The sequence below is a fragment of the Prunus mume genome, linkage group LG3 (genome assembly GCF_029339155.1).
Source record: "Prunus mume cultivar Tortuosa linkage group LG3, ASM2933915v1, whole genome shotgun sequence".
In the NCBI taxonomy this organism is placed as follows: Eukaryota; Viridiplantae; Streptophyta; class Magnoliopsida; order Rosales; family Rosaceae; genus Prunus; species Prunus mume.
Genome location: NC_142700.1, coordinates 25426284 through 25488354, shown reverse-complemented (window position 1 = coordinate 25488354; position 62071 = coordinate 25426284). Strand labels below are relative to the sequence as shown.

At 37.9% G+C, this 62071-nt stretch overlaps 3 protein-coding genes and 3 pseudogenes across 3 annotated transcripts; 3 read left to right on the top strand and 3 right to left on the bottom strand.

Annotated features, from left to right (window-relative positions):
- Window positions 1-10670: 10670 nt before the first annotated feature.
- Window positions 10671-19534, bottom strand: LOC103327188 (protein PSK SIMULATOR 1-like). The gene is made up of 13 exons (XM_089048428.1): window positions 19159-19534; window positions 18897-19096; window positions 18260-18585; window positions 18045-18137; window positions 17848-17938; window positions 16363-16456; window positions 15704-15789; window positions 14387-14456; window positions 12504-12607; window positions 12212-12328; window positions 11820-11896; window positions 11643-11687; window positions 10671-11511 (listed from the first exon to the last, which is right to left on the bottom strand). Exons 1-13 carry the CDS (start codon window positions 19256-19258, stop codon window positions 10992-10994), a joined length of 1923 nt encoding a protein of 640 aa, XP_088904554.1. The 5' UTR covers window positions 19259-19534; the 3' UTR covers window positions 10671-10991.
- Window positions 19535-23106: 3572 nt separating this feature from the next.
- Window positions 23107-23787, bottom strand: LOC148919228 (uncharacterized; annotated as a pseudogene).
- A 94-nt stretch (window positions 23788-23881) lies between these two features.
- LOC103327221 (uncharacterized protein At2g29880-like) lies at window positions 23882-24493 on the bottom strand. The gene is made up of 2 exons (XM_008229514.3): window positions 24134-24493; window positions 23882-24031 (listed from the first exon to the last, which is right to left on the bottom strand). Exons 1-2 carry the CDS (start codon window positions 24491-24493, stop codon window positions 23882-23884), a joined length of 510 nt encoding a protein of 169 aa, XP_008227736.2.
- Window positions 24494-29270: 4777 nt separating this feature from the next.
- On the top strand, window positions 29271-34437 carry LOC148919227 (uncharacterized; annotated as a pseudogene).
- A 3036-nt stretch (window positions 34438-37473) lies between these two features.
- LOC148919226 (uncharacterized) lies at window positions 37474-41755 on the top strand (annotated as a pseudogene).
- A 2029-nt stretch (window positions 41756-43784) lies between these two features.
- On the top strand, window positions 43785-50119 carry LOC103327190 (MACPF domain-containing protein At4g24290-like). Its single transcript, XM_008229483.3, has 7 exons — window positions 43785-44484; window positions 44614-44852; window positions 44954-45137; window positions 46119-46184; window positions 46653-46845; window positions 48325-48491; window positions 49172-50119. The coding sequence occupies exons 1-7, from the start codon at window positions 44188-44190 to the stop codon at window positions 49859-49861; spliced, it is 1836 nt and encodes a 611-aa protein (XP_008227705.2). The 5' UTR covers window positions 43785-44187; the 3' UTR covers window positions 49862-50119.
- The last annotated feature ends 11952 nt before the right edge of the window (window positions 50120-62071 follow it).

The window sequence follows — 62071 nt, the reverse complement described above, 5'->3', positions numbered from 1 at the left end:
CAAGAATATATTTCTTTTGACAAAGAAAATTTTTAGCAGCTGATTGTACTACTTCTATGTTAAGAAAGTAGTGCATTAGTCCCAAATCAACCACATCAAACACATTTATCATAGACTTCTTAAAATCATCAAACATATCACAATCATTTCCAGTGTAAATCAAGTCATCAACATAAAGAGACACGATGAGCATTTTACCTTCATCACCAACCTTAACATACAAAGTATGTTCATATGGACACTTTTGGAAGCCTTGTTTGACAAAATATGAATCTATGCAGCTGTACCAACCTCATGGATGCTTGTTTTAGCCCATAGAGTGCCTTCTTCAATCTCAAAGCTTCATGTACATAGCCTGGAGGTTGATCTACAAATACTTGTTCTTGCAATTCACCATGTAAAATGGCAGACTTTACATCTAATTGAAAAATAGGGCAAGAGCTTTGGGTAGCTAAAGAGATTACTAAATGAATTGCATCTTGCTGTGCAACAGGGGCAAACACCTCTTTATAATCAACTCCATATTCTTGCTTGTGTCCCTTAGCTACCAAACGAGCCTTGTGCTTGTCTATTTCACCTTTCTCATTCAATTTGGTTTTAAACACCCACTTCACTCCAATAGGTTTCTGACCCTTAGGCAAATCAGTCGGCTCCCATGTATGATTTTTCTCAATAGAATTGATTTCAGCCTCCATTGCCTTTTGCCATTTTGTATCTTTGACTGCCTTTTCAAGGGAGATAGGATCCAAATCTACAAACAAAGCAAAATAAGCAGTAGTGTCTTCATCTGAGAGTTCATATCCAGTTACATAATCAATCATCCAAGCTGGCCTATTCCTTGGACGTTGGTTTTCAGGTGGCTACTCATTTGCCACTGGAATTGGTGAAGAAATGGGCAAGCGTTCATATGAGGACTGCACCTGCTGTTCAGTCCTATTTTTTGTATCTTCAAAATCGGTTGGAATTAGTTGTTGTTCTTTGAATTTTCCATTCCAATCCCACATCTTTTCTTCATCAAAGATCACATCTCATCTGGTAATTACTTTCTTAGTAATTGGATTGTACAATTTATAGGCTTTGGAGTGTTCAATAACTCCAAGAAACACACACTTCTTGCCTTTGTCATCGAGCTTTTTTCCTTTTTTCACCTGGAATGTGTGCATATGCTATACACCCAAACACTTTGAAGTGATCTATGGTTGGCTTCCTTCCACTCTACGCTTCCTTAGGTGTCATATTTTTAACAGAAAAAGTAGGACATGTGTTTAAAATATGAATGGACCACAAAACTGCTTCAGGCCAAAAGATCTTTGGAACTCTTCCCTTGACCAACAAGCTTCTAACCATGTTGAGAATGGTTCAATTTTTCCTCTCTGATACACCATTCTGCTGAGGTGTATATGAGGCTATGAGCTACCTTCTTATGCCTTGTCCATCACAAAAAATCTCAAACTCCTTTGTGCAATACTCTAGACTCGACCATGATTTGTTCGAAGGGTTTTAATCCTTCTTCCAGTTTCGTTCTCAACAAGTGCCTTGAAACTTTTATATGCATTAAAAGCTTCTGATTTTTCCTGCATGAAATACACCCATGACTATCAACTAAAGTTATCGATAAAAGAAACAAAATATTTCTTTTTACCATTTGAAATTGGATTAATTGGGCCACATATGTCTGAATGCACCAAATCTAGCAGATTATAAGCCCTACATGCCTTTCCTTTTGGGAATTAATCTTGGTGTTGCTTGCCAACAATGCAGTCTTCACAAATTTTGGATGGTGGTGTGATCATGGGAAGGCCAGTCACCATTTGCTTTTGATGAATTATCCTCAATCCATTGAAATTCAAGTGACTGTATCTAAAGTTCCACAACAATGACGAGTCATCTTCCTTAGCCATCAAACAAGCTTGAATTGTCTTTATCTTCAGCGGAAACAATATGTTTATTATCTGTTGTGAAATTATTGCAAGCACACAATCCGCACAAGTGATATAGAGATAAATGAAGTGTCGTTCCCACAAAGACTGTAATTTCCTTTTAAGTACCAATTATGATTAATTCATAAGTTTATTTGAACAATTAATTAACGAGAGTAATTGATTTATTAAACTAAATTAAAACAAATATGAAAAATAGCAATTTAATTAACGGTGGAAAATCAAGTTGATGAGACACAAGAGCATCCGATTTTACCATAACCAATTCCACTTAATTCTTATAGCCAATTAACTCCAATTACTACCCATGTTGACAGTTGGTTTCTCCTAATTCATTCGATATCCCCTCTCGGGCTCAACCAAAAGTATTCCAAATTAACAACCCATTCTCTCACGAGCAACGGATTTAGAAAATCAAGAACCCATTAAGTTCTATGAGAACCTACAAGAAAACTACATGAGTTATGTTAGTTCCTCTCGAGCACTCATTCAAGACATGGTATTTGTTACGAAGCAAACACCAAACATCTTTGGAAGATGGATTTGATCTCTGGATTCTCCACAGCAACCCCTTCGTAAGCTCAAAAAAGCACTACAGTAGCAAACTCTTGGCTCTCTCTATGATATATTTTTGGGTGTATGAAAGTTGTCTATGGTAGGAGATCGTCCATAGAGAGAGCTTAGGTGACCTTATATAGTATAAAACAACTAAACCCTAGTCTAAAAAGGTCTAGAAAAACTCTCCTAAAGCAAAACAAAATCCTAAACAACTAGAAGGGAAAGAGAAAATGTTGATTTTAGGAACCATGTAATTTAGTATACTCCATTATTTAGGAAGTATGCATGTGATAGGAGTAAAGATTGATAAACTATGTAATAATATTGAATCTTCAAGTTTTATGAAATAAACAATTTTTGAGTGTATGTGTTCATTAATAAAACAATATAGTTGGAATTCTAGTTAAAATTGATGTAGATGACGGATTTACAATACAACAGTCGTCTTCATAGCTAATCAACGGCAATTTTTAGGCATTAATTCACATTCAAACATAATGGGAACTTCTTAGACGACGATTTTAATGTAAATCCCGTCATCTATGCATATAATCAATGACCGTTTTTAACACAATACTGTCATCTTTATGTACAATTCACGACGCCTTTTAATAAAACACTAACATCTTTATATTTAAATGATGACGGTTTTAACAAAGTACCGTCTTTTTTACCCATAAATAACAACGGTTATTTATAAACCGGTGGCTTTACCCATAAACAACGACAGTTTTTAACAAAAGACTGTCGTCTTTACATCAGAACAACTACGGTTTTACTAAAACCGTCATCATTACATCTAATAGATGACAATTTTGAGTAAAAGCATTGTCTTTAGAAATAATAGATGACGGGGATTTACTGTCATGGTTTTATGCATCAAAAGATGTCGGTCGATTTCACGACGATTGAAAAACAGGATACACAACGGTGGATTACCGTCGTCTATTGCAATATTTGTAGTAGTGATTTGGTTAGTTTTTGTTTTCTTGTTGTTTTAGTTTTAGTTTCAAATTTTGCTCGAGGACTAGCAAAAGATAGGTTTGAGGTAGTTTGATAAGTGTATTATTTCCTATATTTTTATACCTCTTATATGTGGGTTTTGTAGGGAAAGTTAATTAAAAAGAGCATTATTACCTTACTTTCCTTATTTTCAATGATTCTGCTCTCTTGGAAGGATTTTTCAGAATGAATTTTAGAGCAAGGCCAATTGGAGAAGAAAGCTAAGACATTGAAGATCATTGTATCAAAGTTTCATAATTTTCTACCAAGCCAAATGCTCCAGACTTGCAAGTCAAGACAGCTTAAGTTGAAATCCCATCAGAACTGCACTGCTGTGGAAGGTTGAAGATTTGAAGACCTTTCCTGATTTTTCCTAGTGGCGTATAATACATGGTTAGAGATAAATCTACGTTTTTCATATTTTTCCAGAATTTTCTAGGAATTGGAACGACCCAAAACTTGAGTGCAAGTTGGCTGACGTGTTTCCAAGTCAAAGCATGATTCTTTCCTAGTTTGTTTCCTTAATTGTTTGGGAATTTGTTTTGCTTTAGGAAAGTTTTTTCAGTCCTTTTTAGAGTAGGTTTTAGTCATTTTACATGATATAAGGTCACCCTAGGATCTCTTCATACGATCATCTTTTCTACCATATCTTCTCATATACAATTTTCATACACCCAGAGGAATATCAGAGAGAGCCAAGAATTTTTTGCTGCACTACTTGAGGAGCTTTCAAAGGTGTTCCTGTGGAGATTTTGAAGATCATGTCCATCCGCCAAATTGGTTTTATGACAATAATTCTCTTGTTTATATTTTCTTCTGTCATGAACTAATTTCCTTTGCTAGGGCTAAGATATAGCCTAGCCATGAATACTTAATTTTTATAGTTATATTAATTTATGATTATTATCCCATGTTGAGTATTTGTTACTGTTCTTAATGCTTTGAATATCTGGCTAATATTTAATTGATTTAATGATCCAAGCTGAGACCGAGAGGAGATGTTTGGTGTTTGCTTCTTGTAACAAATACCTTGTCTTGAATGAGTGCCCGAGAGGGACTAACATGACTCATGCAGTTTTCTTGTAGGTTCTCATAGAACTTAATGGGTTCTTGGTTTTCTAAATTTGTTGCTCGAGAGAGAATGGGTTGTTAGTTAAGAATAATTTTTGTTAAGCCTGAGAGGGGATTCGAATGAATTAGGAGAAACCAACTGTCAATATGTCGTTCCTTTTGCTTGCTTGATCAGCCGGTTGATCGGCTTGCTTGGCAGCCTTCTTCGAGGCAATCTAGTCATCGTCCCAAAGTGCATAGCACTCTGCTATCGCGAAGACTTCTACCAGTGTTTGGCAAGGAGAGATGGTCAGCTCGGGATACAGCTCACACCTCAGTTGGCTTGCCCTTCTTGTGCAGGCTGAACAGATGGTTAGGGTTCTTCTTGATCGTCCAGTAAGAAGTGTATTCTTTGGTGAAGACGTAAGCTAGCTACTTGAAGCTACTAATCGACCGGATGGTAGGGTGTGGAACAAATCCTAGGCTGCTCCTCGCAAGGTCATGACAAATACTTTGCACATTGGCTCGTCATCAACCTTATAGAGGATCTTAACACTTTTGAAGTGTTTCAGATGGCCCTTGGGATTGGAATCCCCTTTGAAGTGTTTGAACGAAAGCATTGAGAATCGTTTTGGGGGAGTAGCCTACTCGATTAAAACGATGAATGGTAAGGAGTTTGCTTGTTCCACCTCCCTACGCAGAGCATCTTCGAAACCTTCTTCGATCTTCAAATCTCGAAGCCGGTTGTTCACAGTCTTCTAGACATCCTCTGTGCGCATGGCTTGTGGGTCACGTGGGTGAGCTTTATGATTTGGGCGACGCTAGTTGACTTCCTCATTGGCTCGCAAGGGTCGACCTTCTCGGTTGTCTTGCCTAAGCAATGTGTTGGTGGACTATGCTTGTGAGGGATTTCCTATAGCTTGTTGATGGGAATTTGTTCTTCTGAAGTGGGTAGTGAAGCACCTTTCTTCACGATCCTCATTGTGAGAGTCGTCAGGTTGACCTCCATGAGGGCCTAGCCTTTCGTGAACATTTTCCTTAAACTCAATCTAGATGGGAGCGAATGTCAAGTTGCTGTTGACCTTTCATACGAGCGTTGGTCCTTAAACTCAATCTAGATGGGAGACTTCGTTTGCTCTGAGTATGTCTTGCATATGTTTGTGACATGTCAACAAGTTGATCACGTTGATGTCCCTATCTTTCTCTGCTTACTCCTGCTCGACCTGCTTGAGACCTATCGAACGCCTATCGGGGTGTTCGTCCATCCTTCTCTCTTCGCCCTGTTGTCCAAGGCCAAGGTTTTGTGCCAAGTTTATTTGGTTGAGGAGCTGCCTCACCAAGTCATTTTGGTCGTCCATTCTCTGAGTTAGTTGGTCAACTCTCAAATTGAGGTCTACTTGACTTTGTGGACATGGAGGAGAGGAATTACATGGAGCCCAATTGCACACAAGCTAGAGTTTAGTTGGAGGTGTACATGGGAGCGTATGTCGAGCGTGGAGGCAATGAAGGGAATGATTGAAATTGCTCCAGGATTAGGCCAAAGTCGATGATGGCAGTGAGTCTACCATGGTGGGTGGTTCCACCATGTTTGGCGGCGGTGCCGTGATAGTAGGCTTCAAATCCAATCTCGAGGCCGCGCGGGGGATTGCTATATCAAGGTGGTGTAACGGCAAGGGCATGGCTTCAAATTCGTGAGGGTGCACAATTGTTCCAACCATAGGGCCTTGCAAGGTAGATCCGGCCGAAGGGTCGTGACACGGTATGAAGGCTGCAGGGGCCACTGCAATGGTCCCTGACTGCCGATTCGGCAGGTGGAACAGTGGTTCTAGCCACACAGGATGGCGGTTGTGGTGCGGTAGCAAGGTTTTGCTGTGGGTTCATGGAGGAGTGAGTTAGTGGAGCCACCATGTCGATTGCGGGATCGTGGGACGAGTGGCTTTAGGCAGTCACGGATTAAGCCATTGCGGCGGTCTTGCTCCTCATGTGTTTGCCTCTAGCCATTGTTGGTCGGAAGGCGTTGATTGAATGAGAAGATGGAGGAAATAAATTCCTTTTATTTAAGAGCACGCGTTGAGTATAACTCATGTTCTCAATGAAAGCACCAGATGTTTGTGCAAATAATCTCGCGGGAAAATATTCGCTTTGTGATTCTTCAACCTTCGATCTTCCTTCTCTCTCTTCCTCGATTCCTGTAAAAAAAGCAAGAGTAAATAGACCACACCTGGGGGGTATTGGCCAAAGGCCCTCCGATGCCTAAGTTAGTTCGATTGAATGTAGGTGAAACACTAGCTAAAAAAGGGTACTGAGATGTCTCTAGGGTGAGAACCGGGCAGCTGGAGTTGTGTGTAGTGGAGGGAGCCGTGTGGAGAAAATATGGAGATAAGAGAGCAATGTGGGCAGTGACAATGGGGTTTCCGCCTGCTAGGGGAGACAGGAGATAGAGATCTCGGGTATTTTTGCAGGATTTTGGAGCTAGGTTTAGAAGTACCTTGAATAATGAATGAAGCCATCTATTTATAGGAGCCTCGGAGGCTAGGGTTTCGTAGAGAATAAAACTCTCATTAGGAAGGAGTTTATTCTTTCCCCAAATTGTATAGATTGAGTCCATTAGGGATTTGCTTGGGATCCAAATTTCCTAATTTGATGATGATTATATCTCCTTATTAGGATAATATCTAAATTAATGATATTATCTTATTAAATAAAGATAACGTCCTATAATTAAGATATAATCCCAAATAAATTGGTTCAATTTATTAATTTAAGGGATATTCTTCTTTTTCACATGGCGTGCTATAATTGGAGATGAAAATATTTGCTCCCACACATGTTTCTTTGGACATGACTTTCCATGAAGAAGTGTCTTACTATGTTTCTCCCTCCTTTCCAATTCAGGGGGAGAGGGGGAATAAATTGGAGAGTCTTGGATTGAAGAATCTTGGACTTGAATTGTATAATGATGTGATTGAAGATATTGCTCTCGTGAAGGAAATGATCGATCACACTGAAGCAAGCGACCAGTTGCCTATATCTGAAAATGAAACATGTGGTCTTTGTGAAAAAACGATCGGTCGCCCTTTGGAACTCGGCCGGTCGCCCATATATGGAGATGAAGCATGTGCTCTCGATGTCGAAATGATCGGTCGCACTAAAGCAAACGACCTGTCGCCTGTATCTGAAAATAGTGACAGTGATTCTTGTATGGATGAGTTCAATGCAACACCTATTTCTGCCCTACCAATGCCCCAATATACTCATGATAGTGAATCAAGTGAGATAATTTTTTATGATCTATCTGTGTCAACTTATTAGTTACCCCATGAACCACTCGTGGGAAACCTAAAGTACAATATTCTCCTTATATACATGCTAAGTCAAAATATCCCATTAGCCATTATGTGTCAACTCATTGTTTGTCTAAGTCATATGCATCATTAGATATTTGTGTCAATTATCTAGTGTGTGTGCACCAACTAAGCTGCAAGATTCTCTTTCTGATCTCAAATGGGTGGATGCTATGAATGTTGAAATGGAAGCTTTGAACAAGAATGAAACTTGGGATTTAGTCCCTTTACCAAGTGGGAAGAAAGCTGGTGAGTGCAGATGGGTGTTTACTTTGAAGCATAGAGCTGATGATTCCATTGACCTTTACAAGGTTCGATTGGTAGCAAAGGGTTATACTTAGACCTATGGAGTGGATTATTTGGACACCTTTGCTCCAGTAGCAAAGCTCAATACTGTGCGGGGGCTCTTGTCCTTGGCTGCTAATCGTGACTGGCCCTTGTTACAATTTAATGTAAAGAAAGCGTTCCTACATGGTGACCTTAAGGAAGAAATATACATGGATCTTCCTCTTGGTATTCATGTGACCTCGAAGGAGGGTGTTATGTGTAAGTTGCGAAAATCCTTATATAGATTAAAGCAGTCTCCAAGAGTATGGTTTGGAAGGTTTGTAGCACCTATGAAGAAATTTAGGTATGTGCAGAGTAACTCATATCATACTTTGTTTCTAAAGTGTCATAAAGGTAAATTGACAGCTTTAATTATTTATGTTGATGATATGATTGTAATTGGAGATGATCAGGCATAAATGCAAAATCTTCATAAGTATTTGGCTTCCGAGTTTGAGATGAAATAATTGGGTGATTTGAAATACTTTCTTGGAATTAAAGTTGTCAGATCTAAACAAGGCATCTTTCTGTCCTAAAGAAAGTATGTTTTGAATTTACTTGCAGAAACTGGAATGTTTGATTGTAAACCAATTGATACCCCTACTAAACAGAATTTTAAGTTGGGGTTGTGTCATAATAAAGTCCCTATTGATAAAGTGCATTATCAATGACTTGTGGGGAAATTGATTTGTAGCTCATACACATCCTGAGATTGCATATGCAGTGAGTGTAGTGAGTCAATTTATGCATTTTCCTAGTGAAGATCATATGGGTGTTGTGATGCGTATTTTGAAGTATCTAAAAGTAACTCCTAGTAAGAGGTTAATGTTTTCCAAGTATGATCATGCAGATATGGAAGGGTATACGGATGCTAATTGGGCTAATTCAATCACTAATAGACGTTCTACGTCTGGGTATTTCACATTTGTTTGTGGTAATCTTATTACTTGGAGGAGTAAAAAGTAAAAAGTGGTGTCTCGGTCTAGTGTCAAAGTTGAGTATTGTGGGATGACTCAAGGTGTGTGCGAGTTACTATTGTTGAAGAGATTGTTGAGAGATCTTTGGGTTTGCACCCTAGAAACCCATGAATTTGTATTATGATAACAAAGCTGCATTTTATTAAAGAGAAGGTTGATCGATATTCTATTAAAGAGAAGGTGGATGCTGAGATTATTTCTTTTCCTTTTATATCATCCAAGTATCAACTGGCAAATGTACTCACTAAAGCTGTGTCTACTACTGTCTTTCTCAACTCGCTTGACAAGTTGGGCATGCATGACATCTTTGCTCCAACTTGAGGGGGAGTGTTAGCGAGATCCTAGCTTAATTAAGAGATTTATTTCCTAATCTATTAGAACTATATTTCTTTCCTTTTTGTATAGATATTGTGTAATTATGATTTTATCTTATTTTCTTGTATAACCCTACTAAGGTTACAACCTTATATTATAAATACCTCATTTTGGAGAATGAAATACATCTGAAAATATTGTACCCATATTGTTTAACTACTTTTGCTGTTAATTTTTTCTATTCAAAAAATCACATGCTTGGCATATGATCCATATTTCTCTTCATTTTAAAATTAAATTAATTAATATAAAATAATAATAATAATAATAATAAATGAAAAGTCCTTGAAACTTCGCCATTGAAGAAACTCCGTAGTGTGCTTATGGCAGTGGAAGTGGTATGATGGGCAAAATTTTTGGTAGTATTATCAATTTTAGAGAGTGGAGTTACTTCTTCCATGGCCAATGATCCAATACTTGGGGTTTGTTATTCCTCAGATGTTCCATCATCCAATTCACCCTCTCTGCATCATAATTGGCTTGCTGGGTTTGAGTGTCACGTGCGCGCGTGTTTTTTTTCCCTCTTAATTTTTTGGGTAGGGTATAATTGGATTTCAAAGATTTAAAAAAGTTTTGTTGGGTTAACTCGAATGATTTTTGGGTTTGAATAGAAAAAAACTATTTTCCTAATTTATGAGTAAATTAAAAGAGAGGGAAAAACAGCATCCACTAGTGCAATATGTCACACATACATGTAAGGTATACACAATGGAGATCTACACTAATACCCCCTGAGATTTTCGGTTTTTTCACAAAACTTTTTGAGGTTTTAGAAATTACACGAACACTTCCTTGAAATTTTAAATTGTTTTCACAAAACTTTTTTCATTGATTTTTCATCCAAAGATTGATGCTTTTATACAAAAAAAATTCTCCAAATGACAGAGTTCGCCTTTGAGATTAGATGGCATATAGTTCATTGGGTTTAATTTTGTCATTTGCATAAAAAAAATTTCAATGAAATCATTAATTTTTGGACAAACAATCAACGAAAATGGATTTTGTGAAATCAAATTGAAACCTCAGGAAGGGGGGTTGTTCATGTAATTTTTGAGACCTGAGAGGGTTTGTGAAAACACAAGAAACCTCAAGGGATGTTAGTGTAAATAACTCATATAAATAAATGAAGAAATAAAACTTACAAACGATGAACATGTAGTTTGTAAAAACTTAACCTTCAGCTCTATACACCCCATCGAGGAAAGTAGTCACAAACTCACTGCAGTTACACCCTATAAGCATGGTGAAAATATGCACAGTAAATGCCTCTTGAAGTGGTACAATTTCAAAGGTAAATCATGCTTAATCCATTTAATTCGATGCCGTGCAACCAAAAACAATATATCACCAAAATGAACGCCCTTGCCGCATGTACTACACTTCACTCCAGTGGATTTACATATATAACACTCTGCAATTCATCTATGTGAGTCCACTCTGTCAATTACATCCAATGCTTTTTCCTTATCAATACCGAAATCAACGACAGGAACCCCAGACGAGAGCCTACTGAACGGTAACAATTTCCTGCTTCCTCGCCTAGGTGAGTAGCTGTTACTCTTACTCAATCTGTTGTGCTCCATCAAACTAGAGTTCACAGTGTCAAAGTCCTGACTCTTACTAATTCCTGGAATCCGTCTTCTTTTACTGACATCCTGCAGCATCTCCTGATCTTCAGTTGTTAGCACACTTGACTGAACATTGATAGGCAAGTCCTTGGGCTGCTTATTTGCCAACGGGAGGGGTGTGCCAGCTGTGGACTTGACGGGTGACCTCATGCCCCCATTATTGGGGGCAGACTTACTTTTACAAGCCAAATGGTGAAGCCACAAGACTAGTTTGAGTATACAGACTTCTGTTTTCTCCTTATTTGCATGGTGGAATGTCTCAATTTGAATCACATCAGTCTGCAAAGCTGCCTTTCGGTTCGCCCCAGAACTGCATAACCGAAAATATGGTTAACTAAAAGAACAGTAAAAACCATCAAAAAACCCAAAAGAAACAAGAAAGGAATACAGGACAAATGATAAAAAGTCAAAGTAAGAAACAAGCAGTATATTGTTACTCACCCACTACTCGCCCACTCTCCTACCCAGCCAAAACCATGATGAGCTCTGTTATTAGTTTTTGCAACCAAATCAACAAAATGATGATCAATAACAAAGAAAGTTATAAACTACAGCTGCAAAAGAGTTTCACAAACACAAAAAGATACAGGTGTTTTGCAGAACAGCTGGCCATCTTACTTGGCTGTGTTTGTAGCAACTGGAACAAGCCAGTGTAAAGTTTTCTCCATTTCAGCTTTGATTTCTGCAATAGTAAGCTGCAGAAAACAATTTAGTCCAACAGTTTAGTGGATACAAATTCTCTTCAAAGAATGTTTTGCCACAAAACCCAAAGTACACAGCCCGTCTGCAACAATCAAAAGTCTGTAATTCACATTCTAGGTCATATTATATAATTATATATAGGACTATAGGGTAATATTCTCTTGCATACAAATACTTCTGTTACAGAATTTGAACATTCAAACAAGAACCAACCTGATCAATGGTCCAAATTCACATTCTGGCAAGAGAACATTTCCTTAGGAATATATTATGTATATATAGCTAAAGCTACACAAATGAAATATTACCTCTTCTTTAACATGAAAAGACTGTAATTTGGTGCGTAAAGATGATTTTATATTAGGCGGCAAGCTCTGGTATAATGTATCCCTTGTATTTGGAGGCATAGAACTTGACCGGGCTACCTAAATGCACCAAAGCAGACTCAGAAAAAATCTGTGTTCCTTGTTAATTTAAATGCCCTCATGTTGAATTAGAATACGTCAAAACAACCAGGGTAACTGTTGCAACAGTATAACTTCATATTTTCATAATATTATGTAAAATGCACAACGAGAAAAGAGAAGAGAGTACACTCACAAGACTATCAATTTGGAGGATGATATTTGCATAATGTAAAGAAAGTCCAGCTGGTCCCAATCTTTCATAACTGTTCATAGGTCCCTCCACTGGTTTATGACCATCTGCATATGTAAATGAATAAGTCTCCTTATACTAGTTCTCCAAACACCCTAACCAAATTAACTCTCTGATGGGCTAGTTTTTCCTTCTTTTTTTTTTTTTTGTTGGGGGGGGGGGGTGTTTGTGGTGGTGGTGTGTGGTTGGTATTACTCCAATTAACTAGTCAGACTTGTAAATAATCAGTTGTCTTCCACTAGGAAAATAAAAATAAAAATACAATCTGAAAGCATTAAAATTGGAAGATAATCTAAAGTTTTCCAACAATGCCAGTTGCGGCTCGTGAACAAAACTCACGAATTATTTCATTAAAAAGACTTGTGAACAAGCTCGTTGAATAGTAATTCTCTGTATCAATATATTTTTCTATTGTATAACTATACTAAGAATGAAACACCATTAATTAAGCTAATGGCTGTTAAGTTAAGAAGAAAATGGCTTGTTAAGTGATTAAAAAAATTTATTAATAACAATCGAAGTAAGATGAAATTGAACCACAAACTTAACTATTAAAACAACGTAAGCAATAATTCTTTGGGCTTGACTAAATTTAAAACAACATAAGCAATAATTCTTTGGGCTTGACTAAATTTCAAACTTCACTCAAACTCAATAAATATAACAAGCACAAGCTTAAGAATCATTAAGCAGGAGCAGGGTATTAAATATTGATGTCAGCTGAAGTTTGAAATAAAGAAAAAAATAGACAATACATTGATACTTTCAAATTTTCTGACAGAAATATTAGGAAAAGATATTGAATAAATCTTCAAAAGAAGTTTATTTAATCAAATTATCTACTAGGTCAAAAAAAAAAATATATATATATATATATATATATTGTACAATTTAAGTGCATAATAGATTCATATGATTTAGGGTAAAATACAATACATACCGACAAGAACTGTTACCAGGATCAACAATCATACTCTCTAAAATGAATAAAGTTTTGAACTACGTCTTTCTAGCTTGTGCTACAACTTGTGTCTATATAATATTGGACACTTGTGTTCAGAGATTGTATTTGGCAATTGGATGGGTAACCCAAGCACTATTAAACATGAAACACACCCAAAATCAACCCCAAAGTCAACAATTGGGTTTAAACATCGTTTGAATTTATCAATGTACTTCTGAGATAAACAGTATGAAACAAGGATTAATATACTTGCAATTTTAAGAAAATACAAACTTCCAAAAACAACATATCATAATAACCTAGCAAAACGTGGCCAAAGCTATGTTAAAGTTAAAGCATGCAACGCAAAACCAATCCGAAATGGGTGGAGATGCTCAGGATATTATGTCTTGTGGTGCAAGGCTTGAAATACTGAATGTGAGATTTATATTCTCAGCACGCCTCCTCACATATGGCCTGGCTGAACCAAACACATGGATCAACTATATCAGGTGATGTGATGCATGCATGTGTGGCCAAACATGGTCTAACATAAGGATGAATTAAGCACTCTGATACCATGTTAAAGCCAAGAGCATCCAATCAAAACCAATTGGCAAGCCAGGATATTGTATATTGTGGTGCAAGGATTGACATACCGGAGTTGGAATTTGTATTCTGAACAAGCTAAAACAGAAATTGTGATTATACAGTAGTAGCAATTCTTACATATGAATGCTCTAAATCTTATATATGATCTTGAATTACATGCTAAAGTACTTAGGAACGCTATTGGAGCCTTAAACAATATACTGTTCAAAGATGAAGATGAATAATGTAACAAGGCTATATGCATAGTTTAAGACCTTCAACAGATACATACCAGCACTACCAAAGGCAGCATGTATCTCTAGATGTAAGAAGTGGACGATATCAACAAGCTTCTCTATCACCTGTATTTCAAAATGTTAGATTTTACAGAGTATAAACTGTTACTTGTATGCTATTCCTTGTTTCCTTACTCAATGTAGTAAGTGAAATAAAAAACAAAAACAAAAACATAAACAACATCATATGGCAAAGCAATATTAACAATGCAGTGCCAAAAAAGATGAAACCAAAAACCCAATGGCCACGTATTTGATCTTTTTAAGCAGATGGAATTTTTGGATATGTGCTAAGCTTCCAATTTATAATCATTCAACTATCTTTAGTATAGCTTTTTTCCTATTTGTTCTATGCTCTGGAATGCAATTAGCAGTCAAAATTTATGGTATAAAGTATATCTGCTTTTACCTAAAAAGGGGGAAAATAGTCTCCCCAGAAAAAGAAATGTTAACAGATAAGCAAAACTCTTCTGGGAAAATTGCACAATACTGCCTAAAATATTGGGCCTCATTTGGTGGTGGCTCAGATTTGTCCCTGGATACTCTTTTGCATATGTGCTAAGATTTCCAATTTATGATTCAACTATCTTTAGTAGAACTTTTTTGTCATTTGTAATGTGCTCTGAAATGCAATTAGCAATCAAAATTTATGGTGCAAAGTATATCTGAGTTTACCTAAAAGGGGGGACAGAGTCTCCCCAGAACAAGAAATGTTAACAGATAAGTCATACTCTTTTGGTAAAATTGCATGAATACCGCCTAAAATATGTGGTATGCCCAATTTCCACCCTCAAAAGATAAATGACTGTTAGATTCAAACTCTGAATTTTGTCACAATACATCACCTAGGTCCGTTTCTATTGACATTTTTGTTAAATCAAGCCATGTGCCGCACATATCAGCTTTTGTTGAAAGAATACTTCATCAATGTCATTTAAATTTAAATAAAGGAAAAACAAAATAAAAACATATACACATTACAAAACAAAAGGCCTAAGCCCAGCTCATACTCTCTACTTTGGGGATTAGAGTACTAAATAATTTTTTCATTTCTGACAAATAAAAGAAATATCTTAGGAAGTACACTCATATTTTCCTTGTCATATATATTTATTACCAACGGATAAATTATCAATATCATTTGAGCAATGCACAGATTGAAACTTTTGAAGATAGTAGTCGACAGTGCATAATAGGAAAGCAGCAATATATAAATGCAATAACAGGAAAAGACAGGTCACGGAAAACTAAAGATAGACAAAATAAAAATCAGTGCCTAAAATAGCAATTAAATGAAGTTTTTCCATGGTTACCTCTTCCAAACTTTTGGACCAAAGCGACTTTTTCTTTAAAGTTTTAACCACTTTCCTTTGACTTTTTAGTTCTGCCCTCAAGTCACCTATGAGATGAACAGAAACATTTAAAAAATTAATATGCCTTACTTTAAGTGACTCTGCTACATACATCAATATTGAAAACAATGACCACTCATCAGAGCCTAAATCATGACTTTCACATGCACACAGAAAGTAGCACACGGTGATAGAATCTAGGGTCTCAAGTATAAGATTCATCTCTCTTTTACGTACTGCACATAATACAAAGAAAACAAATCCACTAGTCACTTTTGTGCTCAAAGTAAATGGAAAGACAGAACTAGGAGACAACAAAATATGTGAAAAGAAATAAATTTTAGCTCTGTTCAAGACCTTAATGACGATGGGCCAACAAAGAAATTTACTTATTTTAGGCTGCTTATAAGAATAAAATTTACTTTTCTAATGTAGTATTTTGGGAATTTAATTTTTCAGGTTTAATTATAATGTCTTGCAGTATTTTGTCATTTTTGGCATTCTACTATTTTGGAATGCCTTTCTAACTGATTTTCACTCTATACATCTAGTCAGTTCTGCTACAGTTCAACCTGTACAAATAAATGTCCAAAAGATAAGAATAGGAAGCATTTCATCACCTCTTTGAGTAGAAAGTGAAGTATCCTCCTCCTGGCACTTGCGATCATAGTCTTGTTCGAAACGGTCCAATGAATGAAACTCATGGTATAATTCCTGCATTTAAAGCATATTGATGTTTTGCTTTTCAGAAATCAAATAACATAAAATTGAACACCGAGCTCAGTGTTGGATACAGTATTTGAGGATGAAAAGGAAGAAACATTCTTAAAGTACTCATATATTAATTAGAATAAAAAACCCCATACCTGAAATGACCTTTACGGATGCTCTAATATCTTAATATTAGTGAGTAAAAACATCTAAAACTTGTTTCTCTTAATTTGAGCTAATTGTTAGTTACAACCCATCAGATTCTTAACTTAAGAAATTAGATTATTAGCAGCCAACACTCACGACAGGGCAACAAACATAAATATGCCCTTTAAGTGCAAGGCTTGTGGCATCTTACAAACGATGACTAGTGATGATGAACTAGTTTCTGACCAGACGGCAGCTGCAGATGGCTGAATGAAAGAAGAGCATCTTTCAAGAGAAAGGAAATAAAAATTTCTTGGAAAGTAGGGCAACATGTATTTATGTTTTTTTTCTCTGTAAGAAACCAACATTTTACTGATAAAATGAGAGGAATATACATGAAAGATGGGCAAGAGGTCAATCAAATATAACTTAAGATCCTCGAACAAGAAAAATATATTACACGGTACAGAACTCCCCCAAATGAAGAAGAATTAAATGAAAAGGAAAGTCTTTAGAATGCTGAACAAAATGAAAAGCTAAAAATTTTATCCCATCCCAAAGTTACTCCATTTCCTCCTCCGAACCCTCAAAAACCCCTTATTTATTTCCAACCAAACAATCCAAAACCGCATAGTGAAACTGCAATGTAAAATGTATGGTCAGCGTTCTCACCCTCCTATTTACACGACACACCCTGATGTGAAGATAAGCATGCAAAGGCTCTCCTTCTTCGATCAAGTTGCCCTCCTATGGTCCCTTATTGTTTCACAAACTTTTGTTTTCCCTTGCATCCCGTTAAATGTTTTCATGTTTAATTATCATAGACTGGTTTGTTGCATTTACTTGAGTTGGTTCACCTTTACTCAAATTAGTACATTGGTTGGTTTTCAGTATCTTTTTTTTCCCATTTTTATTTAGTGATTTTACAAACATATGTAAAATAAGCTATAATTATTTATAAAAACAAATAAATATAACAATCAAAACCAAAATTCAAAGCCAAAAACCAAAAACAAAAGAAAAGAGGTTGTAAATGGCATATTTGCTCATTTCCTTGCAAAGCAAGCCCTCCATCAATAGCTCATTAAATCATCCAAACAATTACAGAAATGCAAACTATTTTTCTCTATTTATTGGATTGCTCTAGTGATGTATGTAACTTTAATAACTCAACAAATCAACTTCCATTCTGCGCTCATAAAGGAAATAGAAATTGCTCTGTCCTGGTGAAACAAGATGATACTTACAGCAGTACACTGGACTAAAGTCATGAGTTGCTGAATTATCGAGTTTGCATCATCCTTCAGATGCTTCTGAGGAGTAAGTTGCCTGCTGATTCTGTAGAACAAATTAGATGTCACCAAGTAATAACATGGCTCATGGATATGGCATTCCATAAAAGAAGTAAGGTGCCACAAAAGATAATGTGAGGCAAGTATATTACTTGTCAAAATATCGGTCCAAGTTGTGCCACTGAGGATCTTTGCAGCGATTTCCAAATCGAACCACTTCCCCCGAAAAAATTTGTAATTCTTCCCTATAAATGAAGGGTAAAGTTCTATTATAAGGTAGAATAAGGAAATAAAAAATCATTTGAAGCTGACTCATTTGCAGGACAAAATGAGATGGTAAGTGTTTGGCACTAGATTCAGTATCCACCTTTTGTCAGCTGCAACAATCCTTAACAGTTCATCCATATCTTTCGACACTAAATGCTGCACACCTTCTGAAAGAAGCACCACTTCTTTCAAATGCCTAATACTTCTTTTTGAAAGGGATTGCATAAGATTGGAACCCTTAACGATAGTGTTGGCAATCTCAAACGATATAATTGCGATTTCATTGCCTTTGGCAGGTGCTGCAGCAACGAAGCCGGTGCCAGAATTCAAATTTGTCATGCTGCTCCCAAGTGTGTCCAAGACCTGCACTGCCTTTCCAAGACCAAGAGTGCCAGCTCTGCCCAAACGTGAACTCACCTCAGAAACCTGCGATATTGTAACAGCTATATAAGGACAAGGGCTTCTTCTACAAAATTTATGAGAACCCATTACGGGTTTTTAACATTACAACATTTATGTAAGTAAAATGACAATATTTTTCTAAAAACATTAAGTGATTCCACAGAGAGTTAATAGAATTATTAGCTAAGAAATAATGGAATTAAGTTCCCATTTGAGCCCCTATATGCCAAAAATGTGCAGCAGCCAATCATTTTATTTATATAACAACACATATTAAGTGAGTAGTAAAGTAAGCTATGGGTTGTGAGAGAATCAGAAATGGAGGAAGAAACAACCTTAGCGACGGCGGCCTGCTTAGAGCGAACAGAGCCGGATTTGTGGGAGAAGGAGGTGGGATAGCGCGGAATGCCATCATAGAAATCATCGTCGGACTCATAAAAAAGCGGATTCTGATTGTCGTTCTTCTCTGAAAACTGTTGTTCTTCTTGTTGTTGTGGAGGTGGAGGCGGAGGCGCTCCTCCTCCTCTTTGTGTTTCTTCTGCAAATGAATATCCATGGGCGGCGGCAGAGTCACACTCACATGGTTGGTCTTCAAACGGGAATTCAGATTCTGATTCTGATCAAATTGCCGATTCACATCCCAACCCGCGCTCTCCACACTCGAACTCCTCGTCTTCTTCGAACAAAGCCCTCCCATTTTTTCTGCTTCTGATTATCACCACAATCACTAGCAGCAAAAGAAGCTTCTTCGATTGGGATTGGGATTTTGATAGATGAAGTGATCAAACCCCAATTCCAAAAGGCACCAAAGTAAAAGTCCACCAATAGAAGCAGAAGCAGAAGCAGCAGCCAGAGAGAGGAGGCCGGTTGGCTGGCTCTTGTTGCTTTTAATTTTTTATTAGAAGTTCGAATAATTAGAATAATTAAAGAATACAAGAAGAAATGCATAATTCGGTGGAGGAGTTAAAATTCCGCAGACGACTTTTCTCTCTCAGAGAGGGACTTCGGACAGTCAGTCGGACCGGGAATTGGTCAATATTCAAACTTTGCGCGCTGACTAATGTTCATGGCCCATCTGCCCTGCCCGTTGGCTGGCTTTCCAAATAATATTAGTAATAGGACAAATTATGTAAAACCCCTAAACTATGGGGTGATTTTCAATTTCATATTCAATTTTAGATATATTTACGAGTACATGCTTAAACTTCCGGATGAGGGAAATAAACTTAGGATTGGATGACGGATGAGGGATGAAGGAAATAAATTTGGGATTTTGACAAAACTCAAAATTTCTAAAGAGTGCCTATTTCCACCTACCTATCCTATTTTCCCACCCACTATATAAATTTTAAAAAATACAATCTTATTTTTCCACCTACCAATATTCCTAAGATACCCTTTTAATTATTACCTCATTTCCTCTCTCCTTTTATTCTCTCTGTTCACGTCTTCTCTCTCTCTCTGACGGCCCACACATCTCTCTCATTTTTGCTGTATCTTATTTTCCATCTCTCACGCTTTATCTCTCTCTGTCTCTCATGTTCACTATACATCTCTCTCCGCCTCTATGAAAACCACACCATCTCTCAAATCAAACTTCCCCTAGTACAGCAAGACTTGTCCTTCTTCATCAAATATTTCACCATGTATTTCACACTCTTTATCACATCTTCATGCAAAATATGCCCCACCAAATCATTGCATTCCTCAAAAACCAACGACTCATTAACCCCAAAAGCATTCTTCACCTTCTCATGCCTCAAAAAACTTCTCAGCCAAACTGGTTTTGTAAGGAACGTTCTTTGTATAATTAACAGATCCCAAATCGTAGAATTGTTGATTCATTTCCAAGTTTTCAGATTTTTAATTTGTTTAAGAAAAAAAATCTGAGTCAAAGAAATACACATCTCCCAATGCTTTAAGTAATCGTAAAGATCTTAGAAATTATGTTCAAATAGGATTTCCTTACTTTTTCGCCAAAATTGTTCTCTTCAACATTGATTCTCTTGTTGTTTTCTTTTTCATAATCAATTTGATTGAATGAATAGAAAAGAGAAGAAAATTAGTTGAGAATTAAGTTCTGAGAACTGAAAAGTCATAAGAGGAATTAATCATGAGCAAGGAGTTGTAGCTTTCTTGTGTTTTTTTTTCTTTCTGTCAAACGATAGGGTTCGTGAGAACTTGAGAAGTCTACTTCTTCTTTTTTTCCTCTATTCTTTTTTTTTTTGAAGAACTTTAAGACATTTTACAATATGGTTAACTTTGTCTTTAAAAGTTTAAAAATAAGGTGAGTGGGAAAATAGGACAAGTGGGTGGAAATAGCAGCACTCTTTCTAAATTGACATGAACCAATTCCGGTGTTTGGATAAAAACACATAGAAATTTAGAAATTCCATGTGGAAAAAAACATAGAATTTGGAGATCATAAATCCCAAGTTTAAATTCTATTTAAAAGTCGTCATTTCTAAAGTCCCAAGAGAGATTGAGTTTTAAAAAAGATAACTTTACAATTAAAGGTTAAATTCCATGTTTTAAATCAGTCACCCAAACAAGAAACTTTACAAATTCTAGATAATGAATTATAAACCATGTACAAAAAGTGAAAAAACTGAAATAATGTTTTCAGCATTTTCAATGGAAAAGCAAAAAACGATTTTGCGTCTCTCACTACAATGGCTCTTCTATTTACCTCCAGCACCCCATTTATCTAAAGCTCTTGTCAATTTCCCACACTAGCTCTTCTAATAAATTTCTAATTTTTATTTTTTTCGGTGAAATTACTGGATCTTCTCATTAGTTAGATACATATGGGTCTTCATTTTTTCTTTTTTCTAGTGAAATTAATGTGTCTTTGTTAGATTAGCTCATCAAATCTTGTTTGGGTGCTCACTGTGTTGTGATGAAGAAGATGATTGGGAGAGGGAGAGAGGTGAGTTCTGCGATAGTGATGCGTGGGTGCAATGGGGTGGGGTGGGATTTGCAGAAAGTTAAAAGAGAAAAAGTTCATTCTCAGTTCATTTTAATTTTTTTAAAAGAAAATTCTTTTTATACATTATTCTTTTTTTCTTTTCCAAAAAAATTACATTCTTTCTGGAGGAGGCATTAATAAAAATAACCTCACTTGTTTTTTCTTGGTATGAAACTCACCATATTGATCACATAATTAACCAATTTTGTTATTGCTATTTTCAAATTATACTACCATACACATTTTCACTATTTTCATTTTGTGAAACTGTTTTCTAATTAAGTTACTAGACGCATTCTCGAATCTTGAAAACAAATTCGTTTTCTCGTTTTCATTTTCAAAAAAATTCTCCGAAAACATTACCAGACGGGCCCTTAATTTCCATCATTTTAAATTCCGTCATATATGAAATCTTTTATACTTTTAAATTTTCTCATCCAAACGCTCTATTAGTGAATCTATTAAATGCTAATGTGGCAAATGTGGATTTCATTTTTTAATGACGTGGACTTACAGTGGACAAATAAATAATAAAAAATAATTTACATGTTAAAAATAATTTTAAATTATATTAAAATCATTAAAAATTAATAAAAATTAATTAAAAAAATCTCTTCTCTCTTCTCCTACCCAGCCTCAACCTCCATACTCAACCCCAGTAATGGGTATATTTTATATTATATATTTAATCTCATTCTTAGTATATTTTGGTTAATATTTTAGAAGAATTTTGATACTTTGAATTATATTTCCAATATAGGACTTTTGAATTCCTCTGGAGCAAAACATAATCAAATAGACGAATTTTGGAGTAATTCTAGTTATAGGGTGTTCGTGAGTCACTTAGCTTGATTTTATCAAAATTTCAAATTTTTCTACCAAGCGGTTATTTTCTGGCAATAAAATAAAAGAGCAGTGCACGGTGCTGAATAGTGACGTTTTGGGCTTTTATTGCATTTTGGAGCTCAAAATGACCTCGGATGGGTTTGTGGACTTCTGGAGAAGTGTTCAAAATGTTTTTATCTTTAAAAAAGCTATCTTGGGCTGGATTTGGAGGAGATTTGAGGCCAAAACGTAGCTGAGCAGATTGTAGGTAGATTCTCGTAATCCAATTTGGATTTTATATCATGTATTATTTTATTTTAACTTAGTTTCCTTGTGGGGATTGGGCAGCTAGGTTTTAGGAGGTATTTAAGGAGGGTGTATTCAATTGAGATTTTAAAAGACTATTTATGGATAAATAAGTCCAGTTGATTTTAAAATACTATTTAAGAATGTAATGACTTATAAGATTTTTTTGAAAGATTTTTTATACTCAGGATTTTTTATGTTTGGATTTTAAAGATTTATATCATAAGAATTTATAAGATTTGAAAGGACCACATGGATTTTTTATTTGTACAATAACCAACCAACTTAGTTGTGGGCACTTGCATCAGCAATAACATAAACGGGATCAAATGGAATGGAACAATAAATAAAAGCAAACATTCAAAGTTACAAGAGTCAATGAAAAAGATAACAAAGAAACACAATTTTAACAAAGAAAAGTAAAATTCAATAAAGTTTTCCCAATCTTTTAATAGCCAATTTGATGTAGCTTCATGTCCTCCTAAGTAGCATTTCTCCACATATCTAAAGCTATGGTAGCTCTCCATGCATTAGCATTTTCTTGTTGCTGCTCTTGGGTTTGAACAATAGGTTCCAAATTCTCTTCTTCATTAACTGGTAATACTGAAGATGAAGAAGATTCGTCCACTGGTTCAATTGGAAATTCATCAGAACGACACTCTTTGCGAAGAAAGTTATGTAGTGCTACACATGCTAACACAAGCTCTGCTTGTGTCTTAAATGGAAATGGAGGCGCTGACTTAAAAATTGTGAACCGTGATTTAAAAATGCCAAATATCCTCTCGATCACATTCCTCAATGACGCATGGCGAAGATTGAACAATTCATTTTCATTTTAAGGGTCATTACCATGACCTGCAAAATCTTGGAGATGATATCACACACCTCGAAATGGAGCTAAAAATTGGAGCCGCTTAGGAAATCCACAATCCACTAGGAAATATTTACCTAATTATATATACAATACATATAAAATTAGTATGCAAAGTTAAAAAATATATATTTATCATTTAAAATAAGTAATTATCTTGGGGCACTTTAAGTCCTTTCCTCCTTGATAAAGCATCATTTAGTAGCTTTGAATCATGAGCTGAACTCTCCCACCCGCTAAGAACGTATATTGCCATCACTGAACTGTAAATGGCTTCATAAAATTCTTCATCTATTTCTTCATCATCTATATCTTCGTCATCAATTTCTTCTTCTTCTATGTCATTACCTTCATATATGTTCGGTTGTGACATTATGCGTATCATCAGCGCCTAATGCAATGGAACCATTCCCAGTAGCAGTTCCACCCCCAACGACAATCTTCAAATCCTCATAATCAACTACACTTTTTTCTCGAAGTTTACTGTGACTTGGGTGGGACTAGCAAAGAACAAATTATTCATTGTTAATATATTGCAAATAACATAATGTACTAAACTAGTAAGCTATTAATATATTTAAAAGATTATGAATTAAGCTCACCTTCAAGTAATCTTTCCATACTTCCTCACTAGCAGTGAACGTCTTTGCAATTGGGTCCCACCCAAAGCCAGAGTTGTTACGCATAAGCATCGACATCTTGTTATATTGCTTCTTAAACCACTTCATTCGGCTCAAATAATGATTATAAGTTTTAGGGAACCTAATTTTCGCATTAAGACAAGGAAGTATCACTCTTTCTACATTTTTCTTGCTAAGTGACCCATTAGCATCACGCAATCCACTATTGATAGCATCCACCAAGAGATGCAACAACTCATTGGTATCGTCCATGGTCCAAGATTCATAGTTCTCTTTCTCTTTGCCCTTTCCTTTGTTATTTCCTTGTTGTGAATCCCCCATTAAATTACTACTACAATATATGTAAGAAATTTATTAGTTATTTCACAAGAATACATATCATACCAAACAAGAAAACCAAAAACAATTGCTTCTAGGTACAACAAATAATAAGCATATTGATTTCAACTAACTGCTTATTTTAAACCAAAAACAATTGCTTCCAGGTGCTATTTTATTATTACAACAAAGATTCATCCAAATCAACAACACCCCATCTCAACCCTCAATCCAACCAAACAAACGTCACAAGCAAAGCTTGGAAAAATAAAAGGGGGAAGAAAGGAAAGAAAACCCAAAGCCAGGCAACAACAAGAAGCATGAATATATTCATATACGAAAATATGGAAGATATCTCAACAGCAACAGAGCCTTTCAAAAACATGTAAAAAGCAAAGTACCCATTACAAAATAAGGTCACATGGTTATAGAAAATGATGTCAGCATGGTTATAGAAATTGAAAAAGAATTACTATATCAATAGATGTCAGCATAGTTATAGAAAACGAATACAAATTTTTTTTACCAACAAAGAAAACATAGCATGGCATATATTTGATACATACAATAAACCCAAAAAGACATAGCACGAGAAGGAAGCAATACCTTATTCACGAAGAGCTATTTATCTTCACGAAGAACTGTTCATCTTCTCTCGCAGAGAGAAAAAAATCTCACGTGAAAAGTCTGACGGGTTATGGTGAGATTTTTTTTAGGGTTTGGTATTTATACCTCCAACTAAAAAGTCACACAAATTCCTTCTTTAAAAAAAATCCTTCGAAATTAGCAAGTTTTTGAATACCAAAAGATTTTTTGTTACTTGTTTAAAGTCTTGATTGAATACCACTAGATTTGGACACCCTCCTTAAAAAATCCTAATAGTCCTTATTGAATACCACAAGACTTGTTTAGATTATTTAAAAGTCTTAATTGAATACCATAAGACTTATTTATCCCAAAATAGTCTTTTAAAATCCTAATTGAATACACCCCCCTAAGTTGGTTTTCACAGCAATTTTGGGACTTCTTTTTCACTTTTGAATGTGACATTGTGGAGAGCAATTGCTAGGGTTTTGGGTTTTTGCGACTTTAAGGTGTTTTCATTCTTTTCCTTCTTAATTATATTTTCTTGGATTTCAATTATGAATATGCGTAACTAATTTTCTTTTGCTAGTGTGAAGCCTTGAACCTTAGCATGAATATGTGATTTTTATTTAATTGCTTATGATTGAGTGCATGCATACTTTGAATTGTTAATCACTGTTTTAAACTATCTAATTATCTTAATGCCTGATCACCATTAGGATCTTCAGAAAAGTAATTGGATGCAATTTTGGTCGGAAGGTTCCCTAAAATTGACGCTGGCTTCTTGTGATTAATAATTGTAATTTCACTTAAGATGAACACCACGTCTTAAGGGTTGCATGGTTTTTCAAAGGGTTTTCATAGAATTTAATGAATCTTTCATGTTCAGATTTGATCCGAACGTCCAGACGAGTTGCATGTTGGATATACGTTCTATGTTGGAGGTTCCAAGTAGAGTATAAATTAGGAAAACCTAACCTCCAAAGTGGCATGTGCAAATCATAAGTAATTAGTAAAAATTCATAGGATTGTTAGGTGATGGTGAAACCCTAGTGCTTTTATAAATTGGTATTTGAAACTTTTTCCTTCAATAGTAGTTGTTTTTGTTTAAAATTTGTTTTTAGTGTCAACCAATTTCACAAACATCTTTCTGAACCTTTAATTTTAGGTAGTTAATTGGAAATTGTTTTTACATAAATTGCTAAATAGTCCTTGAGGAGAATGACCTTGCATGAGCATCTATACTACAATAGCCTTGTATTCTTGCAAGTATTTTATGTGATTTTAACTCTATTTGCACAGGTACTAAAAATCTTATCACCTAGCTCTCAGCCACCTCTCTCCCATCGCCCACCCCAAACCCTACTCTCTTTCTCTCTCCTTCTCCCTCCCAACCCACCCCAACTTCTCCAGGATAGGCCCAGCCACAACCTTTGATCGCTCCGTCCCTACAAATTCTAGCTCCCAAGAAGCGAGTTGTGTTGGGTGAGATCTCCAACTCAACAAATAACATCGTTTCCACTCTGAACTTGGCTCTGAAGAAACCAAGAGTAGCTTGAAGAAGAAGAAGACAACGATAAAGAGGGAAGAGGAGGCCCTCAAGACCAAAATCATTGTGAGATCCGTTGATCCACGCAAGTCTGATCATTTGCCTTCTATATATTGCTATCCACGCAAGTATGAATTATCCTATAGAGATTTGAAATTCGATGTTTGGATTGGTGAATCTTGATTTGCATTTCTGTTGAGCTTTTGGGGATTTTTTGTTAGTTGGTTCTGGAGTTATGGAATGGGTTCTGGACTGATGAAAATTATACTGCTTTTAATGACGCCAAAGAGGATCTGAACCATACTCTTCTCATGGAAGAGACCTTTCTTTTGGCATGGAAATGTGGGGTAGGTTCTCATTCCACCTCACGAGATCTCAGCCTGTAGTACAATCTGTTCTTTTTAGAGTCTTAATTTCTAGGCCAATTATAATGATTGCGTTATTGATAATGGCTAGCGGCTGGGCCTATGCTGGAGAAGTTGGGGTGGGGTGGGTTGGGAGGGAGAAGGAGAGAGAAAGAGATTTGGGTTTTGGGGGTGGGGGTGGGCCACGGGAGAGGGGTGGCTGAGAGGTGGGATTGAGTCAGGAGGGAGAGAGGGTTGGCTAGGTAGGAGAAGAGAGGGGAGATTTTTTTATTTTATTTTTTATTTAGTGATTTTAATATGATTTAAAAATTATTTTTAACGTGTACATAATTTTTTATTATTTATTTGTCCATATATAAGTCCACGTCATTAAAAAAATGGAACCCACATATGCCACATCAGCATTTAATAGATTCACTAACGGTTTAGCTAACAGAGGGGGTAATTTGTAGGTTTTCCGGGAGTTTGAGCATGTACTCGTAAATGTCTCTAAAATTGGGTATGAACTTGAAAATAACCTATAGTTTGGGGGTTTATGTAGTTTGTCCTTAATAATATTTCTTCAACTCAATTCTTGTTGTATCAACTGTTTCTTAACGTTTAATCACCAACTAAAAGGTATAGGTTCCGCAGGGGCTATTATTGGGCAAAAATTTAGTGGTACATTGATGGTGTAGGTGTAGTCATTTATCCGAGGGCTGAAATTGGATTTTAAAAATTAAGGGCTAAGATTGAATGACCTAATAACTTGTTTAGCCATTTCTTATTGAACATCATGTGAGTCACATATGACTGTGAGAAAGGAAAAGAGATCCAGACTCACGCGATGGAGGTTGTCCACAAGAAAACCTAAGGCGCTTGCGACCATCTATCTCATCCAATCCTCAACGAGGTCCTCCAACACCTCTCTCTACTTGCCCAAAACCCATCTGCATAAAGATACAATTCATAGGCAAAACCTTACTCAATTAGGCTATACATTCTCAATGAGGCTTCCATTTCATCTAATGCTCACCGAATTGAGAGGTATTTAGTTTAATTTGTTTGAAGTGTCAACCGCTACTTCAACAACATCAATCGATGAAGCTGATACAAAACTTCAATCTCACACATTGAAGGGTGGCATCGGCCTAACCTAAGATCGCGTACTTCTCTATGTTTATATGAGCTTTGAAGCCCATTTCCAACGGGTACTACATCAAATCGATCTACAATACTCAGTCTCGAACACAAGAAACAAGAAAGGATGGATGCTAGAGGAGTTTGACTGTTGACGACATTAGTGGGAATGGATATGTAATAGTAGCTATGAGTTCCGAGTTGACAAAAAAAATAGCGTCGTCATAAAGATATCTAAGATTTACAACCTCCTTGGCTTTGAACGACGACATTGCTTCCTCATTTGAGTTGTTGGTGAAACGAAGTTGATGAAGGAGGAGTTGAACATTTGGAAGCATCAAGTAAGAGTTCAAATGACCCTCTTTTTCTAGTTTAGGAGTTGAATGTATTTTGGGTCATGAGTTCATGCAATTGCATGTTTTTGGTTGCCAAATAGTTATACCGGTGTGCAATTATTATCGTGACTATGTGCAATTTCATGTTGAGATTATTCATTTGTCTGAATTGAAGAGAAAGTATGTTAGCACTTAAGTTATAATGTAATTTTAGTTTGAATTTAAGTTTCTTATGCATAGAGAGGTCTGTAAGATGGGCAGAGGCGTAAAGACATCAAAGGGTGGTTGTAGTGATTCGAAGTATCTGGGTGGTTGGGAAAGGTCGAGTCACGAGGCACCAACAACAAAGAGTGGGCATATGTCTACCGAACATCGAGGTAGTCAAAGTAGTGATTATAACGGTGTTGAGATTAATGTACCGAGGAGAGAAGATATTATAGGGAAAGAGTTTAAAAAGATAGAATTAGCAGAAGAATATTATGTGAGTTATGTAAAGGCCATTGGATTTAGCATGAGAAAATGATATATTGGTTCATAACACGAAATGGAAAGTAAGTAAGAGATAGTGGTGTTATTCTAAAGAAGGCTTGAGAAATGAAAAGTTTAATGAGGTATCGGATAGGATTCGGCTACCGAAACCAATTATAAGAGAGAATTGTCTGACCATTTTTTTGGTAAGTTATGAGAAGGCATGAACTAGTTACTCTACTTCAATAGCCATATTTCTTATGTAACTATATTGTTCAAAATTCCGATTTAGCACAAGCAGTGGGAATGCGAAGAGCATTGGTCAGAACATGTCATACATATGAGTATATGGTCGACTAATGTGGCGGTATTTAAATGTTGGTTTTCAAATCAGAGTTCTGTACAATAAATTGGATGCATCATGTAGGGAAATCTTGCTTGACGGTGACATAGAAACTGCACTTTCTTACTTGAAAGTGAAAGGAGCAATCGATCCTGAATTTTTTTGTAAGTTTAGTGTTGACGAGGAAAATAGGCTTGTTAATTTGTTTTGGAGAGACTCCACTTTACTTTTGGATTACATTGCCTACATAGACGTCCTCATATTCCACAACACGTACAAAACAAATATGTATGACAAGCCCTAGTATTGTTTATTGGTTCAAACAACCACGATTCCACTGTAATGTTTTCTTGCCCATTATTACTTAACGAGACATTTAAAACTTACAAGTGGGTATTGGAGACATTCATGGCGTCTATGAAAGATAAGAAGCCAATATCAATATTGATGAATGGTGACGAGGCAATTGATTGTGCTCATGACATGTGTCAAGGAATGCACAGAATAACTTGAAGGATGATGAACTGTTAAGAGAATTTCAAGCATCTATTTGGGAACCATTTGCATTGGACGAGTTTGAGAAGAAATATGAGGTTTTGAGAGAAAGAGCTAGTACTCCAACACAGAGTGAATGGTTGGAAATTATGTATGCAAAAAAGACTCATGGGCTGAATCATGTCTTAGAGGAAAGTTTTTCAGTGGTATGTGCACCACTCAAAGCATGGAGTCTATGAACAAGTTCGTGAAATATTACTTGAGAAAAGGCGTTAAGTTGTTTGAATGCATTCCAACAATTGATAGGGTCATGTTACATCTTAGGAATACCACGACGAATGATGGTTTCAATGCAAAGTACTCAACACTAGTCCTTAAAACCACATTGACAAAACTTGAGTAACAAGCTTCTCATATTTACACACATAGGTACTTTGTATTGGTACGTCAAGAGATCGAAGCTTGTTCAGCACTCACCCATGATAAGGTGATGTATAATTTTGGAGGTCGTGTATACATATTGTCAAAATATGGTTAACCGCATAATAATTGAACTTGTGTATACCACAATGGGAAAAATATGTTGAAAGAGTGTGGATGCAAGAAATATGAAAGTGAAGGGATCCCGTGTTGCCACCTATTTTATGTAATGAAGTGCGAGCACCGTACTTAAATTCATTCATCGCTCATAATGAAAAGATGGATAAAGAGTGCCCAAAGTGATGCTTCCGGCAAATTCATGGGCGAAGGCACTAGCAAGGAAGTTGTAGAAATGGCGAGGTACGAAAGTTTAAGGTGCTATGTCAAACAAAGTTTGTTTTTATGCATCGAAGAGTATATATGGTTATGCCATGTTGATGAATGAGTTTAGTAGATGGGAGGGAATATGTGAAGGCTTACGACAAAAAGAAGAAGATACAAGTCTTATATTGGGAAATGTTGGGCAATGTTGTAAAAGATCCAAATATCGTTAGGACAGAAAGCACTCAAACAACCTATGGTGGAACGCGTCGACAATGTCATTTGTGTCTCGGATATGGACTACAAAGCGTAATTGTTCTTAAAGGAACTTTTGTTTGAGGTAGAAATGCAATTGTGAATATACCTTCAAGTAGTCAAAGCTATCAGTTTAGTAACCAAAATAGGCCGTCGCGAGACATTAACTACAGTTATGCTAGTGAAACAATTTCTCAATCCAGAGCTGCTATGTGGTTGATTTGTAAAGTTTTGATAGTTTTTCTACTGGTTCAACCCAAAACAATTGATGAACCTATTTCCTTATCTACTGGTTCAACCCAAAACAATTGTACTTTTGAAACTTGGTTAACATGTAACAATCAACATGAAATGTAGATTTAGTGATGGACAAAATGCTTTCATATATAGTTTATTTCTTGTGTGTACTTTGATATATTATTGTGTTATGTATCTATTGTTGGGAATGAGTCTTATGACTTCTATGTGGTGCTTCAATGGAAATTTAACATTGGTGGCGGTCATCATTTGCATCAAAAACATGCAATTGCACGTAGGTGGTCATCGTTTGGGTTTACATATTTCAATTTGCACACAAGCAGTCAGCGTTTGCATTGCAAACATGCAATTGCACTAAGTACCATACAATGCAAGAGTGTCTACATGCAAACGAAAATAAGACAAATTGTTTCATATTTTATTTTACTCACATAATTGGACATTTCTTACTATAAATCACAAGGGGCAATTATCCAAAATACATAGTATCACAAACGGTAAGGGGCAATTATTTGAAAATATTAGCAACATTAAGGAGCAGTTATTTAAAATAAATAGTATTAGAAATTGTCATTTACTGCGAATAACATTCCAAAATATCCCCAATTTCGTAAACCATAATTTGGTTAACCTCAATTTTTAATCATAGTCATAGGATCATAATTAAGTGGTTACCTGCTTTCTTCTCTTCGCGTTATACATTAATTAACTTCGTATTTATGCTCCGTGCAGTTTGCCTATAGGCAATTAGCGTTTTCATTGTAAACATGCAATTGCACGATGATGATGCAATGCAAGAGTGGCTATGCGCAAATGAAAATAAGACAAATGGTTCATATTTTATTTTACTCACATAATTGGACATATTTTTTACTATAAATCACAATGGGCAATTATCCGAAATACGTAGTATCACAAACGGTAAGGGGCAATTATCCAAAATGCATAGTATCACAAACAGTAAGGGGCAACTATCTGAAAATATTAGAAACGGTAAGGAACAATTATGTGAAATACATAGTATAAGAAATTGTTATGTAATGAAAAATAACATTCCAAAATATCTCCAATTTTGTAAACCATAATTTGGTTAACCCTAATTTTTTAATCATAGTCATAGTGTCATAATTAAGTGGTTACTTACTTTTCTTTCTCTTCGTGCTATACATTCATTAGCTTCGTATTTATGCTCTGTGGAGTTTGCCCACAGGCGATCAGCATTTGCATTGCAAACATGCAATTGCACGACGGTGATGCAATGAAAGAGTGCCTGGATGCAAATGAATATACGGAAAACTGGTTTTTTTTTCTTTCTTAAATTGCAAAGTTGGACAAATTTCTAAAAAAGACATTATAAATCACAAGGGGGTATTATCCGAAATACAGAGTCTCAAAAATGGTAAGGGGCATTAACCCTAAATTCCTGAATAGCAATAATTAAGGGGTTAATCGGTTTTCTTTCTCTTCGGGCTAGGTGAAACAACAAATTTATTACCTTTGCGTTTATGCTCTGTGGAGTTTGGTTCCTCATCCTCATTAGCCTTATCTGCGTCCTCATTCTCATCCTCACCCACATCCTCTTCGATCCAATCTTCCTCTTCTTGTTCCTCTTCGTCTTCCTCTTCTTCTTCCTTTTCATATTCTTGTTCTACCACAATTTTAGTCTTTCCCTTTCGAAGTAGGTCATATTTCATTTTTTAGCGAAACTCTTAAATAAAGTGAAACATTCACATATATAAATAACCAATTTCATTAAATTTTCTTTTGCAAACATGCAATCATGGTTTGCATTGCAGACATAGAATTGAATGACGGTAATGCAATTCATCAAACGGTTATTAGCTAATTTTAATAAACAATATCCAATTATTTATCAACCTTAGGTACTATACCAAATAAAAGAGGTATTTTACTTTGGGAACGCACGTTCGTGGAGTAAAGTTCATCGTTCCTCAGGTAAGTGAACCAATTAACTTGCTTTACCAAACAAACAGAGTATTTTACCACGAGAACAAGAAGGTTGCGTTCGTTGAATAAAGTTTGTCGTTCCTCAGGTAAGTAAACCAACTAACTTCACCAAACAAACGATGGTAATTATTTGGGGATTGTCATAGTATCATTCCGAAGGTAAAAAAAGACGTTCCTTAGGTACTTTAACAAACAAATGGGCCAGGAACACAGTGGGTGCGTTCGTGGAGTAAAGTTCGTCCTTCTCCAGGTAAGTAGACCAACTAACTTGTTTCACCAAACAAACGAGGTATTTTACATTTTCTTCTTCCTCTTCATGTTCTTGTTCTACCACAATTTTAGTCTTTCCCTTTAGAAATACGTCATGTTTCATTTTTTTAGCGAAACTCCTAAATAGAGTGAAACATTCACATATATAAATAACCAATTTCATTGAAATTTCTTTTACAAACATGTAGTCATGGTTTGCATTGCAGACATCCAATTGAATGACAATGATGCAATTCATCGAACAATTATTAGCTAATTTTAATAAATAATATACTATTATAAAACTAAAGAGATTGTGGAGAGAATTTAGATGCAGGAAAATATAGGATCAATTCCTATATCTCAATCTTATTCAATCCATCTTACAGAAGAATGGTGAACCCTTTTATAGGCAAAGCCCCTTCCAACATGTGGGCTCCACTTATTAGCTTTACAACATATACAATTATTTACCAACCTTAGGTACTTTACCAAACATGTGGATACACTTAGCAACATATTTATACACAAATTAAAGGAAAAGGTAGATCTGTTGAATTTCAAATTAACCACAGAAATTTGTGAGGTTCTCGAGATGCTTTTGAAAAAGTAGCTCCATGAAATCCGCAAAGCAAGATCAGCTATGACCAAAATAGTCCTTGAAACCCTTAAAGTGTCTACAAATGTTAATGGAGGCCACGTAAAGTTTTGGAATCTGGAAAAAAAAAAAGAAAAGAATATGGGGATCCTGGAAACGGTGCCACATTTCCGTCTGTAGATATTGCCTTTAGATTAATTGTGTTTCAACTCAACTTCCTTTCATTTTCTGAAAATTCAGCTTTTCTAAGACTTTCCTCGAAACCCTTTTAAAATGGCTTCATCTTCTTCTCCTCCAAAGCATATCAATTTAAATGTTGCTCCCAAAACAACCCGTGACACCAAAGTCTGTTGTCCATCCTTTGTATCCTAAAATCGTAATCTCATGGTTAATGATGAATGATACGACTGCTGTCATAGTAGTTAGGAATTTCCTTACTCATATGGATGAAATACTGTTAACAGGAAGGTTTGACGAAGAGGCTATTGATGACTCAATGGCTTTTAACATTCAGAGTGCTGCTTCTGTTTTTAACATGGCTGATCGTTTACATGCCAGAGCAAATGAGATTCAGGAGTTGAACACTGAAAATTCTTCTCTTCGGAGAATATTTTCATGAGTCTCAGCAAGAGGTTGAAAAACTTAAAGAGGAAAATAAGGCCTTGTTGAAACTGGTGAGTTCATACTCCATTGGATACGCAGACAAAGCTTAACGTGCTACAAATTTCTAATGAAAAAGATTCTAGGAGAAAACGAGAGGCTCATGACTAAGCTTAAGAGGCGACGTCCTCTTCCTTAAGAGGCTTCCAGAACATAATAGAATTTTATAGATTTTACAGAGCCTGCTCTTTCCTTGCAGGTGAAAAGAATCTATCTGTTGTATGCTCCTTTCCTGTTATAATAATTGGATAAATTCTTAAACTTGCACCTGTGGGTTTTATGTCTTTTCAAAATGACAGTTTGGAACCTTGTGCCTTATAGGTTCAAATAACTACATCAAATCTCTCAAATTACATATTTCAATGCATGTTAGTCCGGAACTTCTGGGCCGGGCTAAAACACAAATGGGTATTCTGATATTATCCTTTGAGGTATATCCTGATATTATCTATTTCACGGTGTATTCTTAACAACTAGAATTTACAAGATATATTTCTTCCTTGAGGTGTCGATTGTAGACAGAATCACACTTTATTAATTTTCTTATGCCAAAAAAAATATGTGGTGTACCACATTTGCAATAATACCTTAAAGGTTGTCCATTTAACTGTTGGAACTTTAGGTTCTCAATATTGTCAGATTTTGAACTTCAGGCTAAAATCGCATATTTTTATGGTATGGACATTTTTATAATTTCCCGTATATATTTCGGAACTTCAGGCCCTTACATAATTGTCCATGTTTTAAGGAGCTTCTGGCTTCTCATTTAATTGCTCATCCATGAGTTTAAGAAACTATAAGTTCCCTTTTGTATAGTGACAGTTTATCCAAAATAGTTAATGTTTATGTATATGTCACTATTCATGTCTATGGTACTATTCATCAGGTCATGAATACTTGTCTATTCATGCGTACAGTACATTTACTATTCATGTGTACGGCACTATTGACTAATATGGTACTGTTACATTATTAAGGAACTCCAGGTCCTTATTTACATGTCAAGGATCAAGGATTTTCAGGTCCGATCTCTTGTTTACAAATATAGTACTGGAGAGATTGTCAGCTCTCATATCGTTATCATCACCAAGGATCTTCAGGCCTGATGTAGTTGTATGATGAAGATTAAGGAACTTTTGGTTATGATCTCTGTATGCTGTAAAACTCGTCATACTGCACAATTAATTCATAAAATAAATTGCTGGTATGGACGATAATCCCGCACCATACTTTAAATAAATGTAAATGTGAGGTAAAATAAATTCATAAATTAAATTGCTTCATATATGGATGTTAAACCCGCACCATACTTTAAATAATAAAGTAAATATGCGATAAAGTAAACGTGCTGGTATGGACACTAATTCTACTCCATACTTTTAAATAAAAAAATAAAGGTTGTTGTGTGGACAATAAATCTACGCCACACATTTAAATAAATACTGCCGTATAAGTAATAAACTTACACCATATTGTAAATAAAATAACTGTGGGGATAAAACCACCACTAAATATATATATATATATATATATATATATATATATATACATACATACATTATATAAGTAATTGTTAATGTATATAATATGTCATAATATATATATATATACTTTATATAATATATAACATATTATATTACCACTATTTCAATATAATAAAGCAATCATATATTAAAAGTGAATCATGGCGGACAATGATATTGAAGTGACTATTGTGCATATGCCCATGCCTTCAATCTTGTTGCTTTCTCACTTGCCATTAGTCAGCATATATAGAAAGTGGTATTGAATGGTGCAAAGTATTAATAAAATAAATGCAGAAGATAAAAAGACAAAGAGCTTATCATGTTTTGGTGGGTTTGATCTTTCTACTTACATAATTCTCTGCTTCAGTCTCCATCCCTGGTAAGTTTCTTTCGAGGACTATATCCTCTGCTAGTGGCCAAAGCAAATGCCCAGGACCTTCTTCTTCATGTCATCCAATTTCTTCAGGAGGGCCAAGAGCCTGCAGATCCAAGCATCATTGCCATGGGCATCTCTGTTGCTTTGTCTACTGAGTCAACTCGGCCGAGCTATCTCACCCATTTCTTCATAGTCGAGTTCACACCAGAGTCTTGGCACCCAATTCATTGATGAAAAGACGAAGCTTGCCGATGAACTTGAACCGAAGCTATATGCAAGGCATGGGCTTTAGCTCTCACCGGCGGTGAATATGAGTTTTTATTGGGTTCTTGTTAGCTTCTATGGTTTGATAATTTTTGGGTTGCAAAGCTCGGAGGCTATGGAGGCAAGCACTCCAAAGGAAGCAAGAGTCATCTCAAGGTAAAATCATAGTTTCATGGCACAATTTTCTTGTTTGTTTTTCGCATGCCCTCGAAAATTTAGAGTAGGTGCAAATTCTCCCAATTTATGTCCTACCATATGATCCGTTATATAAATAGGCAAATGCTCCTTTCCATTATGGATAGCAATAGTATGCCCGATCATTGTAGGTATAATGGTAGACGCTCGGGACCAGGTTACTATTATTTCTTTTTCTCAAGACTTCAGGTTTTGATCAACCTGAAGGGTTCCTAGCTATGATGATTTCTATCATCATAAAAAGGTCAGGAATCTTTCTAAGGGATGGCTCTGCTCAAGTATTTTCGAGGATATGATCTGCACCCAGTTTTTGATCAGTCCATAGAGATTCTAGGCTATGATGATTTCAATCATCATAAACAAAGTTAGGAATCTATCCCAGGCTTGGCTCCGCTCAAATAATTCCAGCAATGTTTTCAAAACATCTAGTCTATAACCAACAGGGAAGATTGTCTTCCATGATAGTTGGTATCAGAAAGTTATCTCATGACAGTCGATATCAGAGCGTAAAGCTAGAATAATTCTAAGAAGCATGTCGAAGAGTGAATCCAATGTGGAGGTTGATATGTCCAAGGTCAACTTGGATCGTAGGGGCAAATCAAGGAAGGACTGATCCAAAGATGTAGTAGCAAAGATGGAGAAACGACTTCCAAAGATGGAGAATGCTGTGGTCGAGTTCGATCATCGACTCGAAGAGGATGTCCTTACGAAGGAAGGATTTGAAACTGTGGTGGAAGAGCTTCAAGGCCAATTTCAGGGAGCCCTCAACTCCTTGCTGGACACAATCAAGTTGGATGTTCAAACCAAACTAGATCATTTCATAGCGGAGTTTACTACACTTCATTATGAAGTGAAGGATGTGAAAGGAGATTGGGCCTTGTGCAAAGAAGCTGTCTTGAACAAGACCCAGACTCCGAAGGAACCCAAGGTGTTAGATACTTTCAAGCCCAAATCTTTTAATGGGAAGAGGGAGGCGAATGAGCTGGATATGTTCCTATGGAATATCGAAAGGTATTTCAAGTATCTCAAGATGGACGATAATAAGTCCAAAATCACTACATCAACGTTATTTCTTACTGACAATGCTCTCATGTAGTGGCGTTGTCGATTCATGGAGATCGATCAAGGTATATTTACATTTGAGATTTGGGATGCATTTAAGAAGGATATTATATTGCATTTCTATCCAAAGAATGCCAAGTATGAGGTGAAGGAGAAGCTAAGATGTCACCACATTCACCAACCTATTGTTCGAGGTGCCTAGCATGACAGATGAAGACAAACTCATGTACTTCATGAGTGGCCCATAAAATTGGGCCAAGCTGGAGTTACAAAGGAGATACGTCCAAACCTTGTTAGAGGCAATTGCTGTAGCTGAGTCTCTTGTCAAGTTCAAGAAGAATGATCAAAGAGACTCCAAATTCAAAGGAAAGAAAGCTAACAGTGGATCCGATAAGGGAGACAATAAGCCAAAAGAGAGTGGCAAGTTAGGCGACAAGTCCGATAGTCACAAATTATCTGTGAAGAAGAATGACAAGGTGACTAGGGGAATGACAAATTAAAGCTAGGCTGCTACTTGTACGATGGACCGCACATGATGCGGGATTATCCGCAAAAGAAAGCTTTGAATGTTATGAACCAAGAGAAGGAAGAGGAGGCCTAAAGGGAAGTGGGAATGAGGGCCATTCACCACTTCAATGCCCTACAAGCCAAAGTCTCTCAACCACAAGTTCAAATTAAAGGAGTGATGTTCGTCGACACCATGGTGGATGACAAGACAACTCGTTGTCTAGTGGATATGGGTGCCTAACACAACTTCATGTCAATGCAGGAAGCAAAGAGACTTGGGTGTCGGGTCTCAAAGGAAGCAGACAGTATGAAGACGGTGAATTCAACTACCAAACTAATTGATGGAGTAGCTCGTGGTGTGAAGCTTCACATTGCTACTTGGAAGGGAGTGGATGACTTCTTCGTGATCTCAATGGATGATTATGATGTCCATGGACAAGATAAAGGTATTTCCTATTCCATTTTATAATGCTATGTGTATAGCACAAGGTGGAGCAATGTCATGCATGGTGCCAGTGGTGAGGCAACAAGGCGAGTCAAAGCTTTTTTCAGCCATGCAACATTCCAAGTCTTGGAAGAATGGTGAACCAACATTCCTTGCAACGATAAAGGTTGATATAGTTGAGAAGGAAGTCCAACCAGTCCCAAGAGCTGTGGAGGCAGTCCTTAAGGAGTTTGTATATGTCATGCCCAAGGAGCTGACCAACACCTTACCACTTAGGAGAGAGGTGGATCATGCCATTGAGTTGGAACTGGGTGCCAAACCCTCTACCAAAGCACCATATTGGATGACCCTTCCCAAGTTAGAGGAATTGAGGAAGCAATTGAAGCAGTTGTTGGACGTTGGGTACATCCAACTGTCCAAAGCCCCTTATGGTGCCCTAGTCATTGTCCAAAAAAAGAGGGAAGGAACACTGAGGTTGTGCATTGACTACCAGGCACTAAACAAGGTAACCATAAAAAACAAGTATCCAATCCCTTTGATTGCAGATTTGTTTGATCAATTGGGAGGAACGAGGTACTTCACCAAGCTAGACCTACACTCAAGATACTATCAAGTAAAGATTGCACCCAGAGACGAACCGAAGACTGCATGTGTAACAAGATATGGGTCTTATGAGTCTTTGTCATGCCATTCGACCTCACTAACGCCCCTGCAACCTTTTGCTCTTGGACAAATTTGTTGTGATTTACATTGATGATATTGTGGTGTATAACAATTCCTTAGAGAAGCACCTCGAGTATTTGCAGAGGGTGTTCCAAGTTCTTAGAGAAAACAAGCTATATGTGAAGAAGAAGAAGTGCTCTTTTGTCCAAGAAGAGGTTGAGTTTCTTGGTCACAAGATATAGGATAGACAATTGCTCATAGGGAAGGGTAAAGTGCGAGCCATTCAAGAATAGGAACCACCAACCAAGGTACCTGAGTTGCGGTCTTTCCTTGGATTGGTCAACTATTATCACAAGTTCATCAAGGGATATTCAGCTATTGTCGCCCCTTTGACGGATTTACTAAAGAAGAACAAGACGTGGCAGTGGATGCCACTATGCCAACATGCCTTCGACGAGTTAAAGAGGTCACTTATGGAGGAACCAGTGCTGAGACTTCCTGATCTTAGCAAACCTTTTGAGGTACACACTAATGCATCATATTTTACTATTGGTGGTGTACTCATGCAGGATAGACACCCATTGGTTTTCGAGAGCCGAAAGCTCAATGACACCGAACGAAGGTATACTATTCAGGAGAAGGAGATGATAGTTGTAGTGCACTGCTTGCGAACTTGGAGGCACTACCTACTTGGTTCTCTGTTCGTGGTCAAGACTGACAATGTTACCACAAGCTACTTTTAGTCCCAACATAAGTTGTCACCCAAACAAGCTACGTGGCAAGACTCCTTGGCGGAGTTCGGGTACAATTGAGTACAAGCAAGGGAAGATGAATGTTGTTGCTAATGCCTTAAGTTGGAAGGTCGAGCTAGCGGTAGTAGTGTGACCCTAAGTTATCTCTTGCAAAGAATACGAGATGGCTTGTTACATGATCCCCTAACCAAGAGTCTGCAATAGCTTGTCAAAAATGGGAAGACAAGATGATTTTGGCTCAATGATGGTGTTCTCTATACAACAGGGACCCGAATTTATGTTCCAAGGTGGGACAATATGAGGCGAAAACTACTGAAGGAGTGTTACGACTTGAAGTGGCTAGGACATCCAGTCATTCACCGAACTTTGGCATTGATGAGTGATTCTTACTACTGGCCACAGATGCGGGAAGATGTAAACTCGTTCATGCGGACTTGCCTTGTATACCAACAAAACAAGACAATGTAGAAGTAGCCAGGTGAGTTGTTAGAGCCATTTCTTGTTCCAACTAGACCATGGGAGAGTTTGTCCATGGACTTCATCATGAGTCTACCAAAGTCGGAAGGGTGGCTCAATTTTGGTGGTGGTCGACAGGTTAACCAAGTATGCTACCTTCATCTCTGCATCGACGGATTACAACGCGGAGGAAGCTGCACGTTTGTTTTTGAAGCATGTGGTGAAGTATTGGGGGATTCCGAAGAGTATTATCAGTGATCGTAACATTTGCTTCGTTGGCAAACTCTAGACAGAGCTCTTTAGGCTACTTGGTCATAGCTGAACTTCTCTACCAGCTTTCACCCACAAACAAGCGGTCAGACGAAATGGGTGAATGCATTGTTGGAGTTATAGTTGCGGCACTATGTGAGTGCCAACCAACGAGATTGGGCAAAGTTTATGGATGTTGCTCAATTCTTATATAACTTGCAATGATCGGAGTCTGCAAGGTCAAGTCCTTTTGAGTTGGCAACAAGACAACAACCTTTAACACCAAACACAGTGGTGTCAGGCTACATAAGGAGTAGCCTCGCTGCATACAAGACTGCTAAGGACTGGCAGGTGACTAATAAGTTAGCTTGGGATCAGTTGGAGAAGGCAACTCGGAAGATGAAGAAATGGGTGGACAAACATCGACGAGATGTTGCATTCTAACCAGGTGACCTGGTCTTTGTGAAGTTCAACCCCTCTTAACACAAGTCTACTAGAAAGGTACACAAGGAGTTGCTGAGGAGATATGAGGGTCCATTTCTGTCCTCCAAAGAGTGGGAAGAGCTGCTTACCGTATGGAACTACCACCCCAATTGAAGATTCATCTGGTGTTCCACGTGATCAATCTTAAGCCCTACCATGCTGACCCCATATATATATATACTAAAATGTTTTATAAATCTACAGTTTGTCTTATATTTGGAGTTACAACTTTGTGTACAGATCCTAAAATTCATACTTTCACTCCCTGTTATAAGGGGAGAAGCAACTCCTGTCAATAAGGGTATTGAGCATGGTAGGCTCCTTAAGCCACAACTTAATCAACTCTAGGAGCCTAGAAATCCATAAGATTTTGATGGAGGTGAGAGGAAGTAAAGAAAATCATCAACAACCCCCATCTGGTGTTGGCAGCATAGAGGTGATAGAAAAAGGAAATGCAAGTTAGTCTACCAAATTTATTGAATTCTACCAATAAAATGGTTGGCTGGAAAATTCACATGACATGTTGATGCTTGTCTCTACCATGATAGCAACTATGACTTATTAAAATGTCATGAACCCACCAGGAGGTCTTTTGCAAGAAACTACAACAGAAGGTAGTCACAGTCTAGATGCACAATGCTCTGAAAACGACCCATGTTTTGCTAGCACTGCAGTCTTAGCCCATGCAAACTGGTCACAACATCTTTTCTACAAATACATGCTTATTAATTCCATCTGTTTTGTTCATATATGTTGATGATATGGTGGTTACCGGCGATGATGATGATGAGATGAAACATTGCAAAAGTATTTTGCGAGCGAGTATAAAGACTCAAAAGATTGTTAGGCCCTCTAGATATTAGTTTCAACAAATTGTGCAAGGTGGGAAGGTTGAATTACCTTTCTCATACAAGGCCTTATATACCATATGCAGTAAGTGTGGTGAGTCAATTTATGCATAATGATAGTGAGGCACATATGAATGGGCTAATCCGAATTTTGAGGTGTTTGAAGTCTCCTTCCAGTAAATGGTTAATGTTCTCAAAGAATAAGCACTTAGATGTGGAAAGGTATAATGATGTTGACTAGGCGGGTTCTATTACTGATAGACGTTCCACTTATGGGTACTTTACTTTTGTCGGAGGTAATCTAGTTACTTGGAGGAGTAAGAAGGAGAAGGTGGTGGCTAGATTGTTAAGGTCAAATTTAGAGGTATGTCTAATTGTGTGTGTGAATTACTTTAGTTGAAGAAATGATTGAGATAACTTGGATTGGAACTTAAGAAGGCTATGAGTCTCTGTTGAGACAATAAGGCCGCCATTAAGATAGCACATAATCTAGTGCAACATGACTGTACTAAACATGTTGAGGTTGATCGACACTTTATTAAAGAGAATTTAGTGACTGAGTTTATTTAGTTTCTAGTTGTAAATTATGAAGATTAACTTGAGATATTATGACCAAAGCATGTCCAGTAGGGTGTTCGATGACTCAATTGACAAATTGGGCATCCGAGACATATGTGCACAAACTTGAGGGGGAGTGTTGGCGAGAATATGTTTTTTTTTTGTAATTAGCCCTTTGCATAGACCTATTTTAATTAGGATTTCTTTAATATAACTCTTTTAAGGTTTACCACTTTGTACATCTTTATAAATACATATATATTAGAATATATATCAAAAACTTCTCATATACTTTGTTTGGCAGTTCCTTAGTCCGATTGCAGTTTTAGTCCTTTGTTTCTTCGAGTTTTAATCACACAAGTGGCATATTGAAGTCCTTAATAAACTAGTCATAGAAAAGAATCAATCCATACCAATTTCCCATTTGGAGCACAATGGCCTGATGAAAAGTTCAATTTATTAAGGTGCAAGATATCCACTGTACTCTATGTCTGAATCACCGTTTTTCTTTTGGGCTTTTTAGTACCAATAGTAGAGTGCCTATAATCAAACTGCATATGACATATTTGAGCTCATTCTACGACCCAAATAACTTAAAAGAATATTCAAGTGTTAAAACACAACCACGCTTTTTGGAATGAACACATACTAAACTAATTAGACAATAACAAATGGCTAATTGAGTTTTTTTTTCTCTCTCTCCAATTAGGCTATCCAGTTGTTTTTGTATCAATATATAATTATCATGGTGTATATTTTTTTTTTTTCCTAATTCATTCACTATGTTCATTCACTATGAGAAAGGATAAAAAAAAAAAAAAGAACTGAGTGTAGGTTTAGAAAAAGGTGGGTAGAAATAGATTCGGCAGCCAGCCAATTGGAAAATAAATAGGGAGGGAAAAGAAGAGGGTGGAAGCTAGAAGACGAAAGGCATGAGGTGGAGTTTGATGGCAGCAGCAGGTTCCCAGAAGTAGACGCCAGCACTCAAGATTTGACTTCCTCCCCAAATACCAGTTTTTACCTACTCTTCCTCAAACAAAACAATCCCAATCAAATATTTTTCTTTTCAATATTTATAATTTTATATATTGGAGGCTACCTCTTTGCTATATACAAATGCACAACAGGAACAATAGTAAATGCTTTGCATTGACCAGTCTTCATAGCACAAAACTAAAAAGAAAAAGGAAAAAAGAAGAAAGCAAGAAGAAGAAGAAGAAGAAGGAAGAACGAAGACTCAAGACTTGCTTGTGTTGCTGCTTGGCAATCGTAGGGGTGTTTGGTCGATGGGAAAGTGAGAGAGAAAGAGAGAGAGAAAAAAAGAGATGAGTAGTCGAACGAGCTCGAAGAAAGCAGCGGCGGAGGCGGCGGAGGCAGCGATACAGTCGATAGGGTTGGGATACGATCTGACGGTGGACTTGAAGCTCAAGTACTGCAAGAGGCAGCAGTCAGCGGTTGGGGTTGGGGTTGATTCTCGCTTGATCGCCATCGACGACGACCAAGTTCGTGAAATTGCAATTCCAGGCGCCGGTGGGCTTTGCATACCCAATGTCCCCAAATCCATCAAATGCGACAAAGGCGAGCGCATGAGGTTCGGCTCTGATGTTCTCTCCTTTCAACAGGTCCGTTGTTTGTGCTTTCATCATTTGTCTTCATATTGATTTAAAGTTTTATACTTTCTTCATTTTTCATTTTTGTTTGTTGGTTTAAATACAAATTAATATATGAATTGTTGGGTTGGTTCGATGTAGATGTCAGAGCAATTCAACCAGGAATTGACTCTGTCTGGTAAAATCCCAACTGGGCATTTCAATACAGCATTTGAGTTTACAGGAGGATGGCAGAAGGACGCTGCCAACACCAAAACACTCGCTTTTGATGGAATCTCCATCACACTCTACAGCGTTGCTCTTGAAAAATCCCAGGTTGCCTTGCGTGACCATATCAAACAAGCTGTCCCCTCATCTTGGGATCCTGCAGCACTCGCAAGGTTTTACATATTAGTTCACATCTCATCTAACTGATCATCTGATAAATGCTCTACTCAACTTCACGAACTGATTACATTTTCCTCTTAATGTTTTCTTCCAGATTTATTGACAAGTACGGTACACATGTCATAGTCGGGGTGAAAATGGGCGGAAAGGATATGATATATGCCAAGCAGCAGCACTCATCACCTCTCCAACCTGCTGATGTACAGAAAAAATTGAAGGACATGGCAGATAAGATGTACATAGATGGAGCTGGTCAGTCTAGTGTGAATTCGGAAAAGGTTTGAAGAATTTCATTTTATGCTTAATACCATTCAATTCAAATATCAATGGGTCTTTTTGCTAAATGAACTTTCTGGTCATACCCCATGTCACTGAAATTTAACATATCAGTTTGTGTATGTATAGAGATAATTTAGGAGTGTTTTTGCACAAAGCACACTTTTGTTTGGTACACAGAAAATTTCATTAAAAACCCATGTGCTATTATCTATTCACTTAGAAGCGCTTCCTACGGAATCTCTTAGAGACTGTTTGGGAGTGCTTCTGTGCATTACTCAGTAGCATGGTGCTTTTGTTAGAAGAAAATACACAAGTTCTATATATGTTTTAGTCAGTAGCCTAGAAACCCAAGTTCTATATATGATCCTTGAAGGAGAATCTGAAAAATGGACATTCATGATCATTGGATTGCTATGGCTGTTTCACAATTGAGGAAGATGTATAAATTACAATAAGTTTTTTTCACTCATTTATTACGATTGTAAAAGTCCAATTTTTTTTCTTTCCATCTGTAAACTTCAGCGGCTATATTTTTTTCTTGCAGTATATATGTGGTATCTTTTTTCAGAAAAAAGGGCTTTCTGATGTTGATATGATGAAACTTTTCTTGAAACTTTCTTTGGTCCATTTTTATGTACTTGTACCTATTTCGTGAAACTTTATCTGGTTGTTTTTAGAAAAGCTCTTATGTATGATTTCACCATAGAGTTATCTTGTTTGTTCTGGTGCTTGGATGTGTCTCATTCTAACTTTATTAGAATTGAAGTTTTAATTTAAAATTGAGTCCTGTTTTTAAGCTTTTTATGTTACCGTGGTTCAATAATGTATTATGAAAATTGGCCCAATTTAGGAGATAGATTACGCTTTTTTGGGTTATAGCAGACATTACTTTTGCCACTTTTATACAATTGAAATCATGCCAGATTTGTATCATGGCATATCGTATAGCTACCTTAACCTCTGTCTTAATTTCGTTTCAGTTGGTCAAGGAGCGCGGGCGAGCTATCATGGACACAATCCCTTCCAGTTCGTACTCATTTGTAGAGGTACTTTAAGAAAAGACAGAACGAAAATCTCTATTTTAAATGTAAATTATGTCGGGTCAAAGCTCTTTCTTGGTACCAATTAGATTATGTGCTATGGAACTTTATGAGTTCTGATTGTTATTGAACATTTCTTTAACTGTTTATATCAGTAGCGACGTTGTGGTGCTTACCAGTCATAATTTTTTTTTTTAAACATTGAGTTATTGAACATTTCTTTAACTGTTTGTATCCTTATTCTTTTGTCTTCTTTTGCTTATACTTTTGTCTTCTGTTTGTACGATTAATCGAAAATAGAGCCGTAAAATTTTGAGATGTAGGAAATTAAATCTTGGAGTTTTCTGAGGTTGAAACTGTCTGTACTTGAGTGGTAGATGATCTTTCTAGCTTACTGGTTTAATGTTCTCAAATGTTTAATTTGGAGTATTATCAAACTATAATATTGAAGCTCATATCTCTTATGTACTTTAGGTGCAGGATATTAAATTCATGTGCAAGAGGAAGGGTGGAAGCTTGTATAAAAATCTACCCTACAATGAGTGGTGTCACACAGTTCAGATTGAACCTGATGTGATCTCAATGTCATTGGTTCCTATTACATCGTTACTGAGTGGGATTCATGGGAGCGGATTTTTAAGTCATGCCATTAATCTCTATCTTCGTTGTAAGCTTAATCCTTCTCTCATTAGTAAATTAGTTTTCTAAACTGCTAATTGCATGCCTAGGGAAGAAGTATCCTCTAAAACTAATATCCAATAGTTTCCTTTCATTGCACAAAAACAATGTTATATTGTTGGTTTCAAACAGTTAAGAACATTCAATACAACAACACAATTTGCTTTGTATGAAATTTTGTTGTGTGTACCCTTGTACGGTTTTAATATTTTCCCTTTTATGCTTAGCTTTTATGAATATCTATCGTGTTGTGTGTTACATCTGAATCCAGTACTTAAATGGAGGGGAGTTTTTATTTATTTTTTTGAAAAGGAAAAATGGAGGGGAGTATTAATGTGTCTTGTTGTGTGGTAGACTGAATGTACTTTGTTGGTTTTGCCTTCTAGCTTTTGTACTAGCAATTTTATAAGTATCATGCTTTATATAAGCGTATCTTACATGAATATAGTCCAGAGATTAATCTAAACAGTCTGAATGTTTAGATTTTGCATTTCCCTTGGTTCACATATTTTGTCTACTTTATTATTTTGGGTGTCCCAGATGTGTTCAAATTAAAACCTCTATCTGGATTCTGTCTGTATAATAAGCAGATGGAGTTGGATTGAAGGATAAACATTAATATAGAAAAGTTTTGATTTATTTAAGGACTAGTCAAACCTCCCATTAACCTTCTATGAATTGATGCAAAATTTGTGGTTGTGGGTGGTTAGTTATTGGTCGGAAATGAACTTCAACTGAGACCTTTTGGTTATGCCACCCTAATCAAAATGGGCTTACTACACTATAGCAATAGTTCTTAAATATACTTATAATTTAAGTAATAAAATCCAATAAATGTGATATTGACGGTTTGTTGGCTGGTGATTATTTGTATAGCCATGTTCATGTTTCATCCGCAGACTTATGAATTTTATAGATTCTCTCAGGTTACAACATACAAATATTATCTTCTTCTTTTCTTTTTCTTTTTTCAGTTCTGAGTCCATGCAATAATCTTTTTAGATATCTAGTTCCATAAATCATATTGGGCATATGAGCTGATCCGCTGCCACTCTATAATATATATATTTTTTCTTTTTGGTTCCTGGTGGTGGGTGTCACTATGTTTTTTTTTTTAATGCAATGTGCTTGTTTATTCTTTTCATTATTTTAGCCTTTTGACAGATGTCTATTTCAGACCCCATGCTTATGGTTCCTGGTGGCAGGTGTCACTGTTTTCTTTATGCAATGTGCTTGCTTATTCTTTTCATTATTTTATAACTAGCCTTTTGACAGATGTCTATTTCAGACCCCATACTTATGGTCTCTTGTAAGTTATAACAATAATAATAGATATGTTCATCCCATCTGCTTCCGTCCTGCAACTTGCAGCCGCAAGTTCATTTCTCTTTGCATTGAGAATTTAAGGAAAATGTTAAACGATTCTTTTCTTTTCTTTTTTATTGTTGGCAATTTTTATGAAGTGCAGATAAGCCGCCAATTGAAGAACTGCATCAATTTTTGGAGTTTCAACTTCCAAGGCAATGGGCACCGGTGTTTGGTGAGCTTGCGCTTGGTCCTCAGAGGAAGCAGCAAAGTAGTGCATCTTTACAGTTCAGCTTCATGGGTCCTAAGCTTTATGTTAATACAACTCCGGTAATGGTATTAGTATTGTGTTTTCTTTGGAATTTGTCTTAGTATTGCAGAAGAAAATGGATGTATCGTATTGGTAGAAGAGTAATTGCACCATTCCATTAGTTAAAGTTGAACTCAAATGAGACTTGAAATCTGAAGTAAAGCTTATTTTTCTAACTAGTTGATTTCCATGTGCTACTTGTGCAAGGGTTAAAAGACAATAGATTAAGCTTTAAGCAGTTCCATAAACAATTTAGTGGATGCGTGATTATTCAGTTTTGTTAAATGAGATCATGCCGGGAAGAGGTATGAATAACAACTGATGAATGTATCCGTGTCATTTTCTCTTAACTATGAGACCTTCAACAGGAAGGTTGCGAGCAATGAATAGCTAAATTAGATTAAGTGGCTTATACTCTAAATACCAAAACTTTAGGATACCAGCTAGTCTCTCTTGTTTTCCCTCCCTATTCCCTTTGATTTACTATACTATCCCCAAATTTTCTTGGTTATGATATAGGGGAAATGGGTTAAATAATTTCACAGGAAATGACATGGTTAAATTCTTGATGGTGGTAAATTTTGGTTTCTTTGCAGGTCTTTTGGGGAAACGTGCATTTTATTTATTTATTACTACTTGTGTTTAAAATAAAATTTATGCATTCTAGCATCATGATGATTTCTGATGAATTACATGACAGGTTGATGTGGGTAAGAAGCCAGTGACTGGTCTCCGATTGTATTTGGAGGGAAAAAGAAGTAACTGCTTAGCAATCCACTTACAGCATCTTTCTACGCTGCCAAAGACCTTCCTACTCCAGGATGAAGTGAATGGCAATATTTCTCGTCTTTCATCTGACCGGAGATATTACGAAAAGGTTCAATGGAAGAGCTTCTCTCATGTATGTACAGCTCCTGTGGAGGCTAACGATGATTTCTCTGTTGTCACTGGTGCTCACTTTGAAGTTGGAGACTCTGGCCTGAAGAAAGTTCTATTTTTACGGCTTCTTTTTTCGAAAGTTACTGGTGCAACTAATGTTAGACAAGCTGAGTGGGATGGTTCCCCTGGCTTGGCACAGAAATCTGGATTAATTTCGACCCTTATCAGCACGCGTTTCTCGAGTGCTCAGAAACCACCTCCTCGGCCTTCTGATGTGAACATAAACTCCGCTGTGTATCCTGGGGGCCCTCCAGTGCCCACACAGACACCTAAACTTTTGAGGTTTGTTGACACAACAGAAATGACTAGAGGACCACAGGATTCACCTGGGTATTGGGTTGTGTCGGGGGCAAGGCTTATGGCTGAGAAGGGTAAAATATCTCTACGAGTCAAGTATTCTCTCTTGACCATGATTTTACCTGATGAAGAAGAGATGCCAGATAATTATTGAAAGCGGATGGCTAAAGAGTAACAAACATGAGACAGAGGAAAAGAGAATTACATCAGGTTTGTGGTACATTCTCGATGTTCATCATCACAGATGGAGAGATTCTGTTCAAAATTTAATGAGTTTGTTGTATATAACTTATCATAATATGTGCGTATGTGTAAAATTTTCTTCATTTGTTGTAGATTAACCTTTCTGGTGCTGATATTTGAATATTTGAATTGGATGAGTTAATTGGCAAAATTTGTTGTGATTTTTGAACCTCTTTTGTTGGATAGCAATTTCTTCATCACTTATCGATGCAATCCTTTTGTTTTTTCTTTTCTGAAACCAATTTTAATTTCCTTTTAAGCAGACAGTTTATAATGTATGAATACTAAATTGGACCGCATTATGGACTATGTCAAATATCATGGATCTTATGATTGACTCGTTTGGTTAGTTGGTGATCACCATATGTTCCATCTGGTAAAGTGATTTACAAATTAGTGTGGGGCCCACTAATCCATTTTATCTTCTTAGTCAATTGAGCTTGTTTTGTTTTGTGTTCTTTCTTAATCTCTCTTCGGAGCCAACTAACTCCATTGAGCTTGTTTGTTTTTGCCTAATTTATTGCAAGAAAATCATGTTTACAGCCTCCTAATCCCCTCCACCCCCATGTTCCTATTTTTTGTGATCTCCATTTTGTTGAGCAGAAAGGTGAGTTTTATGACTAAAATGAGCTATATTTTGATGGAAATACACATTTAAAGTTGGTCACGTGATGATATATGACCAAATTTGACAGAAGTTTTGTTGAAATGCTACAATAGGGACCAAATTGATTTTGTAGAACCACATTGATTGATTTGAGAGTTTGAGGACTAATTCTAAAAATTTTATAAAGTTCATGGACCACTTGTGATAGAAACCTACTGAAGTAACGTAGAAAAGAAAAGCAAGAAAAAAAAAAAGCATTTTAGGCTTGATTTTTTGGGTTCAGATTTTTGATAAAAAGTTTTGACGGTTGGACTTGATGCTTATAAAAAGGATTTTGGGTGTGATTTTTTGAGAACTTATCTATAAATAACAAAAGCTTAATCTTTTCAATTGTGAAAGGAATTTGCAAAACCATATGTATAGAAAGATATTACTAGACTGGAAAAATTAACATATTTGAGTTGATTATTTGTTTATTAAATGTAAGAAAAGGAAGGTGTTTTTAGTCTGGTTTGAAGGCATAATTTAGTCCTGAGCACTAGTTGTATTTGTACCAAGACTAGTGGCGGTGTCGATGAGTATAGACATGCAATTTCCGATTGTCTATTTGCAGGAGGAGCATGAGTGTGATGTTTGTATGTCTTTTGTATTCTCTCTTGACCAGGGAAGGTCAGGTAGGGTGACACCTGGCGGGGATTAGGAATCCATTTCATGTTTGCTCCAGTCATGTAGCGACATCTGTTCGAGTTGGTGTGTTTAGGGAGGTGGTCATAAAGCAAGTTCCAACCACTCCTAACTTGCTTTAGTTAGACCATTTGGAGAGGGTGCTTATGCGATATTTGATCAACTATCCTACTCGGGTGAGCTCGTTGGTGCCAACCAGATCAGACAACCGCTCAGGGGTATGTTGGTGGTGCGTCGTCTTCAGTCATCTTGGGCAGGTTGGGTCAGGCGGTGACCGTTCCAAAATTTCCTTTAATTTAGAGAAAAAAAAAAAGGGATTAAATTTACCATTTGGGCCTTGTGAATAGTGACTTTTGGAACTTTTGATAGGTATGTGTTTTGAAATGTTTTTCCTGTCACGAGTTCGTAGACCTGTACTATGTCCGAATCGGGTAATTTGAAAAAGTTATGCTCATAGAAAGTTGTTACCCTCTTTTCGGCCAAGGCGGCCGACGGAAGGAACTTCTGGTCCTTCTTCTTTTGGATGTGGGGCGTGCCACCACCAAGTCCCGAAATTGGGCTTGAATGGAATGAGAATAGATTGATGTGTTGCGCTTCTAACTTCTGACCGAACGATTGATCGACCAAGCAGAGAACCTCTTCTTGGCCTAGATTCTTTCACTTTCTCGGTCTCGAAAATGGTTAGGTTTCGTACGGATGTTTTTGTGATTTTTATGGTTTAAGTAAAAATAATGCAATTAAACTTGAAATTAAATTTAATCGAAGTGCATAACAATTAAATGTAAAGGTATCGAAATAAACTTGAATTGAAATGATAAGAAATATAAACTGAACAAGAATTTAAATGACAGGGAAAATATAAACTTACACTAGAAATATGAAGAACTCACTACACTAGAGCTTCCAGTACAAAAGTCGGGCAGCCATTCGCACACCCACAACACTCGGCCGCATCTCTTTGGGCAACAACAATCCGGCCGCATCTCCTTGGGCAACAAAAATCCGGCCGCAATCTCCTTGGGCAACAACAATCCGGCCGCAATACATCCATTCCAAGCCCGACTGCAATTTTCCAAATCTGCCCAGTCGCTTTCATCACCTCCGGTTGCACCAAATTGTGCCTAGTTACATTCGGGCCTCACTCGAACAATTCTCGGCCGCCAACACTCCAAGCAGAGCTCGGCCACTCTCTCAACCACGCAAGCATCTGGCTATGCTCTCGCAAGCCCCTTCCTCCAACAGCTGCCCAGCTTCATTCAGCCCAACTCCGTAGTTGAGAAGCCCCGCCGCTCTTCTTCTTTTGTCCGGTCAATTCTCGTGCCCGGGTTAGGTAGATTTCTACCACCCCCAAACATTGCCCCCCGATTTGTTTAGCTCGGAATTGGTATAGAGGTAAGCAAATTGAAACCCAAAACCTTTCAATTTCTGAAATTTGAGATTTTTCTTTTTTGCTTGCCTTGCACGTTATTAAATTTTGAATCGGGTAGGAATTTAGGAAGACACCAATTAAATTGGAGGGACTTTTGAACTTCCTATCCGTTAAAAACCCTAGATATTACAAATATCCAAGAGTTCTCTTCCATTTTCACATAAACACTTCCACCATAGCTATAGGCTTTTAGAAGGTTTTCTAAAACCCATATCTTTTCTATCTTCACATTCATCATTTCGCACACCGAATCCACCCGAATCAACATCAAACTTGAAATTTGCAAGTTTCTAGGTATGTTGTACTAATTCTTGGTTGATTTTGGTATGATTTTGATGCATATATAGCCTTCAAAAGTTTAGACTTGAAACTTTGAATATATGAATAGTGCCATGATGTTCTTTGTGTTCTTGATTCGAATCTTGTTTGCTTCACTATATTTCTCTTTGATTCGATTTTACACCAGGTTTGTAGGATGGAATCCATTCCAAGTGATAGCGGCCAATTTTTTTGAAGATATGAAGGTGGTAATGGAAAAAGACTTGGGCAAGGAAGTATTTGCTTATTTTCTCAATGCCTTTCCCAACTCCGGCCAATATATTCTTGGCCCATTTTTCTCTGCCTATCCGGAGGAGGTGGCCAAAATATGGGTGACGCAACCAAGAAGTGGCCCAACTTATTTTTCAGACTTCACATGGGCATCCATTTGGGAGAGCACCAAGCCATTTAAAGGTTGGCCGACGGGAACCCCCCTCAAATCAGATCCCATCGCAACAAAAGAGGCCCCATCAAAGAAAGCATCATCCGCCGCCGGGAAGCCCGACCACTCAAGCTCGGCGGATGGCAAGTTTGATTGGTATCATTGGTTCAAGGCTTTGGAACCAAAATTGAAGGGCTATTGGAAGAAAATTGGGATTTATGATACATTGCTCCTATGTGCGGGAAGTCCATTTCCCTGCGATCGATCTCTCATCATTGCGGCCCTATGATTTTGGTCTTCCTCCACCAATTGCATGAGGCTCCATTTTGGGATGATGACGCCCAACTTGCTAGACTTGGCCGCTATTGCCGGCCTCCGCCCTCATGGAGAGGATTTCTCGGCCGCCAACCTTCCGGATGGCAAAGTGGGCTTAGATTTTCACAAGTCAAACAAGACCTTCGGGAGGTGGGTGAAGACATATCTTGGCCATGGCGGAGATCCCACCGACCCTCCTTCCATCAATGGCGTATCCTACACTGAGCATGTGGCTTTCCTTGTGATGTGGTTGTGCAAGTTCTTGGCATGCCCAAAATCCGGCGGGATCACAAAGGAATTTCAAGCCTTGGTGGAGGTACTTGCGGATGGCCATCAAGTGGCCATGGCCCCAATCTTTCTTGCATATCTTTATAGAGGGCTCCGTGAGGTAACCACTAAACCCATGGATTATCACACTTCTGGCCCTATATGAAATTGTGGCTCTAGCTATATTTTCCGGAATTAAGTCCCACCACCGTTTGCCCAAACGATAAAGCGCTTTTGGGTCCACCTCTGCTCAACGCCCCACGCCAGAAGCATTATGTTGAGGATTGCTTCCGATTTTTCTATGAGTGCCAGGAGAGGACTATGGAGCATCTCTCCATTTGCCTAGATCACCGTTTCCCGGATTATCTAGCCCTGGATCTTTCCTCATATCCCACGGCAGAGACGAAAGATGAGAGACATAATATGTAGGCAAGCATCCTCATCAGTCGAGATCTTCCATACGGCCTAATGGTGAACAAAGGTAGCAACTATCATTGTGGTGGTGAGCTTTATTATCCCGCTGCCGCCGACTATTAGCTTGGTTTTATTCAGAGTATCCCGATACCACCCATGGATTCCGTCAACCTGTTTTCCTCTTGGCAGGTGGAATTTAAAGATGCAAAAGAAGTCACCACCTTGACGGATTTCAACCAAGACTTGGTGAAATCCTTCAGTATTCCGATTAGAGATCCTCGGTTTGGTGACTCTAACATCTTTATCCATTGGTGGAAAGAAATGTCAGCCGGTTGGTTTTCTCAACCATGCTCAGAGATTGAGGATAGGATCTTCAGGCATTGCCCATGCTCATTGGTATTTTAGCAAGAGAAAGAGAAGAAGAAGCCCAAGCAAAAGGTAAAATATTTGCAGTTTCTTCTTATTTTAATTTTTGGCTATCTTTCTTTTTCCTAACCCTTCAAATCTCATAGTTGACACCACCGAGAAGGAAAATCCCCCCTTCTCCCCGACATTATTGAGAGAGAGAGCTCGGCCAAATCTGCCAGTGCACATTACAGGCGGGCGAGAAAAGGCCCAACGCCCCCATCCAAGGTTATCTATCCTTCATGATTATTTTTGCCATTTTAAATATTTGCACTTCTAGCTTTCTGAATTCTTGATGGGCACATTTAAAAGCTTAAAACTCCAACTTTTTAGGAGATAGCCCCGCCGAGAATATTTTTCCTTCTCAAACATTCCTTCGGCCCAGAAAAGTTCCGCGGAACCTCTCACCTCAAGGTTTGGCCGTGCACTTTTTTTGTGGTTTTTTTTTTTTGAACATTTAAGGATGTGACTAAAATAAGCTTGTTGCAGGTTCCCCAAGGCCGGCGGATCATCCTTCCTCTTCTCATTTGGTCGGGGCCGTGCAATCGGCCACCACTTCATCCGCCGCTCCGGTAAGCTTATATCTCTACATTCTTTCATTCATTTAATTTTGAAGGGGAAAAACTCACCCTTATGCCCAAAAATGTAGGAAACTCAACCTCCCACACTTAAGAAGGGAATTGGGGCGCAAGTTATGACTTCAATGGGCGAGGATGAGGTAAATTCATCTCCTTAGTCGTTTGAATTTTCTCTTACTTCTTTTGTGCTGACTAAATTTTCAAACTTAGTCGGCCGAGATCACTACCACGGAGTACCCGGAGGATGTTTCCACGGGGTCACACGAGATTACTCCCATGCCCGATGATCACGTCCATGAGCACGTGGCCGAGCTGACCGAGGAAGACTTCCCACATGTTTCGAATTCTCAGGTTCATTGAAATTTCATACTTTTACAATTTCTTTTACACTTGCCCCCAATTTCTTATCAATGCTTGCACATGTTAGCGGGCCATTTTTGGCCCCAACCTTTCTTCGGCCGATGCAACGGCCATTGAGGCCGAATTTCAGCCCCTCTTTGCCATAAGTTCGGGTTCTCCCTTGACCCGCCCTCTCGAGGCACCCCAAAGTGGCCCAACTTTTCAGGTGATCTTACTCTCCCTTAATGTTTTTTCAAAGCTTTATATTTGTTAGAGAGCTCACATCCTCCTTTTTTAGGCGAATGTGGTAGAGTCTACTGCCATTACTATTGACCATGCGATCGTCACCAATGGTGTGCCTTCCATTATTCCCACCGACGGAAGTGCACCACCTGAGCCCGTCCTTATGTTGACCTCGGGAGCTCCTACCTTGGTTGTCGATGCTATTCCGTCCGAACTTCAACTTGAGTTACGCCCCGAATTTTCTTGTTCATTTCAAATAAATGTGCCATTATTGTAATCCTTATACCCTTTTGCTAGATTGGCGAGTCTTCATCCTTTGTGCCCGCCGAGATTACCATGGATTCATCGGCGGAGGATGGAGGAAACTTGGCCACGGTCCCCCATGAAGAGGCCCCTCTACCATCCCCTGATCAGGTATGAAACAATAAATACATACATATGCACATATGCAATTTATTTTCCCTACTTGAAATATAATGCCCATTTTTCTTGCAGCCCTCTGGTGATATTTTTGACTTCCTAGATCAGTAGGATGCATCTATATCCTCCGCGGAGGCTTCCACTCACCTTGCCACTTCTTCCACATCGACCGGGGCCCTACCAGATTCCTGGGCTGAGGCCATACTTCGGTCATACAGAGATGGAGACCTCATGTCCTTGGAGGACAAAGATGAGAGAAGCAAGCTCAAGGCCGCCATTGAGACTTTGGCGAGTTCAGGCTTTTTCCCTGATCCACGCTCGGTGGCTATGATTACTCATCTCTTTGGTCAGGTGGAGAGATTTGCCCGCGCCGCTGTCCTTTTCTGGAGGAGCAAAGGATAGGCCAAGACTTGGAGCAGCGGATTACCTCATGTAGTGCCACCATGAGGAGGGAGATCGAGATCGCCCGCCAAATGCAACAGGAGGCTGTGGATATCGATGAGCAGGTGAGGTAGCTTCAAGAAAGAAAGGCTGGCATTGTTGCCAAAGTCTCTGAGATTGTCCGAAGGAATAGGCCTCTCGAGGCTCAACTTCGACAGGATGCAGCGGTGGCGGGAGCGTGTCGAGAGAGGAAGTTGAGGATTCAGTCTACCTTGTCCGCCGGAGATACCGCGATGGAGAGCTTTAGGACTGCCCTCCACACCCTTTTCCCTGATGCTTAGGTTCATACTTGGCCATGGTTGGCCCATTTTGTACTTAGCTAGTTTCCTTTTATTTGGTCACTATATATGGTAGAACTAGCTTAGTTATTATTTCTTGAACCTTTGGTGGATGCTTAGGCCATTACTTGGCCCCATTTTGTAGTAGACTTTTGCCCACCTATATATATATGTGATATTTTTTAGAAGAGATCCTTTTATGATGCCCACTCTTCCAATCAAAAATCATTATTTTATTATGACATATTTCTTCGTGGAGGATTATCTCTCCGCCATTTCCCAAACGGTTGGGTAATATTTTTTCCAAAAATCAACCATTGATCGACGCATCATGGACCTGACCATTTTGGTCACTTAACTTGTACGCCCCCTTTCCTAACACTTGGTGGACGAGAAATGGGCCTTCCTAAGTTGGAGACCACTTGCCAAATTTTGGATCCTTTGATCCCACCAGAAGAATGGTCTTCCATACAAGATTCCGGCCCCAAAACTCTTGGCCTTGGTCTTCTTATCGTACGCTCTAGCCACGGCCTCTTTTTGGGCCTTCAATCTATCTAAAACGCCCAATCTGACCTCGTCAAGGTCATCTAACTCTTGTGCCATGGCTTGCTCGTATTCGTCCTCACTCCATTCAGCATGGCGGACCACCCTTAGGGACGTAACCGAAATCTTAAGTGGCAAGACGGCATCATGGCCATAGGTGAGGGCGAATGGCGTTGTTTGCGTGGCAAACCTCTTTAAGGTTCTATACGCCCATAGAGAGTTGGAAAGAAGAGAGATCGGTCGCAAGGAAATGGGCTTCCCGCACATAGGAGCAATGTATCATAAATGCCAATTTTCTTCCAATGGCCCTTCAATTTTGGTTCCAATGTCTTGAACTAATGATACCAATCAAACTTCCCATCCGCCGAGCTTGAGCGGGCTTCCTAGCGGCGGTTGATGCTTTCTTTGATAGGGCCTCTTTAGTTGCGGCGGGATCCATTTTGGGAGGAGTTCCCGTCGGCCAACCTTTGAATGGCTTGGTGCTCTCCCAAATGGGCGCCCATGTGAAGTCTGAAAAATAAGTTGGGCCACTTCTTGGCTGCGTCACCAACACCTTGGCCACCTCCTCTGGATAGGCGGAGAAAAATCGGCCAAGAATATATTGGGCGGAGTTGGGAAATGCATTGAGAAAATAGGCAAATACTTGCTTGCCCAAGTCTTTTTCCATGGCCACCTTCATATCTTCAAAAAATTGGCCACTATCACTTGGAATGGATTCCATCCTACAAACATAAAGGAAAATCGAATAAAAAAAAAATATAGTGAAGCAAACAAGATTCGAATCAAGAACACGAAGAACATCATGGCACTATTCACATATTCAAAGTTTCAAGTCTAAACTTTTGAAGGCTATAGATGCATTAAAATCATACCAAAATCAACCAAGAATTAGTACAACGTACCTAGAAACTTGCAAATTTCAAGTTGGACGTTGATTCAGGTGGATTTGGTGTCTGAAATGATGAATGTGAAGATGAAAAGGATATGGGTTTTGAGAAAACCTTCTAAAAGCATATAGCTATGGTGGAAGTGCTTATGTGAAAATGAAAGAGACCTCTTGGATATTTGTAATATCTAGGGTTTTTAAAGGATAAGAAGTTCAAAAGTCCTTCCAATTTAATTGGTGTCTTCCTAAATTCCTACCTGATTCAAAATTTAATAACGTGCAAGGCAAGCGAGAAAGAAAAATCTCAAATTTCAGAAATTGAAAGGTTTTGGGTTTCAATTTGCTTACCTCTACACCAATTCCGAGCTAAGCAACTCGGGGGGTAATGTTTAGGGGTAGTAGAAATCCACCCGGGCACGAGAATTGGTCAGGCTAGAGCTGAAGGAACAGCTGAGCAGATTTGGAAATAGCTGGGCAGCTGTTGGAACAGAAGCTTGCAAGGTGCAGCCGGGCTAGGAGTTCAAAATCTGGCCTGGGCTTTGAAGCTTGGAGGCCGTAGCAGTCCGGGCCTCTCAAGATTGCGGCTGGATGGAACCAGCTGGGCACAATTTGGCAGCCGTGCCTCTCAAATGCAAGAATGGGCAGCAAGGCGTTTGGGCAATGCCAAAGAAAAGGGGCCTTGCGAGTTGCGGCCAGTCAGCTCAAATGGAGTTGGAAATCTCGGCCGGAATTGGAGAAGTTCGAAACCGAGATGTTGAAGCTTGGCGGTCGCAATAATTCGGGCTGAGTAAAGTTGCGGCCAGAGATGCACAAGTGAGATTATTTCGGGTGGATAAATATGCGGCCGAGTTTTTAGTTTTGAGAAGATGCGGCTGGGATATTTAATATCTTTGCATATTGGGCTGAAAAGTCTTTGTTTATTATATATATATATATATATATATAACAGGGAGAGTAGATATCACACATGTGGCCGAAATTGAGAGTCCTGTGCAAACTGTTTATATGGGCAAGTTGTTTTGGGGCTGTTTTAAATGGGCTGCTTTAGAAACTACATATATATGCAAGTATATATATATTTGTATATATATAGTTGAGTGAATGGCATGCACGCAGGCTAGGAGGATTTGCCCAACTTATGCTTAAATTAATATATATATATATATTTGTGTATATATATATTGAATAATATGAAATCTTATATTATATGGATGGCAATGTAAGGAACGACGGATGCCCAAGTTTAAGCCATCTTTTCACGCCCAGATTTTCGGAAGATTATGTGCACGTGATGGAGGCCTCACGAGGAAAGAAATCAAAGGATTTTTTATAGTAACTCCGAGTGTTCCAAAACAAAGAAGAATCAAGCATGTTAGAATATCAATGCAATCCCACGGATTTAGGAGGGCTTCGAAAGGAAAGATTTTAAAGAAGAATTGACATTTGGCCATTCAATGGCCAGCCCATGGGCTGACGAGTGCCCTATATAAACCTTGCTCCATGAAGACATCAGACACATAACATCAGATAAACAAACCTATCTTTCGTCTCGCACTTTTCTTTTCCTAGACTTAGGATTTTATTTTTCAAGCACCTAGTGTAGTGAGTTCTTCATATTTCTAGTGTAAGTTTATATTTTCCCTGTCATTTAAATTCTTGTTCGGTTTATATTTCTTATCCTTTCAATTCAAGTTTATTTCGATACCTTTACATTTAATTGTTATCGCACTTCGATTAAATTTAATTTCAAGTTTATTTTCTTTTCGTTCTTATCGTTCTTATCGCTTTTATTTCATTCTTGCTTTATCTATCGCTTTGATTTATTTTGTCGCATTTCAATTCTTGTCTTTACGTTTATACGCATAGTTAGTTTAATTGCATTATTTTTACTTAAACCATAAAAATCACAAAAATATCCGTATGAAACCTAACCATTCTCGAGCCCGACAAAGTGAAAGAATCTAGGCTGAGAAGAGGTTCCTTGCTTGGCTGATCAATCGTTTGGTCAGAAGTTAGAAGCACAACACATCCATTTATTCTCATTCCATTCAAGCCCAATTTCGGGGCTTGGTGGTGGCACGCCCCGCATCCAAAAGAAGAAGGACCAAAAGTTCTTTCCCTCAGCCGCCCCGGCCGAAAAGAGGGGAACATGCATTCCCTTCCTTTGGAGTTTCTTGGGCCATCTCAATTTCATTGGCCCCTTCCATTTGGACCATGGACTCAACCTCATCGAACACATCTCCGTCCATAAAATTAGGTTGATCCAACCGAGCTTCGAAAAATAGTGGGAGTGTAACAACCATGGCATTTACCTCGTCAAAGTCTCCAAACTTTACTTTGACCTTGGCCACTTTTAGCTCATTCTCAAACTTAGCCATCTCTTCATTTCGTTCTTTCTTTAATCCATAGCTTCCTCCGACAGATCCTCTAAGTATTCGTCATCCGCATACTCCTCATCTTCCCCATATATCTCTTCGTCTTCGGCCGCCGAACCTTTAAGATTTTCTAATGGCTCCTTAGCTTCTTCCTCAGCCGTGTGCTCGGCCTCTTCTTCTACCATATTAGTTTCAACGTCGACCATAACTTGGTCTTCTTCGGCCCTAGGCTCGCTTACTATTTTATGGGGCACATCCCCAGCTTCTTGGACCATGTTTTGGTCATTTTCTTCTTTACTCTCAACCTTGGTGGGCTGAGCCACTTTGGTCATGGTCGGGGCCTTGGCAACCAGAGGCTTGGCTTTTGGTGGAGCCGTCCTTGCCTTTTGAACCTTGAGAGGTTTATCTCCTCTCATCTTGGTCGATTCACTAACTTCCACCTTAGAGTTATTTGCCTCAAAAGTCCCAGTCAAATGGGCCTCCAATTCCGAGATTGGCTTTTCCAAGGCCGTTACTACAACTCGGCCATTCACCCATTCTCGACGTATTTTCATCTCCTCGGCCGCGGCTGCCTCCAAAGAAGCGACAGCATCGGCCTCGGCCAACTCCAACTCCTCCAATCGAAGTTTCTCACGAAGCTCGACCAATTGGTCAAGTTGGGCTTGCCTTTTATCCGCCCAATCGAACTCTGCCTTACAAGTGGTGGCATATTGCCTTTGAGCCCTTCTCGTTTGAGTCTTGCTCAAAGGTACAGGTGGGAGTTTTCGGCCCCTGCTTCTATACCATTGGCCCACCTTTGTGTTTGGCACCTTAAAAGTTGGGACACTACTACCGTCAGCGGGGCGGGGTCTTGATACATATGCCACATCTCGGCTTTTGCCTTCTCCTACCGAAATCCACATGCTTCGGTTTTGGTTGAATCGGGCTAATCAATGTCTTCATATCTTAGAGGGGCATGTTGATTTCTCCTCTTCGGCTGATATCTCGGCCTCTCGTACCTATCTTGATACTCATGCAATGGCCGTTTGTTCGACCTAACTTCCATTTCGCCCCTTGGGCTATGTGGGCCGTAATTCTCGGCCGGACTTGTTATCATCTTCTTTTCAAAACTCCTAGATCTGCCCACTTGGACTTGATCCTTGGTTTGCTCCTTAATCAGCCCCTTAGTGGGTTCTTTGGTTGGCTCCTTGGGCTTTG

Bases quoted from the DNA above. Each gene is read 5' to 3' on its own strand.
- LOC103327188 (XM_089048428.1), bottom strand. From the start codon at position 19,258: ATGGGAGGGCTTTGTTCGAAGAAGACGAGGAGTTCGAGTGTGGAGAGC. The intron at 18,138-18,259 runs GTGGATACTGAA...CTTCATTTATAG, and splicing joins ATTGTTGCAGCTGACAAAAG to GGAAGAATTACAAATTTTTT. The intron at 11,688-11,819 runs GTAAGATGGCCA...AACTAATAACAG, and splicing joins GTTGCTACAAACACAGCCAA to AGCTCATCATGGTTTTGGCT.
- LOC103327221 (XM_008229514.3), bottom strand. From the start codon at position 24,493: ATGGGGGATTCACAACAAGGAAATAACAAAGGAAAGGGCAAAGAGAAA. The intron at 24,032-24,133 runs GTGAGCTTAATT...GTTCTTTGCTAG, and splicing joins TATGGAAAGATTACTTGAAG to TCCCACCCAAGTCACAGTAA.
- LOC103327190 (XM_008229483.3), top strand. From the start codon at position 44,188: ATGAGTAGTCGAACGAGCTCGAAGAAAGCAGCGGCGGAGGCGGCGGAG. The intron at 44,485-44,613 runs GTCCGTTGTTTG...GGTTCGATGTAG, and splicing joins ATGTTCTCTCCTTTCAACAG to ATGTCAGAGCAATTCAACCA. The intron at 45,138-46,118 runs GTTTGAAGAATT...ATTTCGTTTCAG, and splicing joins CTAGTGTGAATTCGGAAAAG to TTGGTCAAGGAGCGCGGGCG.